This window comes from Chelon labrosus (genome assembly GCF_963514085.1).
Source record: "Chelon labrosus genome assembly, chromosome: 21".
Lineage (NCBI taxonomy): Eukaryota > Metazoa > Chordata > Actinopteri > Mugiliformes > Mugilidae > Chelon > Chelon labrosus.
In genome coordinates this window covers 20442751-20514839 of record NC_140354.1, presented here as the reverse complement: position 1 = coordinate 20514839, position 72089 = coordinate 20442751, and the positions used below count along the sequence as shown (strand labels likewise).

General features: G+C 42.7%; 2 protein-coding genes across 3 annotated transcripts; one reads left to right on the top strand and one right to left on the bottom strand.

Annotated features, from left to right (window-relative positions):
• Window positions 1-2445: 2445 nt before the first annotated feature.
• On the top strand, window positions 2446-9905 carry dhps (deoxyhypusine synthase). The gene is made up of 10 exons (XM_084571099.1): window positions 2446-2592; window positions 3446-3645; window positions 3972-4127; window positions 4616-4737; window positions 6201-6297; window positions 6387-6473; window positions 6554-6659; window positions 6749-6852; window positions 7263-7388; window positions 8673-9905. Exons 2-10 carry the CDS (start codon window positions 3451-3453, stop codon window positions 8766-8768), a joined length of 1089 nt encoding a protein of 362 aa, XP_084427225.1. The 5' UTR covers window positions 2446-2592; window positions 3446-3450; the 3' UTR covers window positions 8769-9905.
• Window positions 9906-37062: 27157 nt separating this feature from the next.
• LOC311507061 (Na(+)/H(+) exchange regulatory cofactor NHE-RF2) lies at window positions 37063-71770 on the bottom strand. 2 transcript variants are annotated; one of them, XM_084571266.1, is made up of 6 exons: window positions 71052-71770; window positions 69259-69573; window positions 47128-47367; window positions 41624-41777; window positions 41316-41434; window positions 37063-40268 (listed from the first exon to the last, which is right to left on the bottom strand). In XM_084571266.1, exons 1-6 carry the CDS (start codon window positions 71256-71258, stop codon window positions 40104-40106), a joined length of 1200 nt encoding a protein of 399 aa, XP_084427392.1. In that variant the 5' UTR covers window positions 71259-71770; the 3' UTR covers window positions 37063-40103. The 2 variants fall into 2 exon arrangements, with proteins under 2 accessions (XP_084427392.1, XP_084427393.1); XM_084571267.1 differs by having other exon boundaries at window positions 69274-69573; window positions 71052-71768.
• Window positions 71771-72089: the final 319 nt, after the last annotated feature.

Below are 72089 nucleotides of genomic sequence, written 5' to 3'. Positions count from 1 at the left end.
AACACCCAGACTCTCTTCAATCACTACTGGAAACACTGTGCAATACCTTACAATGTGCAATATTCTACCATAATGTATAACACATTTCTTGTCATACTGCCAGAATACAGTATCGTACATGACCTAGATATACTATAACCCAGAATTCACAATAATTAGGTCAACATCTTCCCAAAAGTTTAGGATTTTTTCTAATTAAGTTCTTCCAACAGTATAATCTCATTTATTTAAATAAATAAATAACTTTTCAAATAAAATCAGGTGAGAGACAAATTTCCACTGTTTTATAGTTTTTGTGCAACGTCAATAACAGAAAAAAACAGCCAAAGTCTCTAATCTCTGAATTATCCATTGATAATTGAAGGTTTGTCTTGTCCAACTTTGACAGTGGGGGACAGTTCACGGTCGTCTCCTCGAGGTCTCAGCGGTTAAAGCAGCACGCAGGTCTTCTTGTCTTTGAACGGATTGGACGAGGCAGCGATGCCGGTGAGCAGAGGGTCGCTGCGCCGGTGTTCCTGGCAGTACTGCACCAGGTCTGCAGCCGTCAGCGAGATCTGCTGGGACAGAGGACAGAGGACTGCCTAATGACATGATTGTAAAAGTCTTGCAGCTCAGGATCCTCAGATTCCTACATACCTTGAACCTCTCCATGCTCGCCTCCACCCGGAGTTGATCCACCAGTTTTTGCGCCTGAAGAACGCTGTTGCTGCTGCTGCACATCTTCCCTGACATCGCCTCGAGCCCGACAACAAGCTGCCACAGTTCTCAGCAGATGAAGACCACGGTAACTCGGGACGTCCAGGAGCGTCTGCTCACTGACGGCTCCCGGCTTTCCCTTTTGACCTGCAGCCTCGCTGTAGGGGGCAGCTCAAAGGATCTGTGACAGGAAAGGTCAAAAAACCTGGTGCTGGAAATGTCACAAACATCACACGATGCTTCAGAGCCGCCGCTGATGAAAAGATTATTGGTTGAGGCATTATGCTGGACGCTGGGCTTCAGGCTCCAAGGCTGGGGCCTATCCCAGCTGTCATTGGGGCGAGAGGCGGGGTGCACCCTGGACAGGTCTCCAGTCTATCACAGGGCTAACACAGAGAGACAGACAACCATTCACACTCACACCCACGGCCAATTTAGAATCACCAATGAACCTAACCAGCATGTCTCTGGATGCATTGAGGTTATTAATTGTCAGATTTTGCTCAATAACAGACTTATTTTTCTTAGACATCAAAAAGACCTAAGAGCTGGTGCTTGGATATTTACATTTCTTCATAATTTATACCTCATCCTAAGGAAAGAAGTGCTTAGTGTTTATAGACTTAGACTTAGGTAAACTTTACTTGGTCACAGTAGCTTAGTTGCACATAAAAAAACACTCTTAAGAACCACAAATAAAAAGAAAGATAAAATAAAATACAGGTAAAATTACCATTAACATGAATAACATGGAGTTATGTTGTTGTTGTCCAGCTGGATAGAGTAGGGGATGAATGACGTCCTGTAGCGTTCACTGTGGGAGTGGAGCTGGATCAGTCTGATGGAGAATGAGCTCCACTGTCCCTCTACAGTCTGGTGGAGTGGATGAGATGGATGAGCAGTTTGTCCAGTGTCCTCCTGTCCCTCACTGAGAGAAACGCCTCCAACTCACATGGCCACAACAAACCACGGCAAAGTACAGACTGGTAGAACGTCTCCAGCAACGTGCTGCATACGTTGAAAGACCTTAGCTTCCTCAGGAAGTAGAGTCTACTCTGGTCCTTCTTGTCCACAGCATCACTGTTGTCCCTCCAGTCTAGTCTGCAGTTCACGTGGACTCCCAGGTCCTTATAGTGGACCACTACTTCCACCTCCGCTGGTGTCCTCTTCCTCCTGAAGTCAGTGACCAGCTCCTTGGTCTGAAACACAACCTCATAAACATTATTCATGATTTAATTCTAGCTACATCCGATATATAATATATTAAAAAGGGAAAAATACCTTTTTGCCTGTGTGGCATTTCTTCAATTATTTAAGTACTTTTTCTACCGTCTGCCAAAGCAAAACATTTATTTTAGAGCCGATATAATCAAAATATATTAAATGAAACCTTTTGCTTATGTGTATGATCATAAAACAGTGTTTATAGGGAAGTAAACGTTAATATCTTTGACTAGAGTTTTGAATATTGTTTGACAGAAGGAAAATCTACCTGAACACACAGACTGAACTAACTTTTTTGTTTTCTTTTGGTTGAACAATTTAGCTTAGTTTGAACCATGAAAACAAAACAAATCATAAAATAAAAATAAATGAAACATATTATGAAAATAAAAATAAAGGTAGATTGTACAAAACACGATTATATAAGTCAATAACTTGTAGAATTGTGTGCAAATTAGCAGTTTTGTTTGTTTGTTTATGTTTTAATTTAGCATTCGCGCACATACGCGTCCGCCATGTTGGATTGTCCCATCGCACGTTCCGTAGGAGCGACTTGTTCAGACACATGCGATGTTTACAGGAGAGAAAGTCTTCTGCATCCGTGTTGTTTTGTCAAGTGGCAGACATTTATGACATAACCACCTTCATTTCCCGCAGTTTCTCAAACAACAGGTATGTTTTCATCTCATTCTGCCACCGTTTAACTTTGATTTAAAGCCAGTCGGTAAGCTAAAACCAGCTAGCTAGCTAGCACTGTCAGCTAGCCAGTCTCTTAGGTAAAAGCAGCACTCGCATGGATGTTTAATGTTTTGACTTGATGTTTTTACATCTGTTAAACCCAATATGTGTTTAAGTTTAAGTTAAATTAAATTAACTCACAGATATAGATTAAAGCTAAATAATAGCAGTCACTTGTGATTTAATAATTTAATTTCCTTTAAATTAATGCTAAAGCAACCATAACAACTAATGGTCTTTGGTGTATTATCATGTATTATTGTGCTTAAATACCATTTTACTGTTGGTTGTGGTGGAGTAAATTTAAACTACAGTTAAATCAACATATTTTACTTCCTAATATGTTCGTGCATCGTGGAGTATAAAGTAGCATAAAATCAAAACACTGCTAAGTACCTTGGTACCTAACGTCAACTCTGAGGACAACATGTTGACTTACAGGAGCCTTAATAACCAGATAACCAGTGCTGTTGTTAGTGGTCATAAAGATATGGCTGATCGGTGTATGCAGAAAAAGCAAATTTCTGTAGACGAAGTCAAACTGGATCATCCTGAAATATGCAAAAAACTTTCCTCCTCAGGCGTTTTGTAAAGAACCCGCCTTTCAGTGCTTTGTTAAAACACGTCTAATGGTTTAGTTTCTTGCACATCAGACGCGTTGCTTCAGTTTTCCCGCGCACGTCGCTCAGAGCGGATCTGTCGCCCGTCACCACGGACGGACTCGAAGAGCGTTGCGTTGTTTCTTGTTGTTGACGTGTGCCTGATAAGTTCCCCTTTGCTTCTGCAGAAAAGATGGCAGACAAGGCTCCCTCTGTGGCCATGGAGGCCGTCCTGATGCCCAGCTGCGAGCTCCCCGAGGACATGCCCAAGATCAAAGGCTACGACTTCAACCAGGGCGTCGACCTGGAGGCGGTGCTGAAGTCCTACCTGACCACGGGCTTCCAGGCCAGCAGCTTAGGCTTGGCCATCCAGGAGATCAACCACATGGTGAGAGATGTCGTCATACACAGAAACGCTAAAAACAATCTGGTATTGTGTTTGTGGGAACCAATCCAAAGACACTTTGTACTCATTTGTGATGCTAACTGCTGTTCAATATCAAAACAAGGGCAACAAGGCTTGAGTTTCTGGAAGACATTTTGTCCAAGTAGCTTCTTCAGTTCTAAAGGACTGGTGGGGAGTTGGGATCCATTAGAACTAAGAAGGCACTTGGATGAAACATCTTCAGTTAACCCCACAAAATCCAGTTTCTTTTGTTTCAGCTTTATTTTTTTCGACATATCATGACCTGGACATTAACTTTATACCCACAGATTGAGAAGCGCCTTGAGCCGGTGGAGGCCGGTGAACGAAACGAGTCTGATGAAGTCCCACAGAGGTCAGGCTGCACCATCTTCCTGGGTTACACCTCCAACCTCATCAGCTCCGGAGTCCGAGAGAGCATCCGCTACCTGGCAGAGCACAAGATGGTACAAATCTGTTTATTTCAGATATAAACATATGGAACAGTCCAAAAAATCAATCATGGGTTTGTTGGAGATGTTTCATCCTGTTTTGGAACGACTGGGGGAGTTTTATTAGGAACATCTGTTGGCGGTGTCAACCAAAGACTTGATCTTGTTTTCGTTCCCCAATGAATGGGACTCTATCGACCCATTATTGGGTGTGAACGGGACTAAATTGGTGGCAAATTCCTCAGATTTCAGGTCTTTGTCATATGAGTTTCAGGTGGACATCATCCACATATGTTCTCAATAAAAACCCAAACTCCTCACCCGTCTTTTAGACCTGAAGACTTGGATGAAACATCTTCAAGAGGCTCCACAATCTCAGTTTCCATTGTTCCAGCTCTGTGTATTTACGTATACCGTGTCCTGGACCCTCAAACATAAAATAAAATAGACACAAGGGGGTCTGCGATAGATTATGTGAACCTGTTGTTTTTTTTTTTTTTTAGGTGGATGTGATCGTAACAACGGCCGGAGGCATCGAGGAGGATTTGATCAAGTGTCTGGGTCACACATACTTGGGAGAGTTTAGTCTCCCTGGAAAGGAGCTCCGCCTGAGAGGCATCAACAGGTCAGTCGCGCAACAGCTGTCACAACGATGCTGAACACGATGCATGGCGTTAAATATGCTTAATGGCCTTTTTCGAATCGATAACCATTTTATTTTATGGTCCTTCAAATTTGTTATTAATTCCTTTCGGCAATGCTCCGGCTCCCACTTCTAAAATTAAAGGGAAACTACCGTTTTTTACAACTTGGACCTTATTTCTGGCATAAAATACGATCGTTTACTCACCCATGTAATTTAGGTGTCATTTGGAGTCGTTCGTAAGATAATTAGATCAGCGTATATCCGTATAATGGGAGTGAATGGGGCACCGAAACGCAGCCTCTAAATAACACATTATCTGCCGCGAAACTCGTTCATTTCACCAATATTTTGTTATGATACACTCGTGCTATTCCCCATTGAGTCCAGAGTTACCTGTTATCATCATCCAGGGTCTTTAGATTGACCTACAGACCCCGGATGATGTCTTCTGACCTGGATGATGTCATCTTTGAGCGCCGCACACACCCGCGACGATCGGCTTGTTTACCCCAGATTATGATAACATGTAACTCCGGACTCAACGTGGAATAGCACTAGTGTATCAGAACAAAATATTGGTGAAATGAACGAGTTTCGCGGCAGATAATGTGTTATTTAGAGGCTGCGTTTCGGTGCCCCATTCACTCCCATTATACGGATATACGCAGATCTAAATATCTCCTGAACGACTACAAATGACACCAAAGTTATATGGGTGAGTAAACAATCGTATTTTATGCCAGAAATAAAGTCCAGGTTGTAAAAAACAGTAGTTTCCCTTTAACTAGGGACGTCCCAGTTGGTATCAGAGCTGAAGTTCTTTTGCAAATATTTTTTTATGAACCAAAATCAAGCGACAGAAATTGGTAAATAGTTGAATGAGGAATGATGTTTGTTGAGGTGGTAGTATGAGTTAATCATTCAATGCTACCAACTAGATTCAGCACCTCAGACAAATACGATACCCAGACAACAACAGCAACAAACAGTGAACGTTTAAAAGAAGGGAAAAGTTTCCTGGAGACAGCGTCAAGGAGAAAAATCTTCCAGAGAGGGTTGGGGAGTTTATGGCAGCGTTGGATGACCAGAACATTTCTGGAGCAGATTATATCCCGATCCATCTCCCCTGTCAGAGGAGGGGTTTTCCAGTTTGACACAGGCAGCTTCCGTTCTTACTCCTTTAAACCATCTGTTCTCTCTGGCGAAAACGTGCAAGCATCCTTCTGGGACGCTTCTCAAACTGAGACGAGGTTCATCTGGTACAACCACAAGCTTTAGAGTGGCTGCAATCTTGCATCCGGAAACCCAACACAGCCTCCTCCTCCTCCTCCTCCTCCTCCTGTGGGAGTCCTGGCTTAGAAGAGAGAATCAACAACGCTCTGCAGTAGCTCTATTAATCCATTAATCCGTCTATTAATCTTCGTCCTCTGTCCTCTCTGCAGAATCGGGAATCTTCTGGTGCCAAATGACAACTACTGTAAATTTGAAGACTGGCTCATGCCCATCCTGGACCAGATGTTGCTGGAGCAGAACACCGAGGTCCGAACCCAAACCGCCTGCCCCAGACGCAAAGTCTTTTTTTCTCAATTGTCAAAAGTCAGAATTTTAATAATATTTTCTCATCTCAGGGAACTCGTTGGACTCCCTCCAAAATGATCCACCGCCTTGGCAAGGAGATCAATAACACTGACTCTGTCTACTACTGGGCTTACAAGGTGAGTCCTGGATTATATCGGTGACCTGCTGTTCAATAATAAATATTTGGAGCCGTTAACTCACTCCTTCCTATTTTCAGAACAACATCCCAGTGTTCAGTCCGGCTCTGACGGACGGCTCTCTGGGCGACATGATCTACTTCCACTCGTACAAAAAACCCGGTTTGATTTTGGACATCGTAGAAGGTACGACAAACATTTAACGACATTAAATATAAAAAAAAAAAAAAAAAAAAAGGTATTGGTATGTATTGTGACTGTGGTCTTTACGTCAGATATTCGCAGGATGAACAGCCAGGCGGTTTTCGCCAAGAGGACGGGGATGATCATCCTGGGAGGAGGGCTGGTCAAACATCACATAGCCAATGCTAACCTCATGGTAAATATGATCTGTGGCTCTAACTTCGTCTTTCTCATACACGGCTGCACGTAAAGTTTTTGTGTAATCCTGCAAAAGCTTGGTGGAATTAGTAGGTAAGGAGGGAAAGGAGGTGGAAGGCGGTGAAATAAATGTGATTGTTTGACGCCAACAACCAATCAGAGCCATTTTGTTGCTCTCAGAAGACGTGCATGACTACTATGACTACATTAAGCCCCGCCTCCAAGACTCTAGATTAACATTTTACCAGTTGGTCTGGTTTTTTACATGCAAAGCACAAATATCTCATATAATCGGATTAAACTTGCCAACTTTATATTTTTGGAATAGGTGAGATGTCCTCCTCTTTAACAGTAAAATGTCTAAGTTTCCCGTTTGGACTCGCTGACCTTTCTTTTGTCTCCTTCCAGAGGAACGGCGCCGACTACGTGGTCTACGTGAACACGGGTCAGGAGTTCGACGGCTCCGACTCCGGGGCCAGACCTGACGAGGCTGTGTCCTGGGGCAAGATCAAAATCGACGCCAAACCCGTTAAGGTACGGACATTTAACCTGGGAGTTCTAATCTAATCTAGATATTATGTAGTTTACGATTACATCCTCAGATTACCTTGTTGAGATGTCTTATGACAAAGACTTGAGGTTAAAAACTCAACCCGTGTGTGTTTTTTAGGAATTCTTCATGTATATAGCAGCATAAATTAACCTCCATTTAGAGATAGCATACAAAATATTTAGTTTTGAGCTTTGAATGTGTTTGGAAGAGATTTCACATCACAAATGGCGACCAGGCAATGAGGCTAGTTTTACTAGAACATTTCAAGCTGGTCTACAGTTAGACGGGTCCAAAGTGTGCTCTTAGATTAGCCAGTAAGAAACACTGACTTATTTCAAATAAATCTGGGCTCAGACTACAGATGTTTGAAAATCCTATGAGATTTTGTAATCTTGTAGCGTCACACACTTAAGGAGAATCTTCACAGATAATCTTCTCTCTCTCATCTGAAACTGGCACTCACTATAGGATATTATTTGGGATCTGACGTGATCCAAGTGCTGGAAATTACAGATGTAGACTACTTCCTGTTTCACTGAAGGAAAATACAAGACTTGTTGCACTTTTATCTTTAAAATCACGTTAGTAGAAAGAAAGTTAAGTAAAAAATTAACTTTCTCTGTTTAGTTCTAGACTACAGAATAAAAGAAATTTTATTTTTTCATTTGTTTTTTTTAATGTGAAAATAAAAATCAAATACTAGTTGTTTTTCCAATTTTCGTTACTGGCTTTAAAAGCAAACTTGAAGAAATACCGAAGGAAAAAAAAAATGCATGTACCACCCTGATTTCCTGTGCAATAAAATAAAAAAAAGATTTTTTTTAATAAATAAAAAAATTGAAAAAAAATAAATGTGCACAAAACACGAAGTTTGATAATAAATAAAAAATAAACTGAAGCCACAAAAATAAAAATTCCAGTAGCTGACAGTAGAAACCGAAACCAGAGGGGTTTGAAGCAGTAGCTTGGTCGGCCATGTTTTTTTTTTTTTTATTTATTTATTATTTTTATTACCCAGAATGCACAGCTTTGTTCAACATATTTAGATGTTTTTACTAAAGTCTGGCTCTAGTTATAATCTGAGCCCTGGCGTGAATCCTGAAACCAGCTCCTGTAATTCCCTCCTCGGCCTCAAGGTGGCGACACAGGCTTTACTCTCAGGCTGCGTCCGAGCAGCAGCAGAAGAACATAGAATGGTTTGAGCTCAGTGTAGTTTCTGACACGAGGAGAGAAACTTGTCTCACTGCTCTGCTCTCGGTCTTCAGGTGTACGCCGACGCCTCGCTGGTCTTCCCTCTGATCGTGGCCGAGACTTTCGCTCGACACGCCGACAAGCTGACCGGCGGCCAGAAGTCGGACTAATCGCTCGCTGCCTTAGACGCTGCTCTGTTCCTCTGGTTTCTCCTCTTGTCTGTCTGAATGAATAGATAATCCTGGAAAGGAAAAAAAAAAAAAAAAAAACAATAGAGGCAGCGCTTTGTTCCTCATTCAGCGGGAGACATTGCTTCCTGTTTTAAAACGTTCCATACTATTATTTACTTGTTTAAACAAGTGCGGCGTGCTGTGCATGAACCGTCTGGGAAGCTTGGGGTTGTGTGTCTGTGCTGCGAGCATGAAGCTGAAAACACACACGCATGGAAAAAGGTTTCATTTATTGACTTTCTAGATAAACCAAACATCGATGGATGGATGGATGACGCACTGCTTAAGAAATCATTGATATCTCTTCTTGGAGTTTAATGCAAGTTTAGTTCATTATCTGCTACAAGGGATCGGGTATAAATATAAATATATATTTGTTGTCTTTATTTAACCAAGTGGGGAAAAAAAACGCAAAACATGACACAGATGAATAAATAGGAATATATACATGATGTATTTCAGCTTTACTTCAGTTTAAACTTGTTTTTCGTCTAGTTTTTAATCTGTCTTGTGTCTTCTCCGCCGTCATACTTTGTAAATCCGATCAGATTTCAGGCCTCCAGCTGGTTTTTTACGAATGAATATCGAATCGAGAACGATTTTAAGCCCAGACCTAAGAGCTTGTGCTGTAAGGTTCTTAGTCATCCAGGTGGAGCTGGACTTGTAGAGTTTCCAAAAGATGTTTCATCCGAGTTTTAGTTTCTGGAAAGTTCAGGGGTTTAAATAGAAACATATGTGGGTGTTGTCCACCTGGAACTCGGCTAAGTTGGAGGACGTTTCATCTGTTACTCCTACGCCCCTCCATGTAGGTTAATGTGAATTATTAGTTCTTCTGATTCAGGTCTGGACTCTGGACGACACCCGCAGACGTTCCTGTTAAAACCCAAACTCCCCCGTCGCTTCTCTTAGAGCTGAAGACTTGAATGAAAAACCTTTGTCTGTGTGTAGAAAGCATGAGGTATTAAAAGATTTTTATTTCCCGTTTGCACACGTCTGAACCTTTTGATGTTTATAATCAACAGAACTGTACGCACCATGAACTTTAAAGAGAAATAAACCTTCAGTTTCAAAGCCGGACGAGAAACCCGTTTTTCTTTTGAGCTTCATCCAGACTCGTTTCTCGTCACTGGTGGGAAAAGGAGACGGATTTTATTTTAGCTTCAGATGTTTTCAAGTGGGATTGGCGCTGATGCAGCAAAGCAAAGCAAGAAGGTTGTGGGTTCTAATCCCTGAAACATCCCTCGTTAGGTTCATTGGTGATTCTAAATTGGCCGTGAGTGTGAATGGTTGTCTGTCTCTCTGTGTTGGCCCTGTGACAGACTGAAGACCTGACCAGGGTATACCCCGCCTCTCGCCCCAGTGACGGCTGGGGTAGGCTCCAGTCCACGACCTTTCACGGGACAAGTGGTTACAGACGATAAATGTTTTCGAGTGTCTTTATTTTGCAGGAGCTGGACCCGGGGTAACGCCGTCTGTCCGCCACACTCGTCAGCGCTGGGCGTTCCCGTGCGCGGCCACTAACTGCTTTTCCACTCGGCCCTGGTATCGTTTCCCTCCTGGCACCGCGTGTTTACCCAGGGCCTCGACGGTTAAAAAGCGCCGCGTTGATTTCTCGGCCGCTGCAGACGCTCGTGTTTGCTTTGCGCTCGACGGCGAGATTAGAGAGGAGCGAGGAGAGGAGTGGAGGCGCTGTGCGTGGACGAGATGGAGTCACACTATGATTAACATATTGTGCGGTGTGTGTGTGTTTCCTCCCTCCCTCCTCCTCTTCTTCTTCTTCTTCTTCCTCTTCTGTGGAACAATCAGGACTCTGTGTGATGTGTTGAACAGTCACGATGCTAATTATGACTTCTCCTGAGCCAGATTGGCAGCTTTTGTAAAGTGGGAACCAAGAAGATGTAGAGAAGGATGTGACCTGCTGCTGCTGCTGCTGCTGCTGCTGCTGCACAGCTGCAGGGTGGAGTTTGTCTGCGGAGGGATGAGGAAAGAAACGCACGGATTTGCATATCGGTTCCTCGTGTGCAGCAGATCTTTTTTTTTTTAATTTGCGTATTTGCATCCAGGTCGAAAATAACTGAGGAAAAGTCCTGATAGAAGTTTATACCTCCTTTTTAGAGACTTGTTTGGTAAAGTTTGCCCTGAGTTTTGTCTCTCAGGCTCCGTTCCTTCATTGAACCACCATATTAATCCTTGGCAAGGATTATATAGATTTATGCAAAAGAAAATAGTAAAATTTATTATTTTTATATAGCGCTGAGTCATGATCCACATCTGGATTTACTGCTTATTATTATTATTAATCTATATAGAGTCAGAAATCAGCAGTTTAGACCATACAATAAAGTTCTTACTCTGCAAATTGCCCTTGCACTAAATAAATAAAATAAATATAAAACCTACAAAGAACAAAATATAACAAAACAAGGTGCAGAACATCAGTTAAATGCAAAAAAACCCCAAGTTTAAAACGTGCTCTATGCCTCGCGATGCAGATCCTGTCAGGATGGGCGAAGCTGCAAGAGATTCATTAAAATAAATAGATAAATAATCTAATTCACGGACAGAGTGAAACCATAATGAATGTTAAATGTGTTGCATGTAAAACAATCAGGTGGGTTTGATCGTTTATTGAGACCTTGTGACCTTGTATCACCTCCCCAGAGGTCAGGAGGTCAAACAGGTGGCGGCCGGGTTCAGGAGATTCCTAATGATGTTTTTATTTAGCAAGAAGGTTCTGGGTTCTAATCCATCATCAGCCTTTCTGTGTGGAGTTTGCATGTTCTCCCTGCGTCTGCGTGGCTTCTCTCCAGGTACTCCGGCTTCCTCCCACCGTCCAAAGACATGCTGGTTAGGTTCATTGGTGATTCTAAATAGGTGTGTCCCGCCTCTCGCCCAATGACAGCTGGGATAGGCTCCAGCTCCATGACCCTCCAGGGGACAAACGGCTACAGAATATGAATGAATGACTGAATGAATTTGACAAAGAACTAGTAAGAAAACCTAAAAAACAAGCTATAATAAAGATAATTAAGATCATTTATGAACTAAACTCTTAAAGTGAGTCGAATGCTCTGACAGAATAACTGAATGGTGAGAAGAAATATCCTAGAAAATTAGCATATTTTGCTTTAATTTCAGATATTTAATCTTAGAGTTGAGTTTTTGCAGCGTAGAACAAGAACATTTGACCTGACAATATTTTTTTTAAATCTGTCTAGCCTCAAAGAGCCCACACATACCTCCAAACTAAAGTTTTTAGACTTAAAAAACAGTAGATTTGTGTCGACACAAAGGAAGGAAAATATGAACACAAGAGTGACTTCACAGTCGGTACTGTCAATGCTCTGGACTGGATTTCATCTAAAACCTTTAGAGTTGTGGTATAGTTTTAATTTTAAGCATTATCTTAAGTAAGAACCTGTAAGAAAACCCTCAATAACAAGATATAATAAAGATAATTAAGATGATTTAGGAACAAAACACCTCCTGTTGTCCTCTAGGTCAAACTTGACCCGTCTTCAAATGTTTCCACGTCACATAATTTTATATAAATGTGGTCTACTCCCCACGACAACATCTCAAAAGAAGGGTACTATATGTAGTAATTATATTTTAGGATTTATAAACAGTCAGATAGACTGGGTCGCTTTTGACTCTGGAGGATAAAGGTTGCGCAGTCGACAGGAAGTCAATGGCGAGTGAAATCGTCTGACGCGGAAAGCGCTGAGTAAGAAGAAGCTTATAATGTTCAAAGAGAAAAAAAAAACGAAAGTGTGTCACAGATAAGACAGAAAACCGCCGTGTTCTCAATCAAACCTCTGCCCTCGTCACGTCGTCTTCTCCTCCTCCTTCTTATCTCCACCCTTGTTTACCTGTTGTGTTGCCATAGAAACCTCCACCTCGGCAGCCGATTGGCTGCCCCTCGGAGGCAGGTAGGCAGGTGGGTAGGTAGGTAGGTAGGTATGTGGCGGCAGGTGAAGGAGTGCGTGGGCATAGCAAAGGGAGGACAAATATATATATATATATATATATATATATATATATATATATATATATATATATATATATATATATATATAAAAAATAAATAGAGAGCGACATTTACAGAGTAAGTGAGTGAGGAGGGGCTGAGACAGAAAGATCAACATTGAGAAATAGATGGAAGACAATGGGGCACATTTTTTTTTTATCCTCGGTGGAAGGAATCGGACACAATTAAATGAACGGGCAGTGAAGAACTGTCCTCCGTCCTGGAGACAGAGTGTCTTAGTGGATGTTAGCGCAGTAGACTTGAGCTGGACGACAGAAGAACAGACGGAATAATATAGTGGAAGTTATTTTATTCAAATGTTTGAGGTTAGATTAAACTCGTCATTATCTGCTTCTGTCAACACACTTCTGTCTTGCGTTCTATTTCAGTCCCAGACTGTAAACGTCTTTTATTTACTCGAACTGGTCGCCGTTGTCAAACTTGACTTTTAGGAATTTAGTTATGAGGCGTGTTTCAACTGATGTGTAGAAATAAAAAGATCTTTGCAGGAGTAGAATCAGTTCCCAACAGAGAAACTCCAGACCGACTCAATTACATAAATGGATTTAGGGTTAATAAAATTTGGCTTTTTTAATACAAAATTTTTTTACAAAATTTGACTCTATATTGTTGACGTGAAACCATATTTGTACGAAGTTTTGCCAGTTAATTAAAAATATATAATGCAAAATAAATGGTGTCGGAAGTGTTTGCATCCTTCAATGTATTCCCCTCTTTTACTGTTTTAATAAATGGAATCGTGGTTAATAAAATTTGGCTTTTTTAATACAAAAAAAATTACAAAAATTGACTCTATATTGGTGGAATGAAACCATATTTGTAGGAAATTTTGTCACTTCATTAAAAATATATAATGTAAAATAAATGTTTACAGAAGTGTTTGCCCCCTTCAATGTATTCCCCCGTTTACTGTTTTAATAAATGGAATCGTGGTCAATAAAATTTGACTTTTTGGAAGAAAATATACCTCTGTACACAGCTAGAATCTCAATTCTTCAATGGCAGCCATTTAGTTGTAAACTAATTAAACTCCATGACGCTCAGATGACCACTGTTACTCTACTGCCCGCCTCTAAACGATCCAATTGGCCAATCGGCAAATCTTTGCAGGAGCATGATCGCTTCTCAACGGAGAGACTCCAGACCAACTTTACTACACAATAAAAAATACTGGGAAGTTGTTCTAGATAACTTGATGCCTGTTGAATGAAAACTTTTTGAGTTTACTATTTAATTCCGCTCGTGTCCCCTCACAAACGAGAAGGTGTGTCAAAGAAAAGTCGGATAAATACACAAAAATGACACGAATTTTGCCTCTTAGCCGTTTTTAGATAATTGTGGAAACAAAATTATAAAAAATTCACGGTTAGCGGTTTGTTTACTCCATAATTCTTCTCCGTCTTCCTTCACAGTTTGAACGTCTTCAGTATTAATCAATGTACAATGTAGGAAAATAATAAATGTTTGTTCAAACCTTTGTCTTGAACCGTACCTGAGAGAAAGTCGTACAATTTGACGTGTTTAAAGCAAAAAAAATCTGATAAATACAGAAAATTTTGTGAGTTTTGAGACTTTGATGCAGTTTTTTGAGATTATTGTGGAAACTTAAATGTATTAAAGGTGCTGGTACCTAATTGTTCGCGGTTTGTCTTCAGTATTAATTCACGATACAGGAAATAAAAGATATAAAGAAAGAAACATTGGATGAGAAGGCATCTAAACCTTTGACTTGATTCTTTTAAAGCAAAAAATCTGATAAATGTAGAAAATTACCTGAGTTTTGAGATAATTGTGCAAACTTAGATGTATTAAAGCGCCACCTATGGGTGCAGTACCTCCTGGTTTGGGGGCTCTACAAGTGGAGGCAGTTTACAACCCACATGGTAATTTTGCTGTTTGCAGGTTTTTCCACTTTTTGCTGCACAAACACTTTTAAGTAGGTAATTAAGGTGTAAAGAGGGTTGTACCTCGGTGGGATCTGAACCCACGGTGAAATCAAGTTAAAAAAACAAAAACAGAACTGGGATGGGCGCGGCGTGTGATCGAGAGAAGGTCGCTTGGCTTTCACCTCCACACCTCCAGGCTGCTTTCTCAGAAACAGGAACTCGCCGGTTGAACCGTCTCCTCCTCTGACGCAGCTGGCCGAGGCCGATGACGGCCACGTGTCTCCGTTGCCGCGGCAACCGCCAATACAAGCAGGCCTACTAATGCATACAATACACTGTAAAAAAAAAAAAGCTGCTGCAAGTCTTTAAAATCAAATGTGGACGTGTCTGATCAGGAGATCGGTGCAGCAGTAAAAGTAATCGTCCTGTTTGAGTGTTTGCTCTGTAAATATTAAAATGATTATGCATTCATGATGCATGAGCTAGTTTCTCAAAATCTGAAAGCCGTTGAATGTTCTTTGCATTAAAAGTCAACTTTAAATTTAAATGTTTCACCTCCACCTGCACAAACTGTTGGGTAGCTGAGTTTATTACGTCTTTTGTGTGCAATTAATGAATCATTTGTGAAGTAGCTACTAAACAGTGGCGAGAAATAGAAGTTAAAACTGAAACTTGTGCTTTTTCTCATTTTCAAGTAACATAACTTTATTTATATGTCGCTGAAAATACGTCTTCCACGTAGATTGAAGCTTTATTTGTTAGATTTTCTTCTAAAAATGTGCACCTGTGTCATTTTACTTTCTTGGAAAAGTGGTTTCACAGATACCACTGAAAGGAGATAAACTAAAACATCAAAAGGATTAACCATGATGAACCATGATAAAACCAGTTAAAAAGCGTTGAATCATTTTTGTATTTTCTAATAACTTTTGCAGCATCTAAAGTGTTAAAGTTGATCTATTAATTCAGCTTTAAGTCTCAGTTAAAAGCATAAATGTCTTAATCTGACCTTTTTCCTCTATCGTGTGGTTAGTTCGACATGTTCTCACAGCTACGTCTGTGTTTTCTTTGACAGCCAACACTCGATTGCCGCCTTTAAATGAATTGATTTTTTTATTTTTTTTTATTTATCTTGTCTCATAATACCTTTCCACTGTGCAGACGTATTAGAAAGAGCAGACCCGTGGGAAGTAAAAGGTTAACATTGTGTAACTGCACGGAGGATTCAACCCGTGCGTTGTTTCTACCGTGACTCGTTTTAATAGTCAAGACCGTGACTAAAGACGCTGACGTTGCCGTCCAGTAAATATGAAAGTTTCGTTGCGGGAGGAGAGAACCTACGAATCTTAGGTGATATAGACCTCAACACAGACGATGGAGAAAGAAAGATTAGGACAACAAATCACGAGACACCCACGTATTATTCGGAAGGAAATCTAATTTTAATCTGTAGTGAAAAACAATTGACAGAAAATATGCAATTGATACCATTTCTGCAGCAGGAAGTGGAATTTTATTACAATACAAACACATCCTGTCACAAACTCTACAAAGGTTAATTATCTGTGCAGTAAATAAAAAAAACAAAAAAAAAACAACAACATGCAGACTTTATCTTTGTCATTAAACGTTGTCATTAAAGTGTGAAAGGAGCTCGGTCTCCTGTTCCTGCTGAACTGAGCCAGCCGACGTCACTCACTGATTATCAGCACAGCAGGCACAGGAGGCCGAGCCAGCGGGAGGCGAGTAGGGGGGAGGCGAGGGGAGGCAACGATGCTTGCACAGAAACAGGTGGAAGCAAAACGAATGAATAAATAAGAAATAAAACACACACACACACACACACACACACTCTTGCCCTCTGAGAGACGGTGGCGACGTAAGACGACACACTGAGGCCCGAGACGCTAATGAGACAACTGACATTTAGCAGCGGATTCAACACAAGTCCATGATTCCTGCATCAGCCATCGGTGCATCATCGTTTAAAAGTTAAAGAATCAGTTCATCTGCAGGTTCATTTTGCCCTTTATTGACAAGATTCGCCTGTTGTTATGAAATATAACCTCTTTCAGATATGAAACTGGGCTGAAAATCTGCAAGCACTGGTAAACCCATAAAAACAGAGTAAAGCAGCATGTTTTTGCACTTTTTATTGACAAGATTCGCTGTTATTTTCACAAGAGAAAACCCCTTTCAGACATAATTAGGCGTTAATCTGAGCTGCACTGTAAAACGTTTGATTCCTGTTTCTATTTTCGACAACATTTTCAGACAGAACCAATCCAGCAGCGTGTTTTTTACCCTTTTATTGACAAGATTAGTTGTTTTCATGAGAAATGAAAAGAAATGAAGAGATGAAAAACCTTTTCAGGCAAAGTTTTAAGCGTTTACTGGAGCTACACTGTAAAACCTCTCAATTCAGATTTTATTTTCAACCAATTTTTCTTCAGGAATCAATCTAGCAGCAGGTTTATTTCCCTTTATTGACAAGATTAGTTGTTTTCATGAGAGAAACACTTTTTTTTCCCAAGTGCTAGCTCGAGCTACACGTCTAAATTCAACATTCATTTTCAAAATAAAATACACAAAATCTACAACCAATGGTAAACCACTGAAAATGAAAACAAAGGATTAGTTGTGTTTGTGAAAGAAAAACCTTCTCAGACATAGTTTAACGGACATTATTGGCAAGATCAGCTGTTTGTATAAGATTTAACGCCTTTGAGACGTAGTTTTATAGTGTTATCTGGAAATACACTATAAATATATAGTTTCAATTCGAGTTGTTTTTTTTTGAGAAGTCTGCAACCACATGTAGACCTATAAAAAAGTAAACGAGTCTTGCTTTTCAGACGTAGTTTTAATTGTTAACCTGAGCTACACTGTAAAACATCTGAATTCAAGTTTTATTTTCAACATTCTTGTTAAAGAAATTCTGCAACCAAACTAAGTTAAAGAATCAACCTAGCAACATGTTTCTCCCCCTTTATTGACAAGATTAGTTGTGTTCATGAGAGAACAACCTTCTGATGTGGACCTAGTTTGATGTCGAGCTACACTTTAAAACATCTCAGTTCAGGTTTTATTTATTTTTTTCTCCAGAAAATCTGCAACCACTGGTAGACACATAAAAAAACAAAGTTAAAGAATCAATCTAGAAGCACGTTTGTTGCCCTACATTGACAGGATTAGCCATTTTTTTAAAAAGAGAAAAACTTTTCAGACTATCACACTTTCACACTATGAAAATGTTCAAGCCAAGTTTTATTTTCAAAATAAAGCCCACTAAATCTGCAACCAGTGGTAATCACATGAAAACATAATTAAAGAATCATTCTAGCAGCATGTAGTTTTGGCCGTGATTCACCAGATTAATTATATTTATGAGGGAAACCTTTTAAAGACATACTTGTAAGTCTAAACTGGAGCTGAAAATCTGCAAAAATATATTTTTTAAAGCAATGCATGTCACCTTTTTAGGACATATTTTTACGTGTTATCTGGATCTACGTTACAAGAAGCGTCAAAATACAAAGAAAACTAATGCAACCAAAGGTAAATCCATGAAAATAAAGTTAAAGGATCAATCTAGCAGCCTTTATCACCCTGCCCAAAAAATTTGACTGGACCAACAGATCTTTGCAGGAGCACAATCAGTTCCCAACGGACAGACTTTCATCCAGATTAAAAAACAATCAAAAAAAAAACTGGGAGGGGGGAAGTTGTTCTGGTTTCCAGGCAACTTGACACCTGTTAATTGAAAACCATTCCAGGTGTCGACCTCAGAGAAGAATCGAAAATCTAAAAACACATCCTGGTTTGTTTAACACTTTTTAGTTTACTGCATGCATTCATATGTGTCCCTTCATAGTTTTATAATTATAATTGCACAATTTGACATTTTTTAGAGCAGAAGATGCAGATAAATACAGAAAAGTAGGTGAAGCTGAAACGTAAAACTGATTAATAAACGGTTAATGTCACGGTTTCCAGTTTGTTTGTTTTTTTAAAGCTGTGTCTTGTGCAGTTTTAAGAAGAACAACGCTATAAAAAGTGTCAATTCAAGTTTTGTTTTTAGCATATTTAAAGAAAAAGAAAATTTGAGTAAAATAATTAATCAAGCAGCCTTTTATTGACCTGATTAAGTCCAAACCGGAGCTACACTATTAGCTAATGCAGTAATTTTCCAGTCAGGTGCCTTTAAACGGCGATGCAGGTGTCACAGCCCACACAAACAGGTGGAATATAAATGTTAGATCGAGGACGATTCGTGTTTTGAAGTCTGGTCGGACGCCAGGCGGCTCCTCCCTGACCTTTTCTCTCCAGGCTGCAGCCCTGTGGCGGCAGAACTTAACCACTGTGAACACGTCAGTCACTATCTGTTCACATGTGGGTTAAGTCCTGCCGCCGCACAGCCAAGCGCCAATCCATCCACGACACTGGGCGGGCGCGCTCGTGTTCCAGCATTCAAATCGCACAGGTGTGACGCAGGCGCGGCTTCTTCGTGTCAGCCATTGGAAATCCCTGGCAATGTGATTCAGTCCTGTAGTCTCAAAAATCACTCTGCCAGGAATTCCCCTGGCCAGACAGAGTCGTGGTTTGTGGCGGCCTCCAGCATCGCCTCTTTCTCTATCCTAACCTCTATCGTGATGCGCGATGCGCTGCAGGTTGTGTCGTCGCGGGCTTATAAAAATAGCTTTTCGTTCGATGATGGAACGGAGAAAATTAAGTTAGAAGGAAGAGGAGGGGCGCAGACCTCTGGGCTGGGTTTCCTCTGCTCTGCTCTGCTGCTGAGCCAATTGATGCTTCACTCGTTAACTAATCGTCCTCTTCCAGTATTTCCAGCAGCCATGAGTCAGTGGGACGCTTTTGGGGAACTCCAGAGTCTAAATAAGTTTTAGGCCGTCTGTTGTCGCTGCAGAGCCATGCCAGGGACACCATGAACCCTGGACGAGGAGGGCGAGGGGTGGAGGGGTGTGGAAGGGTTGGAGGAGGGGGGATATCAACACTAAGGCATATCATTGTTGTTTCAAATCTGCAGCGGCAGCTTCTGAGAGTTCAGGGAGGGCTTCCTAAAATAGTGCGAAGGCCTGAGCATCTCTAAAGTCCGCACTGACATTTGTTTTAAACTAAAACGCTGCGTTCTTAGCTGTAAACCGGGACATATTTTAGTGAAAGGTCATTTAAGGTCCTCCATCCCGCCGTCCTTTTCATCTGGCAGCCCGAGCTATTTTCTCTGCCTTTTCATCTCTTCCTTCGGTTTCCCTCCCTCCTTCCCTCCCTCTCTCCCTCTCTCCCTCCCCCCGGTCGAACCCACAGCCGTTAATGTCCATGAGCTCATTCCTTCCCTCTCTCCTCTGTAATGACGGCCGCTCTGGTTGACGCACGCCGTCCAACACCTCACCTCAAACGCTCGCCGCGAGGATCTCAACACGTCTCTCACTTTCCCTTTTTTTTTTACTATTTTTTTTTTCTCCCCTCCTTCTTTCTCTCTCTCTTTCCTCTCTGGCTCCGAGACAATCCTGCTCGAATCGGTTGGAAATAATCACAAGGCTGCGGTGGCTTGCTGGTAGCTCAGAACATGTTGACCGAGCAGGAAAATCAGTATCACCGAGTGACGGATCGCCAGCATATGTACTCGAGAGAGAGAGAGAGAAAAAAAGAAGGACTTGTGGATTTGGCTTCTTTGATGGTTGTAGAGTTTTTTTGCACCGTGTGTACATGTTCATGTTGTGCATAAAGTGCAGACGTGGCCTCGAATCAAGATTAAAGCAGCTGGATGTCGGCCTATCGGTAGATGGAACGCCTTCCGGACCGCCGGCGGCGACGGCTTCATTGATAATTTGGGTGTTTCTTCTCGCCAAGTCAGTCGAGCAGAAGTCAGCCGAATTCTTTTCTCAAAGTGCAAATATGTTTGCTTTCCCTAATTGCTCGCTTCCCTCCTTTTAGTCGCTTCGTAAACAGGCCCACGCATCTGTTTGATTGATGCAAACAAAGCCCCTTTCTCTCTCTCTCTCTCTCTGCCGCCGCCGACCACAAGAGCCACAGTGAAACTGCAAAACACATCCCTCAGAGTCAGACCTAGATCTCTGAACACCTTGAACGAACGCGCCGCCGTCACCACACCTCGGCTCGGCTCGAAAGAGTGCGTACGTCCTGGGTCACGTGATTGAGCCTGGTTTGCGTGTCAGGGTGTAATTATTGCAGAGGCCGTGACATTCAGTGACATTCAGGCTTACCGGCCCCGGCCCCGGCTCTGCTGCTCTCTTTGAATCAGTGGCCACATGTGGGACATTAGAGTTTAAGAAGAAGAAAAAAAAAAAGTATTTCCAGCTTCAGATTTTTTGTTTTTTTTATTTTAAAAAAGAAGCTGTAAAGCTTGGAGGACCCAGCCCAAGCCTGAGGTCCACTCCCTGCAGCAGCCCAATGCGTGTAACCCTATCCCCAGCCTGACTCAGAGCCAAACACCCTCACCGCCACCAGCCCTGTACTTAGCGTACAGCTGCCCCGCTGCCGCTGAACCACACAAGCACGAATGGATGCACACACTTTTATTCCACTACGCCACGGTTTCCTGAGCCCAGGCCCATTCCTGCAGGCTGCTGCCGGGCACACCCACTCACCCACTCACCCACTCACCCAACCAAAGCCAAAGCTCCCCCCTTTTTTGCTTTCCTGCATCCATCCATTTCCAGCCTTTACGTCTGCCTCCAGAAGTCAAAATAACAACAACGACGACACCTCTGACCTCCCGTTCGTTCTCCTCGTTCCCACGTCCTCTCCGCCGTAGAGGTTATCAGATCAAAGCGGGGGGGGGTTAAGATTATCTCTACCTCAGACCGGGAGGAGGCTCAGCCTTCTCCAGGAAGGAGCTGCAGCTGAAACTGGGCTAGCTACAGTAGCCGCTGGATTCCCTTCCTTTCATGGAGGTTTGGGAGCTCGCAGACTTACGGGGCCTCTGAACAATGAGAGGAATGTTTGAGCGGCTCCGGCCTCGCTTCAACGCTACCATTACGCCTCCCCGGCTGCGTTTCTAGAACTTTTTATGACCTCTGTTTCGCACTCTAGCGCTGCCGGCAAACGCCCTGACACACACACACACATGACGTTTGACATGTATGTATGTACGTACGCGGACGGCCCCCGGCAAAGACGTAGGTAGCGAGAGCGCCAGACGATCATTGTGCAGTTCCAGACGGGCGGTGATGTGATCTCTAAATAAAGCAAGAGAGAAATGAAGCCATCCCATTCAAAGGAGCTATTCACATCTGACCTTTGCAACGGAGCCGGTCCACAGTGGCAATAGTCCAACGTCAATATCACAGTTCATTTGACTTCACAGCGTCTCCGTGTGAACGTCTGCCCTGATCAACAGGTTGCAGGGCTTTGCTTTGAAGTAACGTCTGGCTCTGACAAAGTCATAAAACAGTAAAAAAGAAAAAAAGAGAAAGAGAGAAAAGGAGTCGTCTTCTGAGAGGAGGCGACGCTGCACCTACCTGACGAAACACGGATTTTTAACTCCTCTGCTGCCTCGCTCTTTAACTCCTCCACTTGTCAAGTTTTCTCTTTCCCCCCTCGTCGGAGTTCCTCCCTCAGCCGCTCAGACGGGACTGTGTGTGAACGCAGAGTGTGTCTGGGAGCCAGACAGGGTGAGTGTAAGCGAGTGGGCGGGCCGAATCCAGCGAAGGGGATTCCTTTATGACGATGTCAGAGAGAGGAACCCTCCTCCTTCTCACCGCCTCTCCTCCTCCCTCCCTCCCCCCTCCCCCCTTTCCTCTCCAATCCGCTCGGGCCGAAACACAGGAAAGGGGGCAGGGAGATAATTGGCCGCACAGCTGCTAATAAACGAGCAAAAAAAAAGAGGCAACAGAAGAGTTGAGTGTGTCCCTCTTTCAGCGGACAAATGCGCCATTTATATCCGTCCAGTCTGATTTAAATTAGATGATTCGATGGGCTCTAAATGAAATGATCTGATCAGATATATGTGTTAACAAGCCCCAGAACATCAATCAGAGCGAGACTCTTGACATGTGCAACGTGGTGGTGCCCAAAACGGAGCAACGAATCTGAAGGGAAACAAGTGTTTACGACAACGACACTGAAATGGTTCAGTAGAAGAAGACGATGAAGCTTCGTTGATCCCTGAGGAATAAATTTCTACATTTCTGAATAAAAATAACTCGGATTAGATAAAGATAACCAACTCTAGCACATGAAACAGAAATATTATACTTGCATTTTTTTTTAAATCAGTAAAATGAGCCAATATTACATATCTGTGAGGTTCACCTCTACGATTACAAGTTAATTTCAAGGCGTCCGTGTGTTCAGAAGTGTTTCCAGTCAATGTAATGAGACTCATGTGTCATTCGGTTCCTGGTTTAGTTTTAAATAAATCAGGGATTTGTCTCAGTCTGATCTTCGCAACACATGTTTGTGGAAGTGTGTGACGGCAACGGACAAAGGAGCTTTCTGAGGAGCTTTAAAAAAGACGAGGAGTTGTTGCTCATCAGGCTGGAAAAGATTACAAAACCATCCCTAAAGAGTTTGAAATCCACAAATAATCGACAGTCAGACAGATTTAGGACAAATGGAGTAGATGTAAGACGACTGTTCCCCTCCACAGGAGTGGTCCACCAACAAAGATCTCTCCATAATAGTCTGAGAGGTCCCAAAGGAACCCAGGGGAACTTCTAAGCAGCATATGTTCTAAGCACATATGTTGTGGAAGCACCTGAAGCAAGAAGGTTATGAGAGGAAAACCACCGACATCTAAGAACTGATGTGGTTCTTTACTCCTCCAAGCCGCTGTAGACGACAGATCAGCAGTTACCGGAAAACGTTTAGTTGCCCACTTGTTGCAACTCACTGATATGTTTAATACTAGTTTCTGTGTAAAGGCAGCCGGCGTCTACTCTCGAATTAAAGAAAAGCAGTCTTCTTCTTCTACTGAATCAATTCAGTGTGTGCCAATAAAAGTTGGGAAAAATGCTTATTTTTACTTTTTCTTTTTCTAGTTATATTTCTGTCAGATTTGATGCTCCACTTTGTTTTTTTTTTATCAAACATTAAGTAAAGTCTCATGAAAGAGGGTAGAAATAGCGTAGCATTAAGACACAACATAGAAAATAAAAGCAGTTTGGGGTTTCGTCTTCTTCTACTAAAATCAATTCAGTGTTTGTCAATAAAGTTGGGAAAAACTTATTTTTACTTTTTCTCCAGCTATATTTCCGTCAGATTAATATTTTATCAAAGAAAGTTGTTTTTAATCTCTTTTTAGCAATTTTATATGCTTTTGTAGATAATCTTCTATTTTTCTGATCAAACGTGAAATAAAAATAGCATAGTTAGCAGAGTGGCATTTAATGTTTTGTTTGTAGACTTCTGTTTCTATGTTGTCTTCAAAGGTTGGCATGATAGCATTATTGTAAGATACTCTTCGTTTAGTACTAATTAATTAGCAAATGCTAAAATGCTAAACCAAAGTTAAAGTTGAGAGATTTTTTCGTTTATCTTCAGACTGGATAATGTTTTGTTTGTGGACTTCTGTTTCTATGTTGTCTTGAATGGGGCATTTGGCAGGTTAGCATGATAGCACTAGCTTAAGCTACTCTGCGTTTTGTGCTAATTACCAAATGCCAGAACGCTAAAACATTCAACTAGATTTGATGCTCTGCTTTGGGCTCCACCACTTTTTGTGCACAAGTTGATATTTCGTCAAAGAAAGTGGTTTTTAATCTCTCTTTTTAGCACATTTAGATGCTTTTCTAGATAATCTTCTATTTTTCTGATCCTTTTCTCGTAACCTTAACCCTAACATGAAATAAAAATCACATTAAAGTTTTGAAATGGCATTGCATCAAAGCAAGATAGGAATTAAAAGCGGTTTGGGGTTGAGACATGTGAGTTGAAAGAGGCCAAAGATGAGCGGTGCAGATGTTTGGATCGATATGTGTGGCATTAATGAGAAGGGAACGTCTTCTTCTTCTTGTTTTCTGTAATTTAACAACAGAGAAAGTCCCAGAGAGAGAGAGAGACGGTAACACAATCTTCTGAGAGGGGCTATTAGGAGCTTTACAACTTCCCCTTCTTGCCCCGGAGCCTCTGGGTGTGTGTGCGTGAGCCAGTGGCAAAGTCCTGCACACACACACACACAAACACACATACACACAACCACGCCTCTAGGACGTCACACATTCCACACACACATACTCGTCTCCTAGCAACACATACACTCTCCTTGTTGCTCGGCGAGATGACTGTGCCGGTGAGACACATGACCCGAGACACATCGTTTATCTTCAGACGGGACGGTGTTTTGTTTGCGGACTCCTGTTTCTATGTTGTCTTCAAACGAGGGGGGGATTTTACGACTTTGCATAACAGACGTGCTGGTGATGACGACGGCGTCCTCTGCGCTTTGGTTACCGGTTAGCAAAGATTACACGTGGTTTAATTTAGTCTTACTCGCTTTTTAATCTCCCATAATTTAGAGAAGTCGTGTGTGCGTGCGAGAATATTTGGCTCTTGTTTCAGACGTAGCACTCTTAATCTCATTGTATGTTCTTGTATAATGACTTTATATATCTTTATGTTTTATTATTATATATCTTTTTCATTTTCTAAAGGCTAAAGTCTTTCCTCGTCTTATGAGTGAAGTCAAAATCCACACGGTCATCCTCTTTTTCTACTGAATCTATTCAGTGTCAATAATGTATTCTTCCGTCCTCTGAAAAAAGGACTATTTGAAAACAGTTTTGTGTCACGTTAGCATGACAGCATTAGTTTAAACTAATCTGCATTTTATGCTAATTAGCAAATACTAGAATGCTAAAATGCTCAACCAAAGTTAAAGTTAACATTTATCTTCGAACGGGATTATGTTTTGTTTGCAGACTTCTGTTTCTGTGTTGTCTTCACCGGGCAATTGGCAGGTTAGCATGATAGCATTAACTTAAGTTACTCTGCGTTTTGTGCTAATTTGCAAATGCTAGAATGCTAAAACGCTCAACTGATAAGCATTCGTTTATCTTCAGGTGGGATGATGTTTTGTTTGTGGACTTCTGTTTCTATGTTGTCTTCAGCGGGGGGGATTTACAACTTTGCATAAGTTTTGGTTGCTGTTAAGCAACGGTGGTTAAAGGGAACCTGGTTGTGACCTTTTTTTTTTTCTTTTTTTTTCGTTTTCCCATAAGTTATCTTTTATGCTACAAAACCCACAAAGTCTTGTGCGTGCCACGCTCGCTGCCCTGCCCTCGAACTTTGCATTACAGACGTCCATCCACACGCAAACTCAAGTGCAGTAATGGCTGAGATGATTCACATCTGAAACAGAGACTCTCATCTGAGGAAATGTCTCTACTGCTCTGACTACTACCGGTTCTTTCAGTCTGAAATATGAACCAAATAAAACTGGAATGAAACTGTAAAAAAAAAAAAAGAGAGCGAGAGAGAGATGCCATATCATGCCAGCTTATTGAGGGTAAACTCAGGTGCAGGAGTTTCCCTTCGTGGCAGTCACGGTATTTGGAAAATATTGCTGAAAGAGAGTCCTGTGTTTCTTCTTCTTCCCCGGAGGCAAATGTTTTTTCTCTGTTTGATGGATTGTCCTTGTTCAAAAGACAACATTGGATGTGTTGAGTATTCCTCTAATAATCAGAATAAGACCACTTCAATCAGACGACAGGTAAAGACTAAACTCTTAGATTTTGACTCCAAACTGCTTGTGAGATCTTGCTTTAATGCCTCGCCATTTTATTGCTGTTTCTAACCTCATTAGCAAATGCTAGCATGCTAAAATGCTCAACTAAATTGGCAGTAGACATAACACCTGCTAAACAACAAGTTAACATTGTCACCATGATCAGGTTTGCGTGCTAGCATGCTGAATGCTCAACTAAAATGGTAATACACACTATACTTGCTAAACAACAGGTTTTGCATTCTCACTGTGAGCAGGTTAGCATGATAGCATTAGCCAAAGCTACTCAGTGTTTAGTACTAATTAGCAAATGCAAGCATGCTAAAATTCTTGACTGAAATGCAATAAACATACCTGCTAAATATCAGTGGGGTAGCATTGTTACTATGATGCCTGTTACCATTTAACAAAGGCTAGCATGCTAAAATTCTCAACTAAAATGCAATAAGCACACCTGCTAAACATCAATGGGTTAGCATAGTTACTATGAGCAAGTTAACATATTATCAGTAGCCTGTTACCAGACATTTAACAAATGCTAGCATACTAAAATTCTCAACTAAAATGTAATACACATACCTGCTAAACATCAGTGGGTTAGCATTATTACTATGAGCAAGTTAACATATTATCACTAGCCTGTTACCAGACATTTAACAAATGCTAGCATGCTAAAATTCTCAACTAAAATGTAATACACATACCTGCTAAACATCAATGGGTTAGCATTGTTACTATGATGCCTGTTACCATTTAACAAATGCTAGCATGCTAAAGTTCTCAACTAAAATGCAATAACACACCTGCTAAACATCAATGGGTTAGCATTGTTACTAGCAAGTTAACATATTAGCAATAGCCTGTTACCAGGCATTTAACAAATGCTAGCATGCTAATATTCTCAACTAAAATGTAATACACATACCTGCTAAACATCAGTGGGTTAGCATTGTTACTGTGATGCCTGTTACCATTTAACACATGCTAGCATGCTAAAATTCTCAACTAAAATGCAATAAACACACCTGCTAAACATCAATGGGTTAGCATTGTTACTAGCAAGTTAACATATAAGCAATAGCCTGTTACCAGGCATTTAACAAATGCTAGCATGCTAAAAATCTCAAGTGAAATGCCAATAAACATTATACCTGCTAAAATAAGCGTTAAAAAACTGTTTCGTGTGGTTGTGCTGTAGTAAGGGCTTCAAACGATGACATCTGTCTGGGAAACTTTTTTGCTGTGTCAGCTTTACTTACAGAAGCTCATTGAGTAATAGTTCATTGAGAAACCACGAGAACCGAGTTCAAAATGCAGATGTGTGTCCTTCTGCGTGAAGGCATGTACTGTATATATGTTTGTATATATGTCGGTGTTCTTACGCTGTGCTCTCATGTACTGCATGAGTGAGGCAGTCGGTCACAGGGTGCGTTGGGTTGAGTGACCGTTATCGACCGTGAGTCAGACGACACTAAGTGACTCTAATCTGGGCCGCAGGGCCTGAGAAAAAAATACACAACTTCCATTTGGTAGTCATGGTGACTCAGATCCAATTATACAACAAGCAGTGGAAAATGGTTTTGGAGAGAGAGAGGAAAAAATATTAGGAGGCTGAGGAAGAAAGAAAGAAGGAGCAGCTAGCTGTGCCAGCTGATCTCAAAGGTATCAGTGTTACACTCATTTAAGCAGACACGTTGGCAAGCTGCACGTTTCTTATTGACTAATTCAGTTTCTGCAGCGAGACTGGCGAGATAACTGAAACGATTCAGCCTCGCTTCTTGCAGATAATACTTTGATCCCTTCGTGATTAGCATGGAGTGTTTGTCACTGTGGGCAGTTAAGCGTGATAGCATTATAGCCTAAGCTAGTCTGCATTAGTGCTAGATAGCAAGTGCTAAGATGCAAAAATGCTAAAACTAAGTTGGCAATAAACATTACACTTGCTAAACATAAATGGGTTAGCATTATCACTAAGTGGTGTAGCATTTTAGGATTAGCCTAAGCTACTCTGGCTTTAGTGCTGATCAGCAAATGCTAGCATGCTAAAACGCTCAACTAAAATGTCAGTAAACATTGCGAGTTAGCATCGTCACTGTGCATCGTTTAGCATGATAGCATTATAGCCTCAGCTAGTCTGCATTTAGTGTTAGCATGCTGAAATGCTCAACTAAATTGGCAATACACATTACACCTGCCAAACATCAACAGGTTACCATGATAGCCTTAGCATTTAGTCCATGAAGCCTTTCGCTATCAAAAGGTCAACTCAGAGTTAATTAATTTTTATGTGTTTGCTACACAAATGTTATATTTTTTTCTGGGAGAAATAATCTTTGGCGACGTGGTGAAGTGGGCACTGCATTTAGTGCTAATTAGCGAATGCTAGCATGCTAAAACCAAGCACAGTGCTCAACTAAAACGGCAATAAACATAACTGCCTAACAATGAAGCTAAGCTACTCTGTGTTTAGCACTAATAGGAGAAAGCACTTTTGCCAACGTGAAGTGGGCACGTTGCCATTGGTAACGACCAATGGGAGTGTTCACCTGACGGAAACACGCGTCCGCTATTTTGGTTCCATATTGCGGCCTTGCAGCACCGGGGTGAACCCAGATGGAGTGGCAAAAATGAGCTAGCTCCGTCCACGCGCTACCAATACTTTTATGATCTGCCCTCATTCACTCGGAAAAAAAAAAAAAAAAAATCTCGGGGTGGGGAAATGTACAAGAGTGTTACCTAGGCAACCAGAGCCTGGAACATCCAGCGTCACCTGTCAACTCTCTCATCATCGTCCCACACCCTAAATTAGCACCCTATTGGCATTTTATATTTTATATATATATATATTATTTTTACTCCATCCAACCCCTGATCCAATCCTGGGACATTTGAGGTCATAAGTTTTCTACACCTCACCCCTGCTTGGACCGTTTCCAGTCCAGAACCGGCAAGAAGTCTTTTAGCAATCAACTTGACTTTGACTGGTCTGTCCTTATTTTCTCTCTCTCTCCCTCTCTCTCTCTCGCTCTCTCTCTCTCTCTCTCTCACTCACTCACTCGCCTCCTCCCTCTCTCTCCTGCCTCTCTGGTATTTATGTGTTGGCAGTTGCCATGGAGACGGGATACACAAACACTGCGGCGGTAGACAGGAAGTGCTGTGGAACCACAATGGCGTCACTGCGGCTATGCGCTCGCTCCGTCCCTCTCCCTTCTTCTCTTTCTCTTTCTGTCTGCCTCAGCCAGCATGCATGCTATTATCCTTAGCAAGCTACACAGACGACCACACTCCCTTCCCTCTCATTTCTCTCTCAAACGTTATTAGCATTGCTTTTTCAGCTGTCCTCCCCACCACCCCCTCTTCTTCTTCTTCTTCTTCTTCTTCTCCTCTCCTCAGCTTCGTTACCACATTAGCTGCTTTCAGTGTTTGGAAAAAAAATAAAAAATTTGCCCGTCTGATTTGCGGTGTCTGGAATGCCTGGTGTCGGTTGACGTGCGCAAAAAAGATCTTTTGGGCATCAGAAAGTTCGGACCTGTTGACAGGGCGTTCACCGGTTTAGTGGGTCGAGAATGTCTTTTGCGAGACGGCCCCGTCCACTTGAGCTGAGCGGAGTGGGATAAAGCGAAGGGCAGCGCCGCCGAGAGAATCAGAGGAATGTGTGTGTGGTCCTATTGCAGACTCTTACATCAGACGGGGCATTAGTGAACAGTGCACATCCCTCCTGTTCTCCACCGCTAAATATACTCCTCTGGAAAAACCCCTTGAGAAAATACCGCCCTCCTCCACTCGACGGGCTAAAAATATCCGGCCAAGACCACCTTTACACCCCTCCTCACACACTCCCTCCTTCCCTTCTTAGCTTGCTTTTTCTTTTCCCGGCTTCGTTGCTTAATTTTACTACTTCGTTATCGTATGCTGTTATTTTATTCCTACTGCTACTCCCACCGTCCGGACCTTTCTGATATCTTTGCCTCCTCAAGGCTGCTTTGCTTTTCTGCTGACACATCCATCCATCCATCCATCCATCCAGCTACTGCCTAACAGACATCCAGCTGTTGATAGAGCTCCAGCTGTTGGGGTCCAACACACAAACACACCAGTAACAGAGGTGGATTTTCTTGGAGTGAGCTCATAGTTTGGGAGAAATCAAGGAGAGAGATGGAAAGACTGAAAAAATGTTAGAGATTCCCAGGTGGCTTCTATCGATTATCCTCCCTTTTATTTTTTTAGTCAGTGAGTAAAGAGATAGAGGAGAATGTTTGTGATTACTAAAAACCTAACCCTAGTCCTAGGGCGTAGGGTTAACGCTAAGGTCTAACCCTAGTCCTAGGGTGTAGGGTTAGCACTAAGGTCTAACCCTAGTCCAACATATTTGGGTTGAATCTGGCAGCCGGCTGAGTTTGCGTGATCTCTTTGCGTTTGGGTTTTCACCGAAAACAGAGGCATTCTTGTAGAAGGCATACCCACCAGGGGTGTCAAACTCATTTTAGTTCAGGGGACCAAATACGGCCCAAGATGATCTCAAGCATAATAACTTTTCCAAAACATTTTATCAACAACATCAGATTTCTTAAGAAAAATTTGTACAATTTCGGGACGTTGCTGCCGTCTATGGTTCACTCTTTGCCTCTTTGCCCAATGACAGATGGGATAGGCTCCAGCCAATGGTGTGGTGGTTAGCACTGATGCCTCACAGCAATAAGGTTCTGGGTTTGAATCCATCGGCCAACTGGGGGCCTTTCTGTGTGGAGTTTGCATGTTCTCCCTGTGTCCGCGTGGGTTCTGTCCGGGTACTCCAGCTTCCTCCCAACGTCCAAAGACATGCTGATTAGGTTCATTGGTGATTCTTGTACCCTGCCTCTCGCCCAGTGACAGCCGGGATAGGCTCCAGTCCCCTAGCGACCCTCCAGAGAACAAACGGTTACAGAAAATGAATGAATGAATGAATGCAGTTAATGTCTTCGATGTAATTTCCGCATTTTACAAATCCATCCCACCGGCCATATTGGACATATGTTTAACACCCTTGCTTTAGAGGATAAGCGGTAACGCATAATGAATGAATGAATGAATGAATGAGTGTTGGGTCTTGTAGGGATACCTTCCTGGCCCACGCTATGGCTATGGCGTGCACCTCAGGAGAAGTGTAACCACATGTTGTGGCGATTAGGGATGTCCCGATCGGTATAGGGGCCTATATAGGGATTTACCAGGCAAGTACCACGTCCCTGTAGCGTCAAAGCGTCTTCTTCTGCTGCTGTTTTAATGGCGGTTGGCTAGAGTTGAAGCTGCCAAAAAAAAAAAATCTACTCTTTGGAAGAACTTCACTCTGGAAAATGAAGTTAGTCAGAAATTTGTGGACGTTTGGTGAGGTGGTAGTAGGAGATCATCATTCAATACTACCAACTTTATTCAACGCCTACAAGAAAATCTCTAACCAGAATCAGTTCACTCAGGCAAAAGCTGCAGCCAAAGAACAACACCAACAAACACTGAACATTTAAAAGAAGAGAAAAGTTTTCTGGAGACAGGGTTAGGGAGTTTAGGGCAGCGTTGGATGACCAGGGAACACAAGGTACCAGCTACCCTCTCCACACTACTTTAACTTTGACAGAAAGATGTATCGGACTGAATCCAGTTAGGACATTTAAGATCGGATTGGGACTTCATATTAAACGATTGGGGGCTGTGATTAGTCTGTAATGCATCACCTCATCCACGTCTCTTTCTTGCTGGCCGGTTCAAAAGACGTAATCACTGATGCGTTGCTTGTATCACTTCCTGATTTCCCAAACAGAACATGCGTGCGTTAGTTAGTTGCTGGTTTATTTAATATAAAGCCGTATTTTAAATTGAGATCATGTACATTTTTATTAACTTCTCTCTTCTGGTCACAAGACAGTAACAAGACAAGTGATCTCATTGAGACGGTAAAACGAGAACAAGAAAGCGGAGGTGAATCACCAGTGCGTATAATTACTGGTATTTTTTTTATTTTTTTTTATTTTTTGTGTGTGTCTAAGGAAGTGATGAAATGTAAGCTACTATTCGTGTAATGTTTTGTGTCTGTGGCGGTCAGTGAGAGAGGAAGCCTATCGGCGGCCACATGTCGTTTTCTGTTCCTCTGTTCGACCGCTGACATCATCTGGAGTGACACACGGCCGAGCGACTTCCTCCGTCTCATTAATCACTGGTGTGTTAACAGGCGCACACACACAAACTCCCTCTCTTAATTCCTGCAGCCTTTTACAGCTCCTCACCACATTCTGCCCTCCCTCGTTAACTCCTCGGCTCCGGCGTCGACCTCTACCGCCCCCCACTCCCCACTCCAACAACTGGCCTGCCCCACTTAGCGGCGACCTCTCACCCCTGCCCGTCATCCTGGCAATAAAACCCGACAAAAAACCTCCTCCACCTGCTGTTCACCTGCTGCATGGCGGCGGCGCATGGATGGAAAGCTGGGTGGAGGTCTGCTCACGGCCGAACATCATGTACTTTGACTTTTCTTGTGTTGCGAAACTGAAAAAGAAAAAAAAAAACCCTGAAACAACACACAGCCGTTAGAGGACGGGTGACTTTTCTGGTGTTATCTCTGCTCAGATAAACCCGACGGGACGGATCGTCAACGCCGGGCTCTGATTGGCTGTTCTGAGCTGGACTTCAGCCACTGCAACCTACATAGTACACCTACTAGTAAATGGAGACGTTTTTGTGCCGGATGGATAGATTTGGAAATATATAAATAGTTTTATGAGACTGTAAGAAAACGCATCGTTTCATTGTCTGTTTTAACAAAATATCATCTAACACAGGGTGAGCAATGCTCCGTTGCCTCCTTCAGGTTGATAAAGTTAAAAGACATTTACATTTAGCTAATTTGGTTTGTTTTTTCTTCAGTGGACTCAATAAACCTGCTGTGCTACAAATTGTACGGAGGACAAAAACTGTCAACATAAGATATGCATATAGGACGTGAATGTGATGTTAAGATCAACATTTATGTTGCATATAATAATGTAATTATCCAGAGGACAAGCGGTCCAGAAAATGAATGAATGAATGAATGAATGAACGATATAATTAATGCAAAATATTTTCTGGACTATACTAATCCTGCTGCTCCTTACGGATTGTACGGAGGATCAAAACTGGCATACGTAGCCATAAGTGAGTAAATAGGGAGTTTAATACAAAGATAAATAAATACAGAGGCATATTAAAACACAGCTGTTCTATGAATTCGATTTTTTTATATTGGCGTAAAAATGCATTTATTTAGTCACGTATTTAGCTTTGGTCCCCCGTAACATGTAAGAAGTCAAAGTAAACTCTTCTTCATAGTATCCGGATGACGCTCCAAGATTAAAATCCCTGGATTAAATGCTGCCGCTTGTGTTTAAGGGTACGGAGGCCCCGAACCGTCCAACAATGTGTACCAGGGAGCATACGTAAAGGTGAAATCTAAATAAATAGTAGAACTAATAGCCAAATAAAGAAGGAAATTAAAACAGTGCAAATCTTATAAATTGTATGGAGGACCAAAACTGCCAATATAGGACATAGCTAAACAGTCAATAAATGCATAGATTACATAAAATGGCAAATAAATACAAATATGTTAAACAAATACAACGTCTACATTTATTTTACTTTTTTTTACTTTTTTATTTACATAAATAATACAAATACATGCCTTTATTTTTATTTGTTTTTGCTTTTTAGCTTGTTTTCTAAGGGATAATGGCAGTTGTAGAAGCTAATTTGTTGTTTTTTGGACGGGGTTTATGTTTGGGAACGACTGGACTAAACAAATTGTATGGAGGGTAAAAATGCCAATATATAACATGTATAGAGGATATAGCTAAACCTGTAGAGTCAATCAATGCGTTTATTGGATTAATAAAGTGTTAAATAAATACGGAGGAATATGAATATGTCTTAGTAATTAATATATATGATTATATACATAGTTAATACAAAGAGATGCCTCTATTTAAAATTTTATTGCAGTTTTTTTGTTTTTTATCTTGTTTTATTGAGATAATGACAGTCGTGGGATCTAATTTGACGTTTTTTCTTCTGGTTGTGAATCACTAGACCAAATCTATGGAGGGCCAAACCTGCTCAATAAAAAGCCAGCTTCGTGAAGATCTTTACATGATACTGTAAGAACGCATCGTTGCATAGGAAACTGTCTGGGTATTTAACATGGGATGAGCAATGTAAATCACTCCTCAGGGTAAATACAGTTAGTCAGGCAACAGACTCTGGGAACGTAAACCCAGAGGTCACGGGATGACGAAAGAGCAGCGACTTTCTTTTTGCAGTTTACGTCGGCCTGCAGAAAACGCTGGCTGTGCAGAGTCCTATCCCGACGGCGTGTGGGCGTCAGACAATGAGAGAGCGGTTTAGCGAGTTAAGCCAAGGTGTGCACATTGCTGGGTGTGTCCTGTCTGAGCGTTTCCTCTCAGCCCACCCCGCCCCGCCCCAGGTTGAGGGTGCTCCTGGGGCATGCAGAGGGGATGTGCCCGCACTCGTTTGCCCCTCTGTTTTTCAGTGCATGCACTCATTTTTTTTGTGTTAATGTTAGGTTTCTTCTTGCTCGGCCCTCTCTGAGCTTGTAGCTGTCCTTATTTGGCGTCTCTTTGAGTGAGTGGGAGAGCATGAATGTGACTGTGTGTGTTTCCTCCTGACTGTGACTCACCGCTCGTCTGACTCACGAGCGCTAACAAAAACACAGTCGCCATGGGGACGCTCGCCTCCTCCCCTCCTTCGTCTCTCTCTCTCTCTCTCTCTGTCTCCCCCTCCCTGTCAGACTCTGGTTTCTCTCTCCGTCATTGCAGGCATCCTGGGCAACACTGGCACTGTTATGAACGGGCAAGGGTGAGGTGCATGTGGACACAAAAACATAAAATTAAGGCCCAGACAGGAGGACAGAGACCCTACGGTGCAAGACAAGCAATCATCTATCATCAGTAGTAAGTAGGAACGCTCGCCGTTGGCTGAGGCGGTTGTGGGGGGGGGGGGGCGGCACAAACAGACAGTGCCCACCTGTGGCTCTATTCTCTGCTTCTGTTCTCCAGCTCTGGAAATTGCCAGCAGCCTTTTGAGCCCGGCCGTGACCTCCGAGGAGCTCGATAATGCGCCCACGTGTGCCGCTGCATTTCCACAATGATCAGGCAGGGCGCTGGACGTGCCCAGAGACTCACGCTGCTCAGAGGTTTGGCCTACTTCCTGGATGCTAAATGCAGGTGGTGTGCTCCCTAGTGGACTGAAAGCGTTTTGGTTGTTACTGACACCAAAACTGGTATATATATCCACTTTTTATTTCATTCAGTAAGTAAATAGAAGAATTAATGCACAGGAAAGAAATACAGAGGGAATATAGGTGTGGCATTTTTCATCGATTAATTAATTCCTATATTTATTCTTTATTATTGTTTTTGGGCAAATTTAATTCATGAATTTATGTCCGATTTTCTAAATTAATTAATAAATTTATTTTACATATTATTTTTAATACGTTACATTGGCATAAACATGAATTTATTGAGCCACAAGCAAGTCCTGTCGGGAAAATGAGCCTTGGGTCCTTGATGAGTATTGTATTATGGCAGCTTTGGTCCTCCATAATACCGAAGTACCAGAATAAAAAAAGTAAAATACAATAAAATAAAAATACTATTTGGCTAATTTTTTTGTTTTATTTTACTGACTTCCCAACCTGGAAAAGAAATACTCATATACTCATTACAAATCATATGGAGTACCAAAAGTGCCAAATGTGTATGGAAGACGTAAACCAATAAATATGGGAATTGATATGAGTTAAATAAATACCTAAGCATTAATTACAATATAGATATCGATTTGATTAATAAATAAATGCCTACATTTATTTTTAAGATTATTTTATGGCATATAAATGTATTTATTTGGTGAATTTATGTCACATTTTATAAATGAATTAATTCCTAAATTTATTTTACACATTATTTTTAACACATTTAATAGCATGAACGTTTATTTATTAAGTCATTAATCAACGATTTTATTACAACAGTTTTAGTCCTCTATATTAGTGGAGAATTTGTTTTTCTTTTGGTATGGGGGGGATGCAATTTAAAGTAAGTTGAAGTCTAATACATACAGAAACATTGATTAAAATATAGATATCAATTTATATCACATTTTATGAAAAGGTTAATGCCTACATTTATTTTTAAGTTTATTTGTGTTGCATTCATTGGCATATTTTCTTTATTGTGACACTTTTGGTTCTCCATATAATTTTTGGCAAATTATTGTGAAACAGCAATAAACATCCGTTTACTCCTGGACAAGGCTGGACTACCGCCACATGTTGCACACCTCAGAGTGGACAGTAAAGACACATGGACACGAACACCACTTTTGACCCGGGTTTCACCTCCGTGTGTCCCGAAAGCTCACGGCAGCTGGCTGGCGGAAGAATCCTGAGAACAGGCTGAAATTGAAACTGTTACGCCGACATAATCCTCCGAAAGAGAGTGAACGGGGGGCTGAGGACAGAGCGGTGCAAGGAAAAACAAAAGACAAATAAGAGAGGAAATGTGATATATTCCAAAAAAAACGCCATGTCACACTTTATTGAAAAATGCAACCTGCCATAGATATGCTTTTGCTGTATGTACATGAGTGTCAGAACATAAAGATCGATGAATGGAATGACTGAGGGTGTGAATGAGTACAAAAAAAAAAAAAAAATCCATCTCTCCATAGATGCATTATATCAACATGGCTTGTGTTGCTGCATCTCTACCTTCTCTGCGCACACAAACATGTGCGAGCATGAGTGTGACAGCTGTCCCTGTATGAGTTATAATCCTCGGTAAGCTCCATGGCTCCCACAGTCTCTTCCCCTAGATCCTCCAGAGCATCTCTGACCTCACTGTGGGCTCCTCCGACACTCCCTCCACCCAAAGCCTCCACCGCACCAACAGCCAAACACGCTGCTCATGTTGTAGCTGATCCCATAACCAACCTGCGTCAGACACATGCAGAATCCTGTAGAACATTTAGCTTTAGATAGCTTAAAGGAATAATTCAGCACTGTGGTAAAATAAACCCGCGAAGCAACTGGTAGCAGCTTAGCTTAGCTTAGCATAGCACAAAGACTGGAAATGGGGTGAGGGCTGCTAGCATGGCTCTGTCCAGTTGTTAAAAATATCTCAGATGACAGATGTCTTGTCCTTTATGTCTCAAATATTGGAAATAAACAACATATAACATGCTAATTGAAAAGCATGGTTTGTGCTTCACATGTCTTCATGTCCTCATGTCTCCACTCTGTCCTAAACTAACTTTAAAACTTTAAAAATGTGTCCTTTAACACATAAAATTGAAAGCTGAGTTAACTGTTTCCCTTTTACTTCCAGTCTCTTGCTAAGCTAAGCTAAGCTAACTCGCTGCTAGCTAAAGCTTCAAATGTGCTGCTGCGCAAACCTGTAACTAGTGAATGTCTTGGCTTTCGTGTCTTGTCCAATCTGTCTTAAAATCCCTTTAAATTCAACATGTCCTTCAACATGTTAAATAGAAAGCTTGGTTTACCGTTTGCTAAGCTAAGCTAACTTGCTGCAAGCTAATTTATAGCTGTGTTCAGTCCAGTTGTTAGAAAAACTTAACTTGCGAATGTCTTGGATTTTGGGACTCGGTCTCAAAATTTCTTTAACTAATGGAACCAATTTCTAAACAACTCACGGTATAGCATGTATAGCATGTTAATTAGAAAGTCCGTTGTTCAAATATTTCTACTAAATGCTTATTGTGTCTCAAGTCCCAAAAACTTGATTTTGATATAATGACTTTCAACAAGTTAAATAGTAAGCTTGGTGGGTGGAATTTGATTCTTACCCCCCTTTAGTTCCAGCCTCTTGCTAAGCTAAGCTAACTAGCAGGTATCTAAAGCTTCAATTTCAGCTGCATTCAGCCCAGTTAAAAAAGTGTCTTGGGTTTTGTGTCTTATGTCTGACTCAAAATGTCTTTAAATTCATCATGTCCTTCAACACGTTAAAGCTTGGTTAACAGTTTCCTTTTCTGTTCCAGCCTCTGTGCTTTGCTAAGCTAACTTGCTGCAAGCTAAAGTTTCAAATTTAAAGCTGCACTAAGGTCAGTTTACAGAAAACTGTGACTAGCAAATGTCTGGGTTTTTGTGTCTTGTCTAATCTGTCTAAAAATCTCAATAGCAATAAATACCAGTTAAATGGGATGCTAATGGGGGCAGCTTAGCATAGCTCAGCTTAGCACTAACACTGGAAGAAAGTGGAAACTGATAGCGTTTTCTAATATTTTGTGTACACTACTTTCCACGTCGTAACCACACGCTCACAAGTTCCATTTGAAGGCAGAAATACATACCAGTTAAATAAGATGCTAACAGGAGTAGCTTAGCATAGCTCAGCTTGGCACAAACACTGAAAACAAGTAGAAACCGCTAGCGTTGCTTTGTCTTGTTGTCAAAACTCCACAAACAAATGGCGTATAGCATATTAATTAGAAAGCCAGCTCATGTTTCCAGTCTCTGTGCTAAGCTAGGCTAGCCCGCTGCTAGCTGTAGTGTTATATTTAGCATGTAGACACAAGAACCGGCTTCCAAATTTCCCTTCGCCTTGACCTATTGCTTCACCAGTGAAACTCACTTAATCCTTTTCAAAAACATGATTCATAGTCATGTGAATAATGAGTCACTCTTCACAACGTTAGCTTCTTCTTAAAAAGGACATATTCTACTAATTAATTAATACTGACTTATTAATAGTTGGCCAGAAGTTACGTTTTCCTGTTTATGAAATCACAACAACATACGTTCTGCCTTCACTTTTACCAGCTTGCCTTCAAAGTCCTACACATTAACAGCTGTCTCTCTGGATGGACATGGTCTCTGTTTGTGGTGTAAGTTTGCCCTCTGCTGTCCACATGAAGCCTTCGTCCCAGAGAAACGTCCTCATGTCCATTATTTCCTTCAAAGTGAGTGCTGCCCACCCTTTGTTGTTCTTACTCTTACTACATCTGAGTGGTTATTAAATTCTTTCTGAACAAAGCAAAAGGACAAAAGGAGCATGTTTAAACTCGATGATCCGTTAATTAACTCAGTGTTGGACGGACACATAGCCTTCATTTTCTTTCATTACATTAAACAGGGTTACGCACAGGGCTGGAGGGTCTCAACTCTTTCACAGTGATCTTCTGCCGACATTCCCACAATCATTGCCGTCACAGTGTCTATAAAACTTTCTCATATGCAGTCCACGACGATGGGATGCTTATTTATTTAGAGCTGTTCATGCGTTTTTAAATACAAAAATAGCCGAGTCTCTAGGAGTAGGAAGGATGGGATTATTAAAGTAGAAGAAAGGCGAAGGGGGGTGGGGTTAGTGAATACTGCGATACTCCCGACAGTCTGAAGTTGCTTAAAAAGTAAAATCCTTTCGTCACATTTAAATTCCTGGAATGAATTATCTTCTGTCGTATGGGTCGGTTCTTTCTCTAGAAAAAATATATAATAGAAAAAATATGTGAATACGACGTAAACTCCACGTAGAGGGGCTGCAGAGACCTCTGTCCTTTGGTCTCTGAAGTGTCCTTGTAGGGGGAATATCTCAGAAGTTACTGAAGAGCTCGTGTTTCTTCGTCCAGTCCATCTGCGGCGCCTTCCTCTTCTCTTTGCGGTGGAGCTTCATCTTTTCTTCGGCCGCCGTCGCGCTCAGACTCAGGCCCATCTCGGCAAACGGGTCCAGCAGTCGGCCACCATCATCGTCTGCCAGCTGATGGATAAAAAAGGAAAGGCAAACGGAGGCAAAGGTTTAGAGTGCTGACCTTCATGTGGAGGACCAAAGACCAAGAAAGTCTGCTTGAGGCTGACAACCAACAGAAAGTCTGCTTGAGGCTGACAACCAACAGAAAGTCTGCTTGAGGCTGACAACCAACAGCCACAGTCTGGATGATGCAACCCTGCCAGACTCCATGTAATGACCACAAATGTTTTATTGATTGTACTGTGCCATAAGACAAAACATATCTATCTATCTATATACACCGATCAGGCATAACATTATGACCACCTTCCTAATACTGTGCAGGTCTCCATTGTCCCTCCAAAACAGTTGTGACTCATCAGAGAATGGACATGGGCCTTCTGAGGGTGTCCTGTGATGTCTGGTAACAAGATATTGTTAGTGGGGGGGGCCTTTGAGGGGAGGGGCCTCTGTGGATCATCCCACAGATACTTGATCAGTTTGGGATCTAGTGAATTTGGAGGCCAGGTCAACACCTTGTGCTGTTCTTTATGTTTTTTGAGTTGTTCCTAAAGTGTTTTTGTGGTTGCATCCTGCTGGGCTGCTGCCATCAAGGAGTGTCATTGCTATGGGGTGGGGGTGCCTGGTCTGGTCTAGGTGGGTGCTACATGTCTAAGTAACATCCACACCAATTAATGCCAGGTCCAAAAGTTTCCCAGCAGAACGTTGAATTGTCACAAGATGGTCAATGTATTAACTTCTACTGTCAGTGGTCATAATGCTGTGGCTGACAGGCGTATGTAGGTAATGTAGGTAGATCCTGTTGACTTGGTCATTGTAGAGGCTAATGGTTAGCTTAGCTAGGTACATCCAAGCATAGGTCATGGTATATCCAAAAAACAAAGCTGAGACAAAGGCTAAGGCTTAGTCCAGTTGGCTTTCAGCTTTGTTTTCTGGATAAATGGTAGAAGATATAAGGGAGGACTCACTGACTACTCTATATTCTATAATAATAATAATATAGTAATATTATTATTATTACTGAGTTAGTCTGAGTGGCTGAATGCCAACACCCACCTGTGTGCTGTTGCCCTGGCTGCTGAGGTCGGAGCGCGTGGACCTGATGGACTGTGTGGTGGAGCTGCCGTTGATGTGAGGGCTGGGGGAGCCGTTGGATATGGACGGACCGTCGTAGTCTGAGGAAGCAAAATATCCCTTACACACAGATCTTAATCCGAAAGGAAAGGAAACGAGTCATGGGAGTTTCAGGTGAACAACATCCAACTCTCCACTAATCTTTTAGAATTTAAGACTTGGATGAAACATCTTCAAGAAACCCTAAAAGTCCAGTTGCCTTCAGGGTATTCCTTCAAGTGTTTTCTCACCTTTGACATGGTTGACCGTGGGGATCACTCCTCTCTTCTTGAAGTGTTCGTCTGTCTCCGGATCCACCACCAGCAGCCAGGTCTCGTCTCCACCTTTCTTGATGAAGGCCACCACATCCGCGTGCCGCATGCCCTCGATGTTCACGCCGTTCACCTGCAGGAAAATGAAAAAAAGATCGACCCAGAGTTCCATCAGCGGCATAAAGTAAAAACATGCTGAGATAATATGAGCTGGAAAAGAGTTCATTGTTAGATACGGTGCTCTCAGACTCTCAGACTATTATGGAGTGATCTTTGTTATTGGACCACTCCTGTGGAGGGGAACGGTCGTCTTCAATCTGTCTGACTGTGGATTATTCGTGGGTTCTGAACTCTTTAGAGATGGTTTTCTAATCTTTTCCAGCCTGATGAGCAACAACAACTCTTTTTCTGAGCTCCTCAGAAAGCTCTGTCATAAACTTCCACAAACATGTGTTGTGAAGATCAGACGGAGACAAATCCCTGATTTATTTAAAACTAAACGAGAAACTGAACAACACCCGAGTCTCATTACATTGACTGGAAACACTTATGAACACATGGACGCCTTGAAATCAACTTCTAATCCTAAAGGTGGACCTCACAAATACGTAATATTGGCTCGTTTTCCTGAATAAACAAATGCCCAGGTATAATATTTCTGCTTCATTTGTTTGACCGGGTTCTCTTTGTCTACTTTCAGGATGTTTTGAGTTATTTCTATTCAGAAAAGCAGCACTGTTTGATGCATGTGTTACCTCATTCAACCAGCAGGTGGAGCCACGCAACCACAAGCTAATTCCGAAGCCATACAACATGTTTTTCACTTGCCTACACCGACCTAAACAATATTGCTCAAACTCTTGTTATGAGTTATGAATATTTTCCTCTAGGAAATCACACGCAGCTGTTGATTCAATCTGAAGTTCACAAGTGAAGCGTAGACACGTGTTCGCGAGGCTGTCACCCAGCTGGTAAAACACAACGGCGTGTTTCTGCCCGGTCTTATCTCGACGCTGCGTTTCGACAGCTTTGTCTAGACCTGGGCTTCACGGCAGGCAGCTCCTCGCCAAGTTTGTGTTGGTACACAATCAATTATTGATGGCTCTCCCGGGCTCCTGGGCTATGGTGTGGGTTTCAGGTGTCAAGCGTCCGGAGGGGGAATTTGTTTAAAATTCGCCGCTTATGATAAGACCGGGCAGAGCGGGTACGAGAATGGAAACTTTAAGCTTTTATTTGTGGGTGAGAAGAAGAAAATAGGCCTGCAGGTGCTGTGACAACAGAGTTTATAGGTTCTTTAGAAAAGAAAAAAGAAGGGGAGATTAAGAAACAAGAGAAAGTGGAGAGGTAAAGGAAGTGGTGCTGACAGATGGAGAAGCTCCTCTTTTCATGAAAAATCTCCAAAGCATCTCCATTTAAATCCACGTAAGACAAATCATCAGACAGTCAGTTTGAAGCAAGGAGAACAAACATCTTTGTATTTGCCCAAACAACAGGTGTTGTGTCATGTTTCACTGACTTCATTAACAGTCCATCCCACACAAGACAATACACTCTGCTATATCTGCCCACCGGGCTAATTAATACAAGCTGTAGGAACCAAGCACAAGCTTATTTCTCATGGGGGAGGTGGTGGTGTGAGGTGGGGCGGTGGGGGGAGTCCTTAGGGAACCTCTCAACAATGTGTGCGTCTGTGTTTGAGTGCCACCTGAACTTCACTGTCACCGGTTTTGATGTGGTTCGTGTGTCTGAACAAAACAAGCAATTTTTTCGAACGCATCTGCACATCTGTGAATGTGACGCATGCGACCGGGTTTAACTCTTCTGTCTCCAAAGTTGGAGAAAATCAGCAACCCGCAAATCAGCCACTGTGTTAGTTGTTGTCTTAGATAAAGTCAGAAGCTGGTTTTGCTCTTTATATATTAATAGAAATATAATGTTCGGAGATCAGCTATGTGTTTAACTGTGAAGAGAACGAGCGGCGCATTTGCACACCGGCCCCTCCTGTAAGATAATTCTGATCAAATATCTGTTGATCACTGCCCAAACACGACAACACTGTCTACGCCAGGCTAGTACAGACACACAAATCATGGGTCCTTTCTTCAAATTTTATAGGAACTATAAAGCATTTCTTAAGTTCCAAGAGTCTGCAGGCGTGCTAGCAGAGGCTAACGGTTTAGCAAGCTAATGACAACATAATTAATGCAGAAAATGCAAAGGCATAATGGAAGGACGACGAGTCAGACATGTTATAAAATAACAATGAAAACCTATACGACACAGTATATGAGGCCACAGTTAGCAGTAAGTTATCTTAGCTTAGCACACAGATTGTAAAAACAACAAATCCACCGGCACACCTGTTTAATTGATATGTTACATGACATTTTATAATGGCAATTTTCCACTTGTGAGACTTTTAAGACACAAAAATCAGGAGCTAAAATAAGCTAAGCTAAGCTAAGCTGAGCTGCTTCCTTGTAGACACAAGAAAATGATCTAGAATAACTTTTGTCTTTTCCTTTCAGACAATCTGGAGCTAATAATGTGAATATAAACATTTTTCTCTGACATCTGGCCACAATCGCAGTCTTAGCTTAGCATGTTAGCACGTTAGCGTGCTAACATATACTCATTTGTACTACAGTAAGTGTTGGTTGACTAGAGGAAAAGATAACTGAGCATAAAGTGATTGCAATTCACCCTGAGAGAGATAAGAACATCTAAATAAATCACCCAAGGCGAGAATTGTTTAGATATTTTAAGCTATGCTAAGCTACGCTAAGATAAGCTGCTTGTTGTAGACTCTTATTTAACTTGCAGACACACGAGGTTTATTTAGTTGATCAGTTCCTGTCAGACTATTTGAAGATGATAATCTAGCCACAAACACAATCTTAGTTTAGCATATTAGCATGCTAACATATACCCATTTGTACTACAGTACAATTTGTTAGTGTTGACTGGGGAAAAGCCAGTTGAGCATAAAGTGATTACAATTCTACCTGAAAGAGATAAGAACATCTAAATAAATCCCCAGAGACAATAATCCTTCAGATATTCTGGAGTCTGGAGGCGTTGGACTACTAGTTACACCAACGCTACCACTCCTAGCATGGCTAACGGGCCTAAAAATACAATAAATGTAGCTCTGTTCTGGACGGCGCAGTAGGACAAGCTGTTTCTTTCATGATGTGTGTGGGAGAGAGTGGACTGATCATCAGGCAGGTGTCAAATCACTGAGGAGCGGTGACGTGGCCGATCCTGAAATTAACCCCAAGTGTTTTCACTGTACGTGCGCACAACTGCACCAAGAGGTTGAACGCTGCCACAGCAGCAGAGACCGATGAGGCATTCACTGGTGTCAGTGCTTCTGCCAAATGGCGGCAGAAAGCTGAGCTCTCATCATCGCAGCCTTTACAACGCTCGCCGCTGATACACCTGCTGTGTAATGGGGCGTGGTGAGAGAAAAAGACGCCGGGAGACAGAGAGAGAGAGAGAGATCTGTCATGGTTGTTCACCTCTCTAACAAGCTGCTGACAGATAACACAAGCACTGTCTTGATGCATGGTCAGAGACAGCTGTTAATTATCAGTGAACACACACCGCAGCCAACCGACCCAACAGGGCTCAGATTTAGAGATAAAGAATTATTAAATGTCGCCTGGCACGAAAACCAGAATCCTTCAAGTTGGATAAAATAAATCTTAAAATGTCTAAACTAATCTAAACTGCATGAATAGATACGCTGAGTTAAAGCATAAACACTACAAAGGAACGCTCAGTGTTGAAATATTTTATGATACTACGACTTTGAGTTTACAAGGAAGAAGTGGCTGCAATTTTCACTTCTAAAATAAGAACATCATGTTGGACATCTTGATTTTTTTCAACCTTTGACTGCGTGCGCACAGCATTCGAATAAAACTAAATGAGTGCACTTTAGGCTGGAGATATATTAGATTTCTAACCATACATTTCAGGCAAACTGGCACTATTTTCGAAGGGATACGGGCGGGAAGCCATGTTGTGAGTTTGAAGCCAGAGTCTGATCAGTACGGTCCGAGGGGTGGAGCCACGCGGCGCCATTTTATCGATGCCCCGCCCCCACACTTCCTCTAAAACTTGTTTTTGTTTCGTTAACACTACGCTCTGCTCTACCTCCACCAGTTGCAAGAAAATGTTGGATTATACACTTTTATTTTTTATTTTTTTCCAACTCTCACGGTCCTACGGGTGCATTTCACAGAGCAGTTGGCATGGCAACTGGTAGTCATCATCGTGTCACATCCTGTTTCTATAGTGTCAAATAACTAAAACAGAAGAATTGACACTTTAACATCCATCAACATTATATAACTACTTACAGTACAATGACAGAAACTCTCCTTTAAAAAAATGTATTTGACGTGTATTTTAGTGTTTTAGTTTGACCCAAGTCCCGCCCACTAACATGGAAGGGGTGGAGCTTATGACCTATACTGCAGCCAGCCACCAAGGGGAGCCCTACTTGCTTTGGCTTCGCTTTAGAGGAGCTCCACGGTTTCAGGTGGACAAACAAGTTTGTCGTGAATGTAACTGTTCACTTATTTACCACTAGAGGGCAAACCTGCAAATCCAATTGATCTTCTGTGTTTTACTGTAAACAGAAACTGATGAGCTAAATATCTTCAAGTGCTTTTTATTTCTGCTTACACTGCGTCTTTTTTTTTTGGCTTTTCATTTTTTTTTCCTGCTTCTTCCTCTAAACCAAACATTTGGTGACGTTGTTGCTGCAGCGTGTGTTTTTCTAACCGGGGGAAAGTCTTTGTCACTCCTCACCCCTGTGGAGATTTAAATAAATTATCCGCAACCTTCATGTGACTCTGTTCCCCTTTGTCTCGTTTCCGCTGCCTTCTTCTTTTTCTTCTTCGTCTGTATTTCTGTGTGTTTATTACAGCGAGTAGTGGAGACATACGTTCAGACTCCCCTCAGATCAGACTGATTTATAGGCGACACTCCTCTCCCCTGAGACTGGCCTCTTGGCTCTCACCAGTCGGACACGCAGTAAATACCGAGGTCCCGTCATCCTTAGAGACACACGAGCGTGACCCCTGAACTTTTAATTACAGCCGTGATAGTACATCAAGATGGGTTCACATCTGTGTTTGATCGGGGCTGCACAAACTCTCTGAGTAGTAAGAATATATCTTTTCTCTCGCTGGCGCCAATAGGGATGCTTCGAATATAAATAGATAGGAGGAGACGTAGGCCTATGCAAACATCTCTAGGTTTCTAGAGGAGGATAGCTGCATAGTGAAGAAAACATGGACACAAAATGAGTCCCCATGGGGCAACAAATGAGTGCACACTTTTGCACAAGTCCCAGGACGTAATGTGTCAACATGCAGCCCAAACCAAATCGTATCTCACTGTGTTCACGCCTGTACTCTGCTTGTGATCTGTTCCCCACAGGCCCAGAGTCTCCCTTACCGCTCCCTTACCTCAACGAGTCTGTCCTGCGGCCGGAGCCCTGCGTGGTCAGCGGGCGACCCCGAGTCCAGGGAGCGGATGTACTGTCCGGGCCGCGACCGGTCGCTGTGCAGGTTGAAGCCGTAGCCCGTCTCGGACCGGACCAGGTGGCACAGGCGGGGGACGAGCTCGGACGGGTCGGCGCGGGGCTGTGACTGGGACTGGGACTGGGACTGGGATGGGTCATCGGTTACATCTTCAGCCTGGACCTCCTAGAAGAGAACGGAACAGGTAAGATAAGATGATGTTGAAGAGATGTAGGTGTTACAGCAGCAAGACGGTGCAGAAATACGAGTTAAGGACATAGATGTCGTAACCTACGTATGTAGCCTACGCCGGTGTGAACCATTTATACTTGTGCGTTCGTCAGTCTAGCTCACTCTGTAACCCAAACACTAGTCGGCAGCTTTTTTACCAATTTTTGTTTGCACTTTCAACAATGGCGTCTGAAACTTTAGCTGAAATTTTGCCGAAATATTGCTGAAGACGATTCATACAAATGTTTGTATCTCCAAGCCTCCTCAGTTAACCTTTCCTCGATGTGTTCCACCTTCATTGATCCAAAACAACCAATCAATTCAAAAATTGCGGAGATGAAGAAGCAGCTGGAAGTGCTAAAGTGGAAACACGCTGCTTCCAAGCGGACCAATCACAGCTCTTGCAGACTGCGTCACCGTGGCGCCCAGTTACATTTCTGGGGAGGTGAACGTCAGGTTACGACGTTAGGGTCTATGTAGGGGTCTGGCACTACTGCCCACACTAAAAACTACACTTTGGTGAAATAAAAGGCTGAATAAACACAACTGATTCATGAAAAATGACAAACTGCAACAGCAGTAGGAGTGATGGGGCGGTGAGGTGGCGTATGAACTGTTCAGGAGTCTGACGGAGAGAAGGTAAATAAAGAGAGTTTGGGCGACAGCCACCTTTAAATCCTGCAGAGTGAAAATTTAACAAACTCTGGTTGTAGCTTCACTCCACGCCACTGCAACTGCATGAGACGCATTCGTCGTAATTTTGCCTCATTTCGCGCTGCCTGATGTTTTTACTTTTATCTCTGGGCTGATATTGTCCATTTGCAGCTTTGCTCCGAAGGCTCTGGCAAAACCCAGGGCTGGAGGACATTAATAGAGACTGTATACACACACACACACACACACACACATATATATATATAATTGTGCCTCGAGCTCTACAAGTGCGAACGCGCTGATTTACCACCCACGCGTGCAGGAAGAAGAAGAAATGCAGCGAGAGGGGGATGATTGTTGGGAGGGATGCAACTCTGCAACTTCAGCTGACATTAGTGCCGAGCTAACTGACAGGTAGAGAGAGCGTGGGCGTCCGGGGGGAGCGAGAGGTCTATTGTTTCCAGTGCATATATGTTAAGATATATAAAGCTACGGTCCGGCTAATGTCTTGCAAGAAATTTAGATGTGGAGCACGGTGTGGGCAGGGTGGCGGAGGAATGTTTTGCAAATGCGTCTTAGATTTGCCACGACCCGTCCTACCTCCGAAGGCCCGCAAAAATAACACAGATGACAACATGTGGTTTAATTTCAGGGTTCTTTAGGAGAGCAGAGATCTGGGCCCTGAAACGAGAGCGAGATGAGGTTTTTTTTTTGGTCCTGGCTGGAGCAGAAGTATCCGAGGTGGATGTTGCACAGGAGAGAAAAATAGATTTAAAAATCAAGCATGTTAGCATCCTGGAGAGAGAGAGAGAGTGTGTGGGAGTGATAGAAAATGAGATGCAGCGAGAGGGCTGCGAAAGAGAGTTCACGAATTAAGAGTTAGGAATATGCAGAAAAGAAATCCAGCAGATAAACGGAGGAGAGTGGTTTCCAGTAAGAGACGACGGGGGAGGCGGGAGGGGGACGAGGGGGGAGTTCGCAGCAGTGGACTCGGCAAACGTAAACAGAGAGAGCAGCTGGGAGTTATTATGTGGGGGAGACACAAGTGTCTGCCAATCTAACCTCCGACCGCCTCCCGATGGATGTCTGCGTCCCGCTAATCGCCTCCCCCCTCCCCCGAGGCCTGTGCCATCTCTTAAACCCCCCTCCCCCGACGTAGCGTGCATGTGGGTTTGATCAGTGCAACCTTAACTATGGAGGTTCGACTAGTCGTCCACGTCAAAACGGATTCCACTCAGAGACAGGAGTTACCAAACAACCTCCTCGCCCCCGAAAAAAACAGGGAGGCCGTCACAACGCAGCCACCGTGTTTGTTTGGACTGAGGGCGAGAGAGACAAAAAAAAAATAAAAATGGCATGTAATGTTTTCCAACCCAAACGAGTCTGTCATCAGGAAAAGTTCTCATCTGTCAGCGTTTCTTCCAAAAACAAAAACTGTCCCAGGCGGGCCGAGGCGCAGCAGGTTTTGTTGCAGGTACAACAAGTACCTGACATGTTGTGGAACATATTTCCGCCCTGTTCTGTTTCACGCCCGCCCCCCGCCTGCCCGCCGGCCGCAGAACGTTATCGAGTTTTATTTCCCACGGCACACACCAGCGCCCTGACCCCACGGCGTCCCGACTGCAGGGGATGTCAGAAGTGATCCACCCCGTGAATTCCACCGGTTTCCTGCCACAATCGGCTTTTGTTTTCCGGTCCGTCTCTGTGAGTACATGTGTGGGGAGACGACCGTAAGCCCACCAGCCTTGAGTTTGGGTTCCTTTTGTCTGAACGAAAGATTATTCTGCAGATTTGCTCGGTGGCTTGTAGCCTAAAGATTAATTTACACTCGCACGATGGATCTATGCAAAACTCATGTCGTAGTTAGAGAGTTCTGAAAGCAATAGCGTTTGAAATTGTGCAGCTACTGAAATTTCTGCAACACAGAAGTAGCCAATAGCTGTGATTGGTCAGAAATATTGTGCTTCTGCCTCCTTCACCATCGACCCTTCTCTCTTTTCTGTGCTGCAGAGATGAAGCTTGAACCTGGAAGCTACTGTATGTGTTTCATCTTTAGCATGTTGTGCTTTGACAACTTAGATTCCTTTCAGCTCATCAACTCTGTCGTGGAGGATTCCCTTCACATTCTTAACTCCTCCTTAACCATCATTACCGCTGACAGGCCCAACGCTACGTCATGAAAATATCTGGATTATGATTTATGCGTTAAGCCTGGGCCGTCTACACATTTGTTGTGGTGTAAAGTTGGTCTGGAGTCTCTCCGTTGGCAACTGGTCAACTCACATTAAAACCACTGACAGGAGAAGTAAATAACGTTGACCATCTTGTGACAATTCAGTGTTCTGCTGGGAAACTTTTGGACCTGGCATTCATTGGTGTGGATGTTACTTAGACATGTAGCGCCCACTTAGACCAGACCAGACACCCCCACCCCATAGCAATGATACTCCTTGATGGCAGCAGCCATCCCTAGCAGGATGCAGCCACAAAAACATGAAGAACAGCACAAGGTGTTGACCTGGCCTCCAAATTCACTAGATCCTAAACTGATCAAGTATCTGTGGGATGATCCACAGAGGCCCCTCCCCTCAAAGGCCCCCCCACTAACAACATTGTGTTGCCAGACACCACAGGACACCCTCAGAAGACCCATGTCCATTCTCTGATGAGAGAGACCTGCACAATATTAGGAAGCTGGTCCCGTTTGGTCCTTTAAAGTTGTTTCTCTGTCCATGTCTTTTCCAAAAGACGCCTCCCCGAGGGCTGAGACATTCAATTTAGTCCCACCCTCGCTCCCACACACTGGACATCACCCTACATACTCAATCCTGATACGTGTCGTTGGCATGACTCTTTCAAGTAGTTAGGTATTAGCCTGGAAGCCGACCTCCCCAATTCAAACTAAAAAATGTTTGTGGCAGAAAGACAAGCCGAGCTATTTCCAGTCTTTACACTGAGATATTTAAGGGACGTTCTAACTGCGGTGTATTTGCGTACGGCTCAACACATAGCTGTGTTTTTCATTTTCATGACTAGAAAACCCTTTTTATTTTCACCTGAACACATCTTTAACGCGGAGCTAGCGACACAGTTGCAGAGCCCCAAACATTAGAACAAGTTTAGTTTGGTTTGTGCGTCCTGTGCTTCCCTTCCCTCTCCTCCCTCCCTGCATGCATGTGCAGCGGCGGGCAGCGGCGTTGGCGGGCGTTGAAACCGGATCGCGGCTCGCTGAATAATTGAGCGGCGGCCTACTGCGATGCGCGGATCATGACCGCCGTTAACCCTTTCACAGCCAAGGATCATTGGCTCGGCGAAGCGTGGGCGGGCTGTTATACCGGCCCTTGATTTGAGAAGAGACTCTAAAATCTATTTTTATAAACTTAACATGCACATTTAATGTCCACGGTCAGACGGACGCAGGGAAAGTTGAGGGGAAATCCAACCTGCAGTTAAGAGATATTCAAATTTCACATTTAACATGCAAAACCTGTTATTCGTGCAACATTGCTGTGTTACCTGTTCACTTAAACTCTAATTTTAAACTGTTATTACCCTCTAATAATGTGCAATAAACAGTAAATAACCTCAGGATATTGTGAAATCCAAGCATTCTGGGGAAAAAAATGGGAAAAGGCACATTTTTAAAGTTAAAATAAGCAAACAAAGAAGTGCATGCAGATATTTTGAGGCTTAGATGTTAAAGGGTTAATGTTTAATTCAGTCATTTTTTTTTTTTTTTGTTCTATGGCACTGCCTCAATATGTTTTATGACTTTTCCACAACCCAACCAGAGTTCTTCCATGACCTAGAAACTGTATCCCAGTTTGTTATTGTTATTTCTCAGCTTGGAAAAAAAAAAAAAAAGAGTCTACTGGAGACGACAGCCTGTTTTCCAGCTGGGTTTGCTATGTAGAAATTACCAAAAGAGTTCAAAACAGATGAAAAATACAGGTTCATGCTGCAGTAAAACGTGTAATCAGAGGGTGTTCTAGTAATTCTTGTAATTGGAGGTTGTTTCCAGTTTTGACAATTGGCTTTTAATTCACTTTTTATAAATCGTGCTGGACTTAGACTGGAGCTGCTTGTTTATTTCATTATTTGGTTCATTAGTTGATGAGGACACTTTACAACGGTTGGTGTCTACAAGCATCGACACGGCCTAGCAGTGGTCTTCTCACTGCTTACAGATGATTTTACCTTCCTAATATTGTGTCGGTCTCCAAAACAGTTGTGACTCATCAGAGAATGGACATGGGTCTTCTGATGGTGTCCTGTGGTGTCTAGTTGGGGGGTCTTTGAGGGGAGGGGCCTCTGTGGATCATCCCACAGATACTTGATCAGTTTGGGATCTAGTGAATTTGGAGGCCCAGGTCAACACCTTGTGCTGTTCTTCATGTTTTTTTTTGAGTTCTTCCTAAAGTATTTTTGTGGCTGCATCCTGCTGGGGATGGCTGCTGCCATCAAGGAGTGTCATTGCTATGGGGTGGGGGTGCCTGGTCTGGTCTAGGTGGTGCTACATGTCTGGGTGCAACCAATGAATGCCAGGTCTTCTTGTTCGATTTTTGACAAATCGAAGAAGACAAACCAAAATCATGAGACTAAACATGTCTGCTGTGTGGAAGACAGCGTCAAGGAGAGAAGCATTTTGGAGTTTATGGCAGCGTTGGATGACCAGCTACCCTCTCCACACTACATTAACTTTGACAGAAAGATTTACTGGATTGAATCCAATCGACTCTAGGGGAAGACAAGGAAAGACTTTAGGAACTTTTGATCGGATCGGGTCAATATTGAAAAGCACTTCATTGGGACGTCTCTAATATTTATCTACTTTAAACGACATAAATCATCCTTGACATAAAATGTATGAGACGTGTGTTTTTGTGTTTTAGTTTGGCCCAAGTCCAGTAACATGGAGGAGACTGCAGCCAACTTTTCCTTGATTTCACTTTAGAGGGCCCATCATGGCGTCCACTTTTTCTACAGTCTGCGGTTTAAACGTGGCCCCATAATGAAATCCAGATGAAGTGTTTGTTCTGATAAGAACCGACTCTGACTACAGTTCATGTGTGACACCTACAGAGCCTAATTAAATCACAACGGCTGCTGATGTCGCTCGGTACAAACAAACAAACAAACAGCCGACGAGCTTCAGTGGAAGTGGAACCAGTGGAGCCAGTTCCGTCTGTCGGGAGGTGGAACCCTGAACATGTCGGGTAACTTTTTGAAGACAAACAGGGACACGCACGCACACAATCACCATCTATAGATTCCACGCTGATTCAGTTCTTGCTGTTTGGTTTGTGTCAGTTCAACACGTGAGGGCCATTTAAAGGGGGGGGGGCTTTATCAAATTAAGAAAATTGCTGTTTAAGACTGCGGGCCATTCACGCAGCTGCTTCAAGTGTTGCTCAATCGCGGAGAAAAACAACAGATCGGACCGGTTCACTGTGGGTGAGAGGGACAGGAATGCAGAGAGGGGTTTTTTAGGTTGTTAAAAATGAAAATAAAAAGAGAGAGTGGGATCGGATTAAGCGCCGGAAAAAGAGAAGGACTCAGCCAGATAAAGAGAAATAGGGCAGGCAAGAGAAAGATGCACAGGATGTATGGGAGGGAGGAGGGCCGGAAGAAAAGCAGAGCTGGAGAGAGAGTGAACATGAGATCTCTGTGGTTTTTCCCACTGGTGTTTTGCTCCGTGTTGCGTAACAGCTCCGCGATACGACGGCCCGCCGTGTTTGGTTTGTGCAGCTCCAGCCGGACGGCCCTGCAGAGATGTGTTTACTCTACTCGGCTGCAAGCGTGGCCGAGGGTGGTACCTGCTGCAGGAGAGTCGCCAGAGAACATGACTTACAAGAGAAATAAAAAAAACGTGGTGGCGGGGGCGACGTGATCGGATCGGAAAGCTGATATTCTGTTTGTGTTTTGGTCGGATTCGACACGTTACATTAAGAGTTTAGGGCTGCATCACTGTTTATATGAAGTAAATCGCGGTGAACATGAAGCACAAGGTCACAAATAAACTTGTTTTATTTAGTTTATTTACCGTTAAAACAAAGTTTAATCTGCCGTTTTTCATTGGGTGATGTTGCTGTATTATTTTGTTGTCTGGCAACAGGTCCAGGCCAAGAAAAAGCCCCTAACCTTTATTTATTTATATGGATTTAAAACCATAGTTCTCAACCCCAAACCACCCCAAGTCTAATCCATCCACCTACTCTTCCTTTTAACCCCATCCTTTCTACCCATGAACTTCCTTGCATCAATCAAGTGAGATTTTCTTGAAGTCTTCAGATCCAAAAATGACAGGTTTAGGTTTTATTTGGAGCATCTGGGCCTCAAACACAAACTCAGACTCCTACTGGGGGTTAAACCTTTTGGGAAGAGATGATTTAAGACAGTGTTGTAAGAGATAAGTTGTGACTTAAAGGGGAATTACCGTTTTTTACAACCTGGACCTTATTTCTGGCATAAAATCCGATTGTTTACTCACCCATGTATCCATATAGTGGCAATGACTGGGGCACCGAAACGCAGCCTCTAAATAACGCATTATCTGCCACGAAACTTGTTCATTTCACCGATATTTTGTTCTCTGGACTCAACGGGGAATAGCACTAGCGTATCATAACAAAATATTGGTGAAATGAACGAGTTTCGCGGCAGATAATGCGTTAGGTATGCGTTTAGGTATTTTATGCCAGAAATAAGGTCCAGGTCATAAAAAAACGATTATTCCCCTTTAAGGCTTATTTAAGGTACTGTGGGACATAGACGTCATAACCTACGTACGTAGCCAGTGCCGGTGCAAGCCATTTATACTCGTTCGGTTAAAACTCCATCCAAACACTAATTGCCGCTGCTTCACTTTCAACGAGAAATTTAGCCAAAGACAAGTCGTACAAACGTTTGTATCTCCGATCCTCCTCAGTTAACCTTTTCTCGATGTGTTCCATCTTTATTGATCCAAAACAGTCAATTCAAAAATTGCGGAGATGAAGGAACAGCCTAAAATACTAAAGCGGAAACACACTATTACCAAGCGGACATGGGTCACCACGATGCGTAGTTACAGTTGCCGTCAAATTGACACTGAAGCCTTAAGTTTTCCAACCACCTCCTTCAATGCAGCAGTCTCCTAGTCCTTCAAATCAAAGAAGTTATGCACTCAATCCTCAACCGCCTGGCTTTAACCAGATCACCTGATTACATTTCATACAAGGCCTTTTTCTTTGATGCCAACATTTCTTTGCAGTTTCTGCAAGAAGCTTCATTTTTAGAGTTAACTGCATCAAACTCAACGACGCAGGCTCTCCACAGTCACTCAGTATCAGTTTGCTCTCGGCGTCTCAGCGTTGTAACCTCATCTTATCATTTCCTTCTGTTTCATTTTCACGGCCTTGGCATGAGGTTAGTGAAACTATGCAGAGGCAGAAACGCCAACAGGTGGTTTAAACCTCCACTATACATCTGTCTGTCTCTCTCTCTACACTTCTTCATTCTTTGTTAATCTCCTTTTTGTTTCATGTTTCATCCTCTATGCCATCAGATTTTATTCTCATCTTTGACCTGATAAAAGACCTTTAACTCTTTAACTCTCTCATATTATTTCTCCTAGTTTCTGACTCGTAATGTCGCCCTCCCCCCCCCCCCCCCCCCCCCCGCCATGATTTGCATTTAAAAAAAAAAAAGAAACTGACTGGACAGCCGTTGATGTAATGTTTGTGCGAGCGTTCAACCACGCCCTTGTTATCAGCGTGCAGCAGATATTCTCGGAGGCGGCGCTGGGTTTGTGTGAGTTCAGGTCGGTTGCTAGTGGACGTCCCAGGCTCTGGTTGCCTCTTGTATATATCCCTCCTGCAAATGTTTCTGAAATATATTGCTAGTGTATGGATGGAGCAAACTTTAAAACTTTTGGTAGATTTCCATGTTTGCGTCACATGTCAATCAACTGTATCAGTTGCTCCCATTGGACGTCATCTCAAAGTTTAGATTAGATACTGTCTCGTCGTCACACTAGTTCTCCAATTATTATTATTCTTTATTATTTTCATCAGTTTAGGTCATTTTTTTTACTAAAACGTACCAGAAAATGTCAGACTCCAGCATCTCAAACTGGAAAGATTTACTCGTATCTTTACTCGCCTGTGTTATGTCCCGGTTTGAGGGCAACTACTTTAAGTGGCGACATGACGACAGAGTTGCAAAAAAAAAATAAAAAATTTATTCTGTTAATAAAAGACAAAAAAAATAAAAAATTTATTTTATTTTCAGTCTTTTTTTTAAAATGTGAATTGACTGAAATGTGAATAATCATAAGTTGCATACTTGTATATAGGGCTAAGTATCGCTACTGATTTCCTGTATTGATTTGATTCAACATCTCCACAACCTTTTCCCTCTAGTTTCTCATCTTTCGTGCGTCTTTGCTTCTGTGCCGCTCTTCTCTGTCATCATACTTTTTAAATCCAATCAGCTTTCAGGTCTTGCAGATGCTGATCTTTCAATATTTACCTCTGAATTGTGGTGTACCTCAAGGCTACTGCCTAGGTCCTCTTCAATTGTGCGTCCGCACGCTTCCACCTGCCTCAATTGCAAGAATTCTTCTAATTGCATTGCTGCTGACAGGACCAACAATGAGATTTGTAAGGAGGAGATGCAGGAAACGGAGTGTATGCAAAAACTGATTCGTAGAGATATGGATCAGAAAATCTGATTTTTAAATCGAGTCGAGCTTTCAGGTCTGACAGCTTTCTCAGTGTTGAAACTTCTGTCATGTTTTGGATCTCCCTCACGTGTCGTCTTATCTCGTAGCACATGACCAATCTTGCAAGATTGTGCAACGAGATTGCAAGAGGACGTTGTGATTAAAAAATCGATAACGGATTTTTGAATCAATATCGGATCTTTCGAATCTAGGTTGATTAGATTTTTTGTAAACCCAGCCCTAGCTGTAATTGTGCATATTTACGTGCATATATTTAAACACTATAAAAAGAGAGGCCTCACGCGTAGCATTCTTTTTCTTTTAAACACATAGAAACCTCTTCCTCTCATTTGTCAAGGGCCACTCAAGCATCTTTAGGATTCCCAGTTGATCATTAAGGATGGGGAAAAAAAAAACTCTCTCCTATTACATCGACTCCCACAGACGGAGCACAGGACGGCAGCAATTAAACTGACCCAAGATTACGTGAGCTGAGCCAAACAGAGCAGGGGCCAGCGGGACATCAGAATCAAAGTGTGTGTGTTTTTTTTTTTAAAGTGTGTGGGAATGTTTGCAGCTGTGAGTGCTGATGGCAACGAAGCTGTGGAATAGCATAGTAACAACAGCAAGGCCTGGAATGGAGTTACTACAACACAGAATGGTCGACGAGCAGTGATGTGGTGTAGCGGGAATCTTTTACTGCCTGATATTCGAGTTATCTCTGAGTTTCTGTCTCTTTCTCTGCTTCATGTTCGCTGGCAGAGCTTCTGTGTGGGCAGCGCCGATCGATCCTCAGGCCTGGCAACAGCCGACACTGATATTTAAAAGATGGAGACTAAATAACAGAACAGACGTCTCTAGAGTAGACCCCCAGAATTGAGCAGTAATGATTTCAGCAAGGGGTTTTAGACACCAGTCACTAATTATTCAAACATGTCTGTTTCACACATTCTGACCCAGTAAGGGTTTTTACAAAAGTAGTGCAATCTATAAATAATGCAGAGGATTTGGGTCAAACATCTTAGTTGCTACAGACTGTCAGATAGGTTACAAAATGAGATAGGTTAACTGTTAATTTGTTAATTTGTATGAAGTAAAAAGTGCTAAACGTCACAAAGGACACAGGCTTTGATTAAGAAATAATGCATTTTTACCAATATTGGAAGTCAGTCAAGTACAAACATAGATGTGAACAGGTGCAGCAAATACACAGTCACCTTTAGATTTAAGTTTAAGTCAAGTTTTGCTGCATGATCGGACGTTGGTAGGTAGCTACACATCAGCACAAAAGCTCATATAAGACGGACCAACCACACTTTGGATTGCTTTAAAAGTAATGACTAAAAAAGTTCTGTCGGATAGTTCTTTGAATTTACACGAATACTTTGTCTTGATCGAAGTCTGAGCTACTTTACAGCCAGTGCACCTAAAGATTTAAGGTAGTAGCTGTGGCAAGTACAGGCTCAAGCTGCTAGCATCGAGCACTGACAAGGTTGGCCTTATTCATCATTGATGGGTAATTCTTTCTTCACATTTTGCCTATTCCTATTTGTGTATTGTACGGGTACAGCAGTGACTATAAAGAAGATGCTCTGCCGAAACCCGGGATCGAACCAGGGACCTTTACATCTTCAGTCTAACGCTCTCCCAACTGAGCTATTTCGGCTACGAAAATCATGACAAACCTGCATGTCACGTCCCATGAAAAGATATGTTATACGTAGCGGTTAGAGCGTGTAAAATTGAAGTGGACCAAGGAGAGAGCCTTGAGGTACACTGAAACAAAAAGTCATCTGCAACTCTTACAGCGTTTCTAAGATATGAACTTCCACTGTTTTATGCAGAACCAATAATAGATAGCTACATATCATAACAAAAGCTCATATAAGACAGACCAACCAACCCACGGATTACTTTAAAAGTAATGAAGAAAACCTTAAAACAGTTCTTAAATGGTTGAAATATATAGTTTTCTAAGACTCAAACCAGAGTCCACACAACCTTTGTCTTGGTCAGAACTTAGGACCTACATTACAGCCAGTGCAACTAAATATTTTTGCTAGTAGCGGTGGCGAGTACAGGCTTGCATCGAGCAGTGACGAGGCTGGCCTTATTCATCATTGATGGGTTAATTCTTTCTCCTATTCCTATTTGTGTATTGTACGGGTACAGCAGTGAATATAACGAAGTTCTGCCGAAACCCGGGATTGAACCAGGGACCTTTAGATCTTCAGTCTAACGCTCTCCCAACTGAGCTATTTCGGCTACGAAATTCACGACAAACCTGCATGTCACGTGCCATGAAAAGATATGTTACACGTAGCGGTTAGAGCGTGTAAACACAAAATTGAAGTGCACCAAGGAGAGAGCCTTGAGGTACACTGAAACTAAAAGTCATCTGCAACTCTTGCTGTAATGGGTTAATACTTTCTCCTATTCCTATGTTGTACGGGTACAGCAGTGAATATAAAGAAAAAGCTCTGCCGAAACCCGGGATCGAACCAGGGACCTTTAGATCTTCAGTCTAACGCTCTCCCAACTGAGCTATTTCGGCTACGAAAGTCACACCAAACCTGCATGTCACGTGCCATGAAAAGACGAAACCTAAAGATTTATGCTAGTAGTGGTTTGTAGCTATAGCCCGAAGTTGCTAGCAGAGGTGAGGCTGTCCCTGGTTTACAGAAACATAAAGCTGCATGTCAACAGCACTGCAGTGAAACGTAATGTTATATCTGAGGCAGGTGGACGCATGTAGATAGAAACAAAGGAGGATCTAGAAGAAAGCCTTGAGGTACGCCACAGTTCAGAAGAGCAAACTGAAAAATAGGAGATAAACCAACTGAGAGCAGCAGGCTGTTATTTTTTTGGAGGTGCAGGTGCAAAGATTTATGCAAGCATCAAGCAAACATAATACTGCAGAAATATTATAATTCAGGCATGTTAAGGCATAGAAAACATAAAGGACCTAGGAGAGAGCCTTGAGGTACGCCACAATCATACTGTATTTTCTAAAGACAGACCATTTTATATTTAATTACCTTTTGCTAGATTAATAAATGTAATTTAAAGCACAACACTGACAAAATATAATGAGCTCTGGACATGAGCAGTGAAACAGTCAGGTCAACATCCTCTGGTTTAGCAAGGCCAGGATTTGAATACATTATCAGCTCTGCACAGGGAGATAATAGACAGAAACGCACAGCTGTGTTCACTGTCACATACCAACCCACACACTTTTAACACAATACACCCGGTTGTTCACGTCTCTAGCGGCATCACCCACCTTCTTTACTCACCCAACACACACCCCATCGTTCCCCACTTGTGATCCTTTCCCATCCTACATGCTTTTCCTGCAGGAATTTGATTTCTCCTCGCTCACACACACGAAACTGAATCAGGACTCTTGATGTAACCACACTGGTATTCAAAGCAGGGGGTGGAGGGTCTCGTACACCAGCTCCAGATGTTAGTAAAAACGTGTGCAACCTCACTCTCACTGACGTCCATTTAAAACCTAAAAGAGCATCTTAATTTTAATTTAATTTCATGTCTTTCATAGTTTAATGTGAAGAGGTTTGAGGTTTTCGAGAGGGAGGTGCGGTGGCCAAGAGAGTTCAGCGCGACTGCAGCTCAAGAAAACAAATGAAAGCAGACAAAAGGCGAGGGAGTAAGAAAATGTTTTCATCAATTTGACGATGCCAACAAATACAAGAAGCACACGTTTTTTATAGGTTTTAAAATTTGTGGAGTTTGTTGCAAATAAATTTATTTTTATTGGTTTTTGTTTTGATCATGAATCCTTATCAGCCTTTTGCTTTTTATTAGCTTGTCAATCCACATCATACTGATGACACACACAGTTCAGTGACAGATTGACAGCATTAATCATATTTAAACATTTGTTCCAAGCCTTTTCATCACATTTTGGATTCCCCTGGAGATAGTCCTGTTGTCGTTTTTCTGTATTTTTTCAACTTGCATGCGTTTTCTTAAGTTGCAATGCATCAAGATCTCTCTATAAGTGCCTCTCTTTGCTAAAAGCAAGTTGTATTCATGCCAACCTTAAAGCAACAAGCTGCAGAGATAAATCCTGCATCCTGTAGATGATCGTATGCGCTGCAGTGCTGCCTGCCTACCTTCAAATAATCTGTAACATCAGGAGGTGACGGACATCTTTTTTTTCTATCATCAAAAAAAAGAGAAACAGGACAAAGAAGGAGATGTGACTCCCACAGAGTCAAAGCCGATCTCATTTTCCCACTTTTGTAATAAACTAAAGGTCAGATATGATCATTTTTAGAAGGCAGGGACGAAAAGGTAACACCAAAAGAGCAGGAAGCAGGAAACAGAAGGCTGCAAATGTTTAAAAGAAAAGATTTTTATATAAAGACTGAGACAAAAGTCAGAAAAATTACTGCATATGTCTCTCTACCCAGTCGGCCTTAAACAGATGAGCGGCTTAAGGTTATTCATGTTATTCTGATTGTTACTGACACTATATACGTCAATTTAATGGAAAAACGCTCACTAAATAATGCAGAAACTAGCTCCTTAATGCAACAAGTACACAAGACACATGTACTTTCCACCCACAAACATCTTCTCTGGCTGTTACAATTTGTGTTTATTCAATCCAGACTCCTCCGACCTCAAGCTCCCTGACCTTTAAACCCAGAGATCTCCATCTGTGATTTTCTCACGCAGATCCCTTTTCACTCCCGACAGCTACCACAATCTGCATTTCCCTTCAAAGATTCTGTGAAAACCGTTCTGCTCCACGTTCGACTTATTTAGTCTCGGCTGTTGTTTAGACAGGAATCCAGAGTTTGTTAGGTTTCACCACCTGTGACACATCTGCACGTGAACCTGTGCCGTCAGCGCAGGCATAGAATAAAACATACAATGCGCTGACTCACGTCAAACAAAGCTGTGTTTCGATTCTTGCAAGAAGGGTTTAGACTCCACTGAAACACAACCCCCTCCTCCGTGCAGCTGCTTTAACAGATGTGCGTTCTCCACAGGAAGGAGGTGATCTCCAGAAGGCCTCTGAAAATCCTTAACATGATGTAGCGGCTTTTATTAAAACACACAGAGCTGCTCTCGGGTTGCTCTCCATGAGAGATGTGGAGTCAATCATCTGGACTTTTACAACGTCATCTTTGCCTCCCTTTATATGTTCAATTTGGCCATACACCGATCAGCCACAACCTAATGGGGTGGGGGTGCCTGGTCTGCAGGTGGGTGTTACATGTCTAAGTAACATCCACATGAATAAATGCCAGGTCCAAAAGATTACCGGCAGAACACTGAATTGTCACAAGATGGTCAATGTCATTCACTTCTCCTGTTGGTGGTCATAATGTTGTGGCTGATCGGTGTACATTAATTTACGGCCCACTGAGTGGTCGATCCGTTCAGACGCTGCCCGTCACCATAGCGACGACTTCCTGTTGTTAAAGCAGCCAGGAGTGAAGCAGGACAAAACATTGTGTTTGTGTGTGGTGGAGGCTTCACCGCTAACAGAGAAGTGAAATCCAGGCCAGGAGGAGGTGGAACAGAGAGCAGCAGAAACTCTCATTTTGACCCACGCTCAACAATATAATCAGGTGATTTTCTTGGTCGATTCAGATTTCAGTTTTTTTTTAAACCACCTCATTGTCCATCTTCATCTCATCTAAACGTTCAAGTTGACACATACTTTCTCAACATGATCATCTAGAAAGAAACCGTAAACCAACGGATCAACAGCTAATAGAGGCTCTTCCTAGCTCTTCCTAGCATGCTAGCCCCCCAACTAACAGTAGACCTTTCTTGCTAGCCCTAGCTCTTCCTAGCATGCTAGCCCCCCAACTAACAGTAGACCTTTCTTGCTAGCCCTAGCTCTTCTAAGCTTCCTAGCCCTCCAGCTAATAGTCGCTCTTCCTCGCTAGTCCTAGCTCTTCCTAACTTCCTTACTTTCTAGCCCCCAGCTAATACTAGCTCTTCCTAGCATGCTAGCCTCCCAACTAATAGTAGACCTTCCTTGCTAGTCCTAACCCTTCTAAGTTTCCTAGCCCTCCAGCTAATAGTCGCTCTTCCCAGCTAGTCCTAGCTCTTCCTAGCATGCTAGCCTCCCAACTAATAGTAGACCTTCCTTGCTAGTCCTAGCTCGACCTAGCTTCCTAGCCTCCCAGCTAATCGTAGCTCTTCCAAGCTTGTCCTTGCTCTTGTCGTTTCCACTTTGAAATTACCAACTAGCCTTTGCTAGTAGTATTTTGATGTGGTTTGGTATGTCCGGGCCTTAAAAGTGTGACGTGACAGCAGAAACAAACATTACTGAACTCTTCTTTAACAGAACACTTAACTGGAAGTTTAAGTGTTTATTTAAGTATTATTCATCAGGTTTGCTTTTTAAATTGTATAAGAAATTGCTAAAAATTCCAAAGTGTAGATTAAAGATTAAAGTTAACATTTATTTAAAAATCATTCAAATTGCTTTAATATCTTGCACAAAGTTTCGTTATGCAAAGAAGACAGACACCTTTAAACTTTGCCAGGTGATTTGAGTAAATTATTTAGCATGGTGAAGATAGCTGCTCGCAATATGGAGGGTAACATGTGTGTGCACTCATGTATTTGTGAGTTAAAAAGGGCAGCAGTGAGAAAGTGACACCCAACACTTTATCTCAGGCTTTAGTGTTAACGACACAACCACGTGACACACCTGACTGCATACAGTATGTGTGAGCGTGAAGCGGAGAAACTCAAGCACACAGACAGATCGCTGACACCTCAGGTGTGTGCTGAGGAAAGACGATATGACTCACAGCGTTCCTGTCCTTGAAGCGTCTCTTCCGTTCTCCCTCAAACATGCATTCAGCTATTCACATGTAGCTCATTAATCACTGTTTGTGTTATATCTGTTCCAAACCATCTAAAATGGAGAAAATATTATTTGAAAAGCCTGAAAAATTACTGACAACGGTTTATAGCTCTTCCTAGCCTCCCAGCTATATTGCTCTTCCTAGCTAGTGCTAGCTCTGCATAGCTTCCTAGCCTTCCAGCTATATTGCACTTCCTAGCTAGTGCTAGCTTCTTAGCCCTCCAGCTAATAGTCACTCTTCCTAGCTAACCCTAGCTCTTCCTAACTTCCTAGCCCCCCAGCTAGTAGTCACTCTTCCTAGCTAGTCCTAGCTCTTCCTAGCCCCCCAGCTAATAGTCGCTCTTCCTAGCTAGTCCTAGCTCTTCCTAGCTTCCTAGCCTCCCAGCTAATAGTCTCACTTCCTTGCTAGTGCTAGCTCTTCCTAACTTCCTAGCCTCCCAGCTAATAGTAGCTCTTCCTAGCTAGTCCTAGCTCTGCCTAGATTCCTAGCCTCCCAGCTAATAGTAGCAGTAGTAGTTCAATGTCTGCCTACAAGCAAATGAATATTAATATAATTTAAAAAGAAGACTCCTCTAAACTCGTAACAAAGAGAGCAAAAAATGTTTAAAGGGATTTTTAAATATATATTGTGTGGTTTAGTCCAAGTCTGTTTTCTTTAAGTGGATCAAAAAAACTCGGCGACAGTGACATTTTTAACAACAGAGCAGCTTTTATGCTTACTAAGCTTATATTAGGTTATGTAACCTCTGCTAACGCCACCACTGTGGTGCGGTCATGAGTAATGGTTTATTAAAGCCTGATGATTGGATTGAGGACTACGTGACTCAAATGTAATTTTGAAGGACAGCTTTGGAGAACAAATAAATACAGAAGTATTGCTCATTTATTGTCTTTTGGTTTCATCTAGATTGAGTTAAAATGCAGATACAAAGCACGTAACAGAGCTGTACGTTGTAGCTCGAGCACACACGCATACCGAAGCGTCACAAATCAAGAGGGAAGTAAACATGGGAGGAATGCAACTAAAACGAAACCTGGGGGACGAGTGGCCGTAAAACGGAGGAAAAAAAATACAGGCAGGGTCGTGTAACCTGGGGAACACATGCACAAACAAAATCTCCAGTGGCGACGTTTAATGGGGCAAATGTGCAATCGATTAGGTGTGTTTAGAGTCTATGTTCCCATTTTATGTGATTCATATGATAGAAAATCTCATCAAATCATATTGTAAATACTGAAACACTCAACAACAATATTCTTTCTACAGCAGGGAAACTCGATTAGAGACTTTAGCATCGTAGCTACATGCTACTAGCATGTTGTCTTCCACACTGTCGGCACCTTGCTGGAGACGTTTTATAGGCTGGTTAAGCTGGACCTGAATGTCTTCCAGGCAGGAATGTTTATAACTTTTTTACGTCTGCGGCGACACTTCTCTGAACTGAAAGTTAACAGCTAGCTAACCTGCTGTCCTCCACCTACCCTCGTCTTGCCCTTTTGGGGTTATTGGTGTTTGTCAAACCAGTTTATAGATGCATTATTGCTGCCTACTTCCACCGCCTACATGAGCAGCTAGGGAGAGGGTAACACTGCTATAAGGTGGTATCCGATCCATTAGTATCACAGTGATTCTATGAGTCAAATATTGGACTCAGACGTAGTATCATCCCAAACTGAAGCGATGCATACAGATGCTGTTTTGTCCGAGCAAAGATCGTCTTCATTTTAAACCATATTTTAAATGCATTAGAGTGGATGTTGCCAAAGTCTGACACACAAAAATTGCCAAGTTTTCTTTGCTGGTTGCGCTAAAAGATAGCAGAGGCTGCTGATAAAAGACGGCAGTAAGCGCTAAGCTAGCTTCAGTTTTCGCCGCTTTGCCTTTGCTAGCTTCTTCCAAGACATTGCAAACAAATGTGAAAAAGTCTTGTTTTGTAGTTGGATTCTAGATTAAAGACAGCAGTGAGCCCTAAGCTAACGTTTGCTGTGACTCCTGCTCAGGATTTTCCAGAACATCACCTGCCTCTCTGCAGACTTTCCCTCTCCTACGCTACAAACCTTTGCTTCCCATAAATCTTAAAACGTTAGTACTGGCCGTTCTCAGGTTTTCCTTCGTCCAAATTCTGTCTGCTCTCTTTCCTTCAATCTTTTTTCTCCTGGCTTTCCTGACTAATCAGCAAGTCTCGCTCTCTTTTGGATGAACGACGATTAAACAACACGTACTGTACTGAATCAATACAGAGTCTGCACATATATGATGGAGCAGGAAGCAGAGATGTGTCCAAACCCTTTACGACTGCTCTCTCAGTCGTGCTCGCTCACTAATCAGATCAAGTTTTTCCTCAAACAGCAGCAGTTTAATGTCTTTTGGCTCCGCTCGCTAAGCTTTCTGTTCAGTCTTTCATTAGAGTCATTAAGACACCAGAGAAGCGAGAGACCTCTGAGTATTTCCTGAACCGAGCTGAGCCAAAACGACCCCGGACAAGCTCTGGGATTTCTCCCCATGGGTCGCGAAGCTAGAGCCGAACAAAGAAACAAAGCACACATTTTCAATTTTAACCGTTTGGCCCTGTCACCGCTCGGGTAGAAATAATGCCTGAGCGCTGCTCGCGTATTGGCAGCGCAGACCTAAGTGAAAACACATGTTGAGCAGAATGCAGAAAGCAGAAGCCGAGCGAAGCGGCGGTGGTGGCGGCGTCCTCCCCCGATAGGGACCATGTGAAACTAAATCCGATCGGATCTTTGCGTTCCAGGATAGACGGAAACGCATCCTGTTCTCCATGTCAACGTGGAATAATAATAAACAGCGGATCAAAAAATGAAAACAAGAATGTCAAGCTTACATATCAAATTCTTCTCCTGAGCGTTATGCAACTGGTTGTGACAGTGAGTCATCTCGGCCATCCTGTTTTAAAACCTTGTTCAAACCTACAAAATAAAAAGCATTAAAAGAATCCCGCAGCCAGTCAGCCGTCTGTATTCATAGCTTCTTTCTTTTCTTTTTTTTTTTAAGATTTCTGTGGATTTCCTGTTCTGCACAGTCACCACCAGATTCCTAACTTCTGACGAGTCCCGGCCTCTGACCCTTTGCGTCCTCCCCGACCTCCAGCACAACATCTGGAACGCTTTCTGCTCGGGCCATGTTATCCCCTCGGGACGCACATGGGCAGACGCACAACAACAGGGCTGCAGAACTCGCAGGACGTCTACTAATCTAATCTTAAAGTGGCTAAAACAGCAAGTAAACAAGTTTGGGTGAGATCTGCTCAAAGAGATGACTCACTACCTGCAATCTGTTCGCTAATGCGTTAAGTATTTTTAACTTGAGCAGATGAATTTCCAAGAAGGCTTCGTTCGGTGTCTGGGAAAGCTTGTTTTTGTAGGTTAAGGTCTAGGTATTTGTTGGTTACTGTAACCGTTCAGGTCAAAGGTAACTTGACAGAAGCCTGGAAACTGAACTTTATGGATCACAAGAGAAGAGGTGATAGGTAGGAGTGATGTGATTGCCGTTCAAAAACTTATTTCTATTCAGAGTGTGGTTAAAATAAGAGTTAAAATAATATTTTTTTTCCTCCATCAGTTATTCAGGAATACTGAACCTGGATAGTTGACTGAAAGTAGAACAGCGTACACATTTATAGTGCATTAAAGCGCAATTATTCCCATTATAGCCCTGATTTCCTGTAAAATAAGAAAAAAATATATATTTTTCGTAAATTAAAATAATTTTAAAAAGTTAAATGTGCACAAAACACCAAGTTTGACAATAATTTAAATCATACTGAAACCACAAAAAAAATAAAAATGCAGTAGCTGACAGAGCAAGAAACCGAAACCAGTCTTCTTGTCGTCTCAAATCAGAGCTGCAGAGATGAAAAGTCTCTCTCTATCTCTACTTAGGATCGGACGTGGACACTTCTGATAAAAAATGCTCTACTTCAAAGCGTCTGTCTTCTAAGAGGGACGACTGGCTTAGACAGGTAGATGTTCATCCGGGGCCAGCATACGTAACATACAAGGAGCCAGTTGGTGGGACTGGCTATGCTCTTGTTCTCAGGACGTCACAAAACAGACCATGAATCTGGGTCTGGAAGCCATTTGTGGACATTATTTGATGGTTCTCGTGTCATCTGATGAGGCTGATAATGATCAGAGTGCCCTGAGTGATAGCTGTAGATTGGCAAAGCTGAACAAATCTAAACTTTGAGGTGACGACCACTGGGACAGGCTGATTGTTCTGGTTGTACCATGCTGATAGCGTCTTGGGACGTCAGGTAAACCGCAGCTAACGTTGACCGTATTCTCCAAACCTTCTCTAAACAGAAGAAGAGCTAGCTCCATTTATACACTAGCACGTAGTGTATAAATGTCAGGCTTGTTTCATTCGGAGATATACAAGAGAGTTACCTAGGCAACCAGAGCTTGGAACGTCCACTCGAGACCCAACTGCAGCCACCAAAGCAAAGAGATGGACGCCAAGGTTTATATGTGGCACTGGTGGGTAGATTTAGTTAGGACTGAACCAAGCTTTAACTGCTTCCCTGCATTATCTGCCGCGAAACTCGTTCATTTCACCAAAATTGTGTTAGTGCTGTTCCCCTTCAAGTTGTGACTTAAAGGGGAATTACCATTTTTTACAATCTGGACCTTATTTCTGGCATAAAATCTGATCATTTACTCACCCATGTATCCATATAGTGGGAGTGACTGGGGCACCGAAACGCAGCCTCTAAATAACGCATTATCTGCCGCGAAACTTGTTAATTTCACCAATATTTTGTTATGATACGCTAGTGCTATACCCCGTTGAGCCCGGAGTTACCTGAATAGCACTAGCGTATCATGACAAAATATTGGTGAAATGAACAAGTTTTGAGGCAGATAATGCGTTATTTAGAGGTTGTGTTTCGGTGCCCCAGTCACTCCCACTATATGGATATACGTGGATCTAAATATCGTCCGAACGACTCCAATTGACACCAAAGTTATATGGGTGAGTAAACGATCGTAGTTTATGCCAGAAATAAGGTCCAGGTTGTAAAAAAATTTTCATTTCTCTTTAAGCTAAGCTAACACATGTCTGGTTTATATTGGCATGTTGTTTAGGGCATTTAGCTTTACCCCCGGTGTGGAAAAGACCAGTAAAACCCAAGTTTTTTAAATAGCTTGCAGGTGCACGGTCTTGTATTTGTTTAGGAATTCCTCTACCTGTTGGCTCTCAAAGAGCTTTAGAGTCACAGTTACACATCTACCCGTTCATTCACACAGCAGTACCAAGCATTGTGAGCTAATCAGCTCCATGTGGTCCATGTACCTCGGATTGAAACGTTTCATGCTTCATGGACACCCCCCTTCTACATCTACCTAAAGATCTACAGTCACCCATTGATGTCTGTTGAGTTGGACTTGCCAACATTTCAAACCAGTCGGCATAAGACCTTCGCAAGTCATCATCACCAAAGGAATCGTTGGCTTGTCAGCGGACTCCGTGTCTACAAGTTGGATGCATTCCCATAATCCTTCACTCTACGCAAACAAACACCAACGTGGAACCATGACTTGGCCAAAGTCATCGTAAATCCACCCCCTCACATCTTCACAACCCCAGCTGAAAACTTACAGATGATGATCTCACCTTCTTCGCAGCCTTAGACGGCGACCTCCTGGTGGGCTTCTGCACCTGGCCGGTCGGGGTGACGGGCTGCTTGGACACCGAGCCGTTCTCGGGCTTCTTGTTGGTGGAGGGCGGCGCTGGGGAGGGGGAGGGGGAGGCTGGAGGAGAGGAGGAGGAGGAGGAGGAAGAAAGAGGCCCGCTCCCCAGGATGGCCATCTCCTCCGTGGCTGTGAGACCGAGGCTGCGAAGGCTTTCTAGCGTCTCCTGGTCGACCACCAGCAACCTGGTCTCGTTCTCCACGGCCTTGATCCGCTGCACCACCTGAGGGACGGGAGAAGATGCCAAATCATTAGGTACACTAGTGAATCCATTCTAATATAAACAGGTCTGCACAAAATCTTCTCAAATTCAGCGTTGGCTTGAAACATCTGAGAGAGATGTTGGTTCAACTTTTCATTGCGGAGGCTGTCATTTGTAGAACTACTGAATTAGACTGTGCTGCACCGACACGTGTTCCTATTATTCTGACATGTTACTCATATGCCGTGCATCTCCTCCCACTCAGGTGGATTCAGTTTTACAGAGAGTAAAAATATCAGATATCAAACATGCATCACACTAAGATGTGAAGAAAGCTGTGACTCAGTCTTGTAGAACTGAAAACACTTTTGATGAGTCTGTATCTGACTTGTTTGGTTTCAGTAAACAGAACCATGCGGACACTCACTGGCCAGTTCATTAGGTACACTAGCGAAAACTTTCTAATATAAACAGCCCTGCACTAAATCTTCTCATCGTGAAGGTTCTGGTGTTCAGCATTGGTTTAAAATAACTGAGAGAGATGTTGATGTGGAGGCTGGGCTCTGCAGAACAGTTGACTTGTATCGTGATATACATGTTCCTATTATTTTGACATTGTAGTCAGTGGATTAGGCTAAATAAGAAGACCATAAACTACATCCTCCACCTTTCTGACGCTGTTTCAACATCAACTGAACCTCAGAGCAGTCACGAAGATAATTTAGATTCAGAGCAAAGGCTGTTTATTAGAATGCATTTACTAGTGTACCTAATGAACTGGCATGGGAGTGTTTAATGACTTTTCACTTGCACTTTAAGCCCTTTAAACCTTTAAGCTTTAAAACCAGATTGGTAAATCCTTTTGTGCACAAACTGCTGGGATTAAACGTGAACCAACAGGTGCTGTCGTGTACCTAATGAACTGGAAAGGCAGTGTGAATACTCTGTGAGCAATAGTTTGCACAGAACTGTGGTGGCCGGCATGTCATCCTCCATCCTGTCTCCTTATGTTTACACTCGGCGGCCACTTCATTAGGTACACTAGTGGACATTTATGCCAAAACTAAGGTCAAATACCAGAACCTTCATAACAAGAGCAGATTCAGTGCAGTTATTATGCATTCACCAGTGTACCTAATGAACTGGCGTGTGAGTGCACAGTGGGCAGAGGTGTGATCAGATGAGCAGATTCATTGCCAGAGCGTCAAACTTGACAATGTTGCTGCAACAAGTTGACTCACAGGGCTGTTCTCTCTGCGTCTGAGAGGCTGGTAAATAATTATCTGAGGGGAACCGGCGCAACATGCAAACAGTTTCTGTGCAGTGACAGATATTTCTAAGCAAACAGAAGCCTGGAGTCATTTGTCAGACACATATATTCTCTCCAAACAAAAGGACGGTGCAGGTAAATCAGTCAGATGTGAACAAGAAGTTCCAGGGAGGATATGTGGGTAGAGGGGGGCTTCAGCTGTCTCTGGTTCCCGGGTTCATCCTCTTACCTGGTGGTGCGTCTCCTTCTCCACGTTCACCCCGTTCACCGCCACCACTTTGTCCCCTGCGCGCAGCCCCGACGCTTCAGCCGGAGATCCGGCCTCCACTTTGCGGATCGTCTGCCCGATCTTCCCCTTCTCGCCGTGCAAGTGAAACCCATACCCGCTGTCCCCTTTAGCCATGACACAGAGCCGCGGTTTCCTCTCGCCGGCCATTTCCTCCTGTCGCTTCAAACCTCCCGCAGCGGTAAAGTCAGACAATAATAATAATAATAAACGCACAAGAAAAAGAAAATAATAGGATGGGAGTTTAGAGAAAGAGATGTCTCAGGGTGAAAGTTTCACGGTCTGCCCGAGACGCACACTCTCCTCCATGTCAGATAGAAAAAAATACGCCTCACAAGAAGAAATTAGTGTAAAAAATAAATGCAAAAGAAGAAGTAAAAACGCAAGTAAACGGTGCAGGCAGCAGCTCTCCAGTTCCCTGCTCGTGTCCAAGCCTGACGCGCGCCGTCTCCAACTCCAGCCCAGACCTCAGATCCTCCTGCAGAGCTCCATTAATCTTCCCGCATATGTTGTAAAAGCGACCAGCGGTCATCTCCCTCCACGTCCATCCGCGGAGACTGCTGCTGCGGAGCCTAGAGCAGTTTGCGCAGGGGGGGTTAGCGCCGTGTGCGCAATGGCACCACCTCCCCCTCCAGACGGTCTTTTTACCTGTGCGCGAACTGAGGCGTTCGTGGCAGAGGCGGAGGGAGGCGTTAAAGTGATGCAGCACCGCCCCCCAGCGGCCGGAGAGCGTCAGTGAACGATGTCCCGGAGAAGTTTTCTGTTTGTAGCAGCCAAAATGATAAATACAGGTGATGCTACCTGGAGCATGAAGAGACAGTCTTTGACCTCATACGTACAATGTCTGTCTACCTTATCTTAGTCTTGATCATTAAATGCAAATCAGGCATAAAATTATGACCACCTTCCTAATACTGTGTAGGTCTCCCTTGTGGTGATTCATCAGAGAATGGACATGGGCCTTCTGAGGGTGTCCTGTGG

What these genes read in the sequence shown, in the direction of transcription:
- dhps (XM_084571099.1), top strand. Translation starts at nt 3,451, where the DNA reads ATGGCAGACAAGGCTCCCTCTGTGGCCATGGAGGCCGTCCTGATGCCC. An exon ending in TCCAGGAGATCAACCACATG is followed by an intron (nt 3,646 to 3,971) that starts GTGAGAGATGTC and finishes TTATACCCACAG; the next exon opens with ATTGAGAAGCGCCTTGAGCC. An exon ending in GATTTTGGACATCGTAGAAG is followed by an intron (nt 6,660 to 6,748) that starts GTACGACAAACA and finishes TCTTTACGTCAG; the next exon opens with ATATTCGCAGGATGAACAGC.
- LOC311507061 (XM_084571266.1), bottom strand. Translation starts at nt 71,258, where the DNA reads ATGGCCGGCGAGAGGAAACCGCGGCTCTGTGTCATGGCTAAAGGGGAC. An exon ending in AGAAGGTGAGATCATCATCT is followed by an intron (nt 47,368 to 69,258) that starts GTAAGTTTTCAG and finishes GTTCTCTTCTAG; the next exon opens with GAGGTCCAGGCTGAAGATGT. An exon ending in GCCAGGGCAACAGCACACAG is followed by an intron (nt 40,269 to 41,315) that starts GTGGGTGTTGGC and finishes TTTATCCATCAG; the next exon opens with CTGGCAGACGATGATGGTGG.